A 72089-nucleotide genomic window follows, 5' to 3' on the forward strand; every position below is an offset into this window, starting at 1 on the left:
CCTTTCAACATTGCTACAGGTTTGCAATATTTTTTCTTTGTTTTGTGTTATTTTTCGGTAGAGGAGGTAACTGAAGTTTACAGAGATCTCAGAATTGTCCAAGTTTATAAATTGGACATCCATGAAGCTTGAAAGACAGCAGAAAACAAGTCATATGAGGCCTTGCATGCCTGAGAAGTCAAGACAACAAAATAGTGTTTTAGGCTTTTTATTATGGGAAATCTTGTAACATGTACAAGAAGAGAATAATATAATGAACCTCAGTGCACCCACCAACCCAGTTTCAGCAAATCATCAATATACATAATAGTTTATGCTGTATACTGTTAGTTTGAGTATGTATGAGCTAGCTAGCTTTCCTGAGTTTTCTTGAGTGTCATAAGGTTTAAGAGTTTGGAGTTTGAGTAGGCTGTATTTATGAGAGCAGTATTAATTATAATTTATACTAAGTTCTCAAACTATATGAAACTTAAAACTTGTATATTATGTTAAAATATTAAAAATTAAAAGGCAAACAAACTGTAAAGTTTGTCACAGACATGACATTTTAAAAATACCGTTGTTATATAAAGTGTCATGCATAGTGATAAGAGAATCATCAAAAGGAGGATAAGTGGGTCAAAGTTGTGAACATACAATTTTTTTAAAAAGAAGCAACGATAACTATCAAGTTTACTAGTAATCAAAGCAATACAAATAGAAAAAGCTATTTTCACCTATGAAATGGGATTTTAAAAATGGGTATTCATATTCTGCTGAAGGGAGTGTAACTTAATATAACCCTATTGGAAATTAATTTGACAAAATGTGTCATGGACTTTAAAAAGTTTATATCCTTTCATCCAAATATTCTACCAAGAGAACTTTCTCCTTAAGGAAGTTATAAGAGGTGTGAAAAAGATTTCCATATAAAGAATCTCATTATAGCATGATTTATAAGAGCAAAAATATTAGGGGAAAACCCCAAAAGCCTGACAATAAGAATGGTTATGTAAATTATGGTGCATAGACAGAATAGTATAGAACCATTTTCTTTGGCACATGGCCATATATGAGAAGTCCCCAGATGAAGCTCCATTTCCTATCACAGTGCCCTGCATGTAGCTGGAGCTCAGCAGATATTTGATGAGTAGTACTATGAATGAATGAACATAGCACATAACACACTACCAGTAAGAAAATAGGCACTTGACAAAACCCAGCCATAATGCAATATTACCCTGCCACTCTGGCCCTTAGGCTATGCATCTGTATTACCAATGGCTTAGATGGTCTCCAGGGTCCCCTCCAGCTCTGACATTCTGTGCCTGTATCTAAATACTCCTGAAGTGAGCTGGGGCTCAGGGAGGAAAGATGATTTTCTCAGCATGTGCACAGTATTATTGCATGTGTTCTCCACGTGAGACGAAGAGCCTGTGGTACATTCCTGGGGCTCACTCTGTCCCCCAATACTCCAGCTGGGCCTCTCTCTCTCTCTCCCTCTGGCACGGCAGTCTGCAACATCTGTCAGAAGCATGTGGGGCCAGGGTGACTCTTGCTGCAGGCATGTCCTTGGAAAGCTCTGAAGATAGGGAGCCTGCCAGAGAATTTCTGGCCAGAGAACTGCACAGAGAGCTCTGATTCCATGGCGAATCAGCCTACTGTGACTGCTCAGGGTGACTCAGCTGATTGTCACATGCAGTTTACAAACTCCAGAGGATAGCGAACACTGTGGTGAAAAGGATGGGAAATTCTTCCTCTACTCTGTATACTTTTTGGTGGTTATTCCCCTTTTTATTCTAAAAAGGAAGAATTTGAGATGGCTGACCCTAACACAAAGAGTATGAAAAATAAATGAGGAAGTCAGGATGAAGAGAGAAAATATTTCCTTCCTCACCCATTGCTAGGTTCATGGCTGACACCCCTGAAACAAAGACAGATTAACAAGAGAAATGCATAACCAATTTATTTGATGTAAGTTTTACATGACATGGGCGACCTCAGAAATGAAGACCTGAAGACCCAAGGAAACTGTATTTTTATGGACACTCATGCAGAAGTATTATTGAGGGACAAGAGCGTAAAAAACTGGGGGGACTTGGAAGGACTGTTTGTTCAACTTCTTCTTGGCTGCTGGGTATAGGGCAGGACCCATATGGAGTGAGGATCTTATGACGTACTTTCAGGGGAGGGAGTCCAGGGAATTCTTTTACGGGCTGCTTTAGGGGAGAAGAGCTGGAAAAGGTCAGAGAGTGACCTTCTTGCATCTGCAGTTTTCTCACTTTCCTTTACCTTAAAATATCCAGTATGCCAAGGTGCCATATATTGGAGGATCATGTTCTGAGCCCTGACAAGGGAAAATAAGACTGGCTGGGGGTCTTCTGCTTGCCCCTCCACACCTGCTCCCTCTTCCATCCTGCTCTCTGCCCTGGAGCGTGACTGTGTGGCCTGCATCTGGACCCCCATTGGCTTTGGGGATCACCAGCAGGAGGTCAGAGAGAGGAGGGGGTGAGGTTGTGAAGTCACTTTGGGCAGGCTGTGCCTTTCCATCAAAGACACAAATCCTCTCAAGGTGACCTTCTCAACAAGAATCTGTCTAAACAGGTAACTGCTCCATCCCCTGGGACTAGTGGAGTGACACACCACTGTTTCTGGCCCCAATCACTGTGCTGTCTCTTGTACTTCCCCTACCTTCAGCCCCCACCTTCATAAAAAGCCCCATTGTAAATAAACCCTTCTTGAATCACCCTAAGTTGAGTGCACCGTCTTTTCCTTTTAGGACTCTGATTGACACCTAAAGATAGAAAAAATAAGAGGTGGCCAGAAATAATGCTCATAAATGAAATACAAATTGTGGTGCCCTCTACGTGTACAGGAAAAAAAAAAAGATGTGTATGTGTGTGTGCACTGCACATTTGACTGTGAGCTTCCTGGTGGCCAAAGCAACAGAGCCATAGGAAGAGATGTCTAGTCATCTCTTCTTCCCACCAGAGCCTGAGGGACCTTACCGTATAAAACTCTTACCATCACTCGCCATTACCTTGTGTTGCAGATTGAATTGTGTACCCCCAAATGATAATTTCAAGTGCTAATCCCTAGTTCCTGTGAATGGAACCTTACTTGGAAAAAGGGTCTTTGCAGAGGAGTTCACATTAAGATGAGATCATACTGGATTAGGGTGAGCCCTAATTCAATGACTGGTGTCCTTATAGAAGAGGGACACAGAGACCCATGCAGGGAGAATGCCATGTGAAGGTGGAGCTAGAGACTGGAGTGATGCACACCAGAAGTTTGATGGTGGGCATGGAACACATTCTCCCTCAGAGCCTACAAAAGGAACCAACGCTGCCGATACCTTGAGAATACATTTCTGGGTTTTTTGGGTGTTTTTTAAAGCCTCCAATTTGTGGTGATTTGTTACAGCAGCCGTAGAAAATGAAAACACCTTGAAACGGCACCAAGGCTTTTCATGATCTGGCTCTGCCTACCTCTCTAGCTTCATCTCTCATCTCTCACCAGCTTACCCTTTTTTCTCTGCTCCTTACATACTGAGCAAGTTCAGAATTCCAATTCTTGTTGCTGCCTGGAATGCTTCCTCTGCTTTTCTGGATTTGGATAAGTCCTTTTCATCCTTATAGATTCAGCTTAGGTGCTACTTTCTCCAGGAGTCCATCCCCATCTCTCCCAGCTGTGCTGGTTCTATCTCCTTTGGATGCTCATATTATTAATAATAGGAAGCTGATGCGTTTATTTCCCTCCCACAGCAGTAGCCTCCTCAAGGGCAAGATCTTGTTGATCTCTGCATCCAGGGCCTACAACAGTGCCTGGCACATAGTAGATGCCCAATCAATGTTTATAGATGTTCTCAGCATAGCATTTGTTTGGTACTTGCCAAAAACCAGGCGCTTTTCTAGACACTTTGTATGCATTTCATTTATGGATGAGGAACTTGAGGCTTGCATAGGATGTTTTCTAACTTATGTGCCTATAAGTGATGGAACTGGAATTGAAATTAGGTCTGACTGACACTACAGTTTAGGCTTGCTCTTTCCAATCTGCTGCCTCTTTGCACTGGACAGATAAAGAGGGGCCAGGTTATGATGTTGGAAAAGCAGGTTCTTGGATTTCCAGAGGGAGGAATCCTATCAGGAACCTACAATAACTCCAAGTCCACGTAGCAGCGTCACACTCACATCCAAAGTTTATTGCAAGCGAAAGTACACACAGATGAGTGTGCGGGCAGCCTTGTGAGAGAGTAGAACTGTGGTTTCTCAGGGAGAGAGCTTATATCTTGATTTTTATGAGAGGGAGGGTCTCTAACTTAACTAGGGGAGGATTATTCAAGAAAAGGGGGGATGTAAATGGGGTTTTGGTACTTTTTGTAGGTGCAAGCTCTTTCTGCTTCCTTGCATGCACACTGAGGGGCTCTGAAGGAAAAGTTCATGCACAATGGGATCAATTTTCCCTTAAGTTTGACCTTTTTGATCTAGCACCACATGTGGGAGAACTATTCTTGGTCATTTGAACCTAGGTTCCTTTTTAAGATGTGTGTGTTGTGGTCTTTGTGGTTTTGTTTCCTGTTCAGAAAACTGCAGGTCTGAACACGGGCAAGCTGACTGGTAGGGCTGTTAAGCTGCTGTTAGCAGGTGTAAACTCATTATGGGTTCTTTAACTACAAAATGAAGAGGTGGCTAATATTTGTTCAGCCTGAATATTCATGGGCAGCTTCCCTGGGGTGGGTCCCTGTTATATCCTGCCTTGGTTAGGGAGGATCTGAAAGCTGTATTTTTGTCCACAACAAATCTATCTTGAGCAATCATCTTGGAGCTTTGCATGGGTGTTGATCAAATGACAAAATCTCTTTTTTCTTTTGTTCAGCAAACAGAAATGTTTATTCCCTTAAAAAACACATTGGCTAAATGGGGCAATATGAATGAAACACTCAGTCCTTTGAAGAGGCTGAGATTTCAATTGGCAGAGCATTAACAATGAGAGAAGTTGATTTCAAATCTGAATAACAATGCCATTTTTCATTGCTGTGTCATATTGTGTCTGTGCTGCTCAGCAATGAAAGCACCATACAGACACCCATTCCTGGCTGTATTACAGCCTGCTTTCCAGAGAACGTGCATTCCAGGAGTGGATCCACGTGATGGCAAAGCACTGAGAGAGGCCGATGCGGACCTACTTAAGTGAGAAATTAACATTGCTTCTTTACTTTAGGCCTTACTATTCTTAAACTAGTTCTTTACTATGCCCATTTTGAAAATGATTAAGCCATGGCTCAGAGGTAGGAAGTAGCTTGCTTTGTTTGAGATACATATTCAACAGATATCTGTGAGTGCCTGCTATGTGCCAAGCTCTGGGCTGAGTGCTGAGAATTTAGTGTTGAGCAAGAATGGTGGGGCTCCTGTCTTCATGAAGGTAACAGCCTAGTGAGGCAGAAAGGAATCAAATGAAAATCACACATGTCCAAACAATGTGAACTTGTGTTACTAATGGCAGGGCTGGGATTCCAACTGGGCATAGAAGGCTTCAAATTCCACAATCTTCCTGTGTCTCTTTTCTTTCCTTTAGTAATGTTCCTGTTCTATAAACTTATTTTTCTGGTGCTTTCTTAGCAAATTTTTAGTTGCTAAAAAACTACAATTCAGTAGGTCTTAAGTAAGCTTATTTGCTTCCTTTTAATCACAGGAGGTTTCCATAGAGTCAAAGGTTGGAATCCTAGCTCCACTTCTTACTGACTGTGTGATCTTGGGCAAGTCCCATGACCCTGAGTTTCATTTTCCTCATCTGTAGTATGAAGCTGATATAAGGCTCAACTGAGAGGATGAGCAGGAAAGTGCTTCATAAACATCAAGAAACTCTCCAAATGCCAGTGATTATTAAAAACAAACAAACAAACCTTGCCTGCCCTCTGAGTAGCTGGAAATAATTCTAAATAGTTTGAGGGTGGTAGCCAGGGTGAAGCTTTTCTTTGTATAATATGTGCAACAGAGGCTTTAAGCAAATTAATAGTCAAATAAGATTGAAATAATAAAAATAAGTGCAGCTCTGTTTACAATAGCCAAGACATGGAACCAACCTAATGTCCATTGATGGAACCAACCTAATGTCCGATAAGGAAACTCTGATATATATACACCATGGAATACTACTCTGCCATAAAAAGAATGAAATTCTCCCATTTGCAACAACATGGATGAGCTTGGAGAAACTTATGTTGAGTGAAATAAGCAAAGCACAGAGGGATGAATACTGCATGCACTCACTCATAAGTGGGAGTTAAAAGAGAAAGAAGGAAGGAAAGAAAGACCACAGTGGTGTGTGGGGCTTGCAGAAGGAGAGAACATACTTGGGGATACAAAGTGGAGTGGGGAAAAGGGGGAGGAGGAGGGAGGTTGGGGATAATTGGGTGGGGGACATGGGATACAATTGCAATTTGTGGTAATGGGCATGCTGCCAGTATGGATCTGGCCTTCACATCTTGGACATGAAGGATGACAGTCAACTTTGTATCTCATGAATATTCATAATCAATTAAAAAAAGAATAAAAATAAGGACTTACAGCCTATGTAATATTTAAGTTAGTTTTCTAGTATTTCAAACCTCTTTTAGGTATAGTGCCATGGTTTTGAGATAGGACGTGCTCAGTTTCCATGGGTTTGGGTTTCAGGACACACCTCTGGGTTTCAAATCAGTCCCTGAGGTCTCAGGCACCTCCTCTAGGTCCTCACCTAGAGGAGAGTTATGGTAGCTTATTGGACCTATTTTCAGAACCAACATGGGGAAATTGAGACCTCAGGGAGCTTATGCAAATCTAGTGGCTGGGCATGCTCAGTGGAGGGGGGTTATGTAATCCTTGTAGCTGAGAATGCTCAGTAGAAAGAATTTATCCTTTGAGTGACTTTCCACTAGAGGTGCTAAAGAGCACAGAATACTCTTGAATATGTTCAGTGCATGTGATGGGATTTGACCAATGAACATGCCCTGAATCCCAGTAGGAGAGGGGGCTGTTGCTCACTTTTCTAGAGCACCCCCACCCTTACCCGAGGTAAGTATTTCTTTCTTTTTGCATCAAACTTTCAGCAAGAGGCTGCTCACTCTCCTGAGCCAGCCTGCACTGTGTATTAAACTTTAAGTGTGAATTTCTTACTTTTGTATCAAACTTGGTGTGGGCCTTTCTCAGAGTCTCTGGAGCCAGGCTGCACTTTCTCTTTGAAGTCTGTATTTCTTATCTGTTACATTGAACCTGTTTTCATTGTTTACTATGACTCTTCTTGAATTCTTTCCTGTAGTGGAGTCAAAAAACTGGTAAGAGGATGGGGTGGATTGAGGCTGGCTATTGGGCCTCCTGAGAGCCCCTCCTCCAGTATAAGTTTGAGTGTGTCCCCCAAATTTTATGTATTGGAGACTTAACCACCAAATTCATGTGTTGATTGAAGGTGGGGCCTTTGGGAGGTAATTAGAATTAGATAAGGTCATCAGGGTGGGGCTCCCATGATGGGTCTGGTGGTTTTATAAGCAGAGGAAGAGAGGCCGGAGCTGACATGCTCTTGCCCTCTTGCCATATGATGCCCTCTGCTAAGGGTCTCCTCACCAGGTGTGGCCCCTCAACTTTTGAGTTCCTACTCTCCAGAACTGTAAGAAATAAACTTCTTTTCTTTATAAGTTACTCAGTCTATGGTATTCTGTTACAGCAACAGAAAAATGGACTAAGACAGCCATGCAGAGGCAGGACACATAGTTGAAACAACTTGAACCTCTGATTTCCCTGGTGGCAATGGCAACATTGGCCCAAGCAGTCCAGAGAAGTGAGCTGATTTTGGAGTAGCCAACATTCATGGCAGCCTCAAGAAGGTTAATCTGAATCCCAGGGCATCACCAAGTGATAAAAGGAACTAGGATTCCTCTTGGTCTAGGAGAACCATGCCCTTGTGGCATCAGGTGTTAGCCACTGGTAGAGACAGTGGCTCCCAGCAGAGCAAGAACCTCTTGGGATTATCAGCATGAAAGTAGGAGAATGGGAAGGCATTGAGACTGAGCACTTGTCTAATGGCAAGTGCAGGCCTATCCCTAACACTTGCAGGGTTTAGAGTAGTTTAAATGGAACCTGTATATCATACGTCTAAATATTCTAAAACTTATAAATCAAACCAATAAACTAGTAACATATTTTGATAAAATAAAAAACAAAACATGTTAAATTATGGTTATTAAATGAATGAAAATTGGCAAAGTATAAAATATAAAAGATGATTTAATTTTATTATTACTGAATATATCTGAGTGCCATATTGATGAGCCAATAATATTTGGATGAGTGATAAAGTTGAAACATACATAATTCATTAATTTTCTTTCAATTATTTCATAAAAGTGTCTTTTCTTGCCTCTGTGTGGGGAAGATAGAGTAGTTTAGTCAGGTCCCTTTGCTTCAGGTCCAGTTGGTGGTGGTGCAGCACATTCTTTATAAACAAGTTGTGTGGGGGTGGAATTAATGTGCATGGGTGCCCATGTATTTTTAGCTTGTTGCTATTCTTGTGTGTTCTTCAGTGTGTGAAAGACAGCAGCTCTGAACTGCTGGTGGGCAAAGCTTGTGTCTAAAAATAGAGCATGTTTACTTTGCTAGCAGCTGCTCAGTTCTTCTTTGGACTTTGCTGGCACCTTCTCAGTTTCTCTTCAGATTGCCTACCTTTTGGATGTGTGTGTGCTGAATAATGCTTCTTATCTCTTCAACCAAGGCTGCAAGGACATTTTTCCTGTTTCTTAGCTTGTAGACCTGCATGTGAAGGGTTTGTGAACAGGCTCGAGGGGTCTGTGAGACCTGGGCCGAGCTCTACACTCTGCTTCTGCAAAATTAGCAATTATGTTGTTATAATGAATATTTTCACAATTCATGGTCTATTGACAGTAATATCAAATTATATAACCCTGCTTTATCATTATATTTTATAAATACCTTGAAAAAATTAATTTCAATCTGGAGAGACTACTCTGCTGAGGCAATAAAATTTGAATTATCAATATAAAATTTTAATCAAGCTTAGTTTTTCCAATAGATATAAACAAAGCATCTAATAAATTCTAATGTTCCTTAATAATGAAACTAGGCAATAATTCTTAGCAAACATTCTGAATCTGATAGAATATCCACAGAAAACCTATAGGAAGCCTTATGATTAATTGTGATTTTGGAAGGCTTTCCTCCTGTAAGTGAAACTTTAGACTTTGAAGTAAACATGTATGTGAAATTCAAATTTACATATCATGTTCAGACATTGTAATAAGATTACATGTGATAAATGATCATCATCACAAAAATATTATGAAATTCTTAATTTTATCATACAAATCACTATTACTTACATTATGATTTTCACTGACTCAAAACATAATTTATGTTGTTTTACTAAAGTCTTCTGAATCTCATATCTTGCCTATATTAAATTGAATTGGAATAAATTCTGACTTCTTCTAGTCTTGTGGACTAACTTGGTCCAAACTCATTCTCCCTCTGAAATAATTTAAAAAATAAGAACAAAAGCAGAAGAAAGTTAGAGAAGAAAAACAAATGAAGTAAGCCCAATAATCACTTTGCTTTTTACCTGGAGGCAGTTTTTAGACTGTGGGGTAGGAAGGGAGATGTCAATTGAACCATGGCAGTCTCGCTGAGTTGAAGAGTCTGAGATCAGAATTCAGGGAGGTGGACTGTGCTGAAATTTGTGGACCATAGTAACAGGAAGGAGAGAACTACACAGAAAAAAGCTTCAGATATCTGCAAAGGGTTCCTCTTGAGCCTGCTGCTGAATATTAACCTGCATATGTATAGGGTGAATCTCTGGAGCCAAGGAAAAAGTGAGGAGCTGTAAGCAGAACAATTTCCAAAACTCACACAATGCTCAGAGATGTTTTCATGTCTGATCAGCCAGAATAGAGAGACATCAGTGAAAACCTAGGGCATTCAATGAACACCAGAAGTGTTATGTATTAATTGATGTACCAAACTAGCTCTAAATTGAAGGCTACTCTATGAAGCTTAAAACCAGCCTTGAAAGGATCAAGCTAATCCATATGTATGTTAACTGCCTTCCAGAACACAGTCCAACATTCTTTAAAGGAAGAAAACAAAATCCAGCACACAACAATGTCCAGTATTCAACTAGAAATTACTAGACATGTTAAGAAGTAGGAAAATGAGATTTTCAAAAAAGGAGAATAACAGCTAATAGAAACAGACTCATACATGACAGATAATTAGTAGGACAAGGAATTAGTAGAGAAGAACTTTTAAATAGTTATATATATATTCAGGTATTTGAAGGAAAACAAGGGCATAATAAATACTGAAATGAAATATGTGAAAAAATGAAACACCAATGACATTCTTCACAGAAATAGAAAAAAAAAATCCTAAAATTTACATAAAACCACAAAAAAACCTGAATAACCAAAGCAATCGTGAGCAAAAAGAACCAAGTTGGAGGCATCCCACTACTTGACTTCCAAATATACTACAAAGCAATAGTAACCAAAACAGCATGGTACTGTTATAAAAAGAGACACATAGACCAGTGGGACAGAATAGAGAAATCAGAAATAAATTCACACACTTACAGCCAACTGATCTTCAACAAAGGTGATAAGAACATACACTGGGGAAAGGAAAGTCTCTTCAATAAATGGTGCTGGGAAAACTGGACAACAACATACAGAGGAATGAACTAGACGCCTATCTCTCACCACCTGCAAAACTCAACTCAAAATGGGTTAAAGACCCCAAGTTACGAAACTACTATAAGAAAATATAGGTAAAACACTTCATGCCATTGTTCTGGGCAAGCATTTTCTAAAACCTCAAAACACAAGCAACAAAAGCAAAAATAGATAAATGGGATTATATTAAATTAAAATGCTTCTGCATAGCAAAGGAAACAATTAATGGAGTTCACTACAGAATGGGAGGAAATATTTGCAAACTATGCATCTGTCAGGTTGTTAATATACAGAATATATAAAAAATTCAAAAAACTCAATAGCAAAAAACTGAATCATCATCATCATCATCATCATCATGATCCAATTAAAAAACAGGCAAAAGACCTGAAGCAACATTTCCCAAAAGGAAATGTGAGACACACAAAAGGCCAATAGATACGTAAAAAAATGCTCAACATCACTAGTCATCAGAGAAATGCAAATCAAGACCATAGTGAAATATCATCTCACTTCAGTTAGAATGGCTATTATCAAAAAGACAAAATAATAATAATAATAATAATAATAATAATAATAAATTATAATAATAATAACAACAACAAATGCTGGTGAGGATGGGGAGAAAATGGAACTCTAATACCCTGCTGGTGGGAATGTAAATTAACACAGCCATTGTGGAAAACAGTATGGAGGTTCCTCAAAAAATTAAAAACAGAACTACCATATGATCCAGTTCCCATTACTGGGTATATATCCAAAGGAAATGAAATTAGTATGTCAAGGAGATATCTGAATACCCATGTTTATTGCAACACTATTAACAATAGCCAAATTATGGAATCAACTTAAGTGTTCATCAGTGGATGAATGGATACAGAAAATGTGATATACATACACAATGGAATACTATTTGGGCCATAAAAAAAAAAAAAAGAATGAAATCCTGTTATTTGCAGCAGTATAGAGGAGCCTCAGGGTCACTATATTTTAAGTAAAATAAGCCAGGCACAGAAAGACAAATACTGCAGATATTCATATATGGAATCTAGAAAAGTTGATTTCATACAAGTAGAGCGTAGAATAGTGGTTACCAGGGGCTGGGAAGGGTAGGGGAGAGGTTGGCCAGCTCGTACAAAGTTACAGTTGTGTAGAAGGAATAAGTTCTAGTGTTCCATTGCACAGTAAGGTGACTACAGTTAAAAATAATATGTTGTATATTTCAAAATAGCAAGAGGAGAGGATTTTGAATGTTCTCACCACAAAGAAATGATAGATGTTTGAGGTGATGGATAGATGCACCAATGACCTTAATTTGATTATTACTCACTGTATACATGAATTGAAACATCACATTGTACCCCATAAAAATATGTACAATTTTTATGTATTAATTAAAAATAAATAAATTAAAAAGAAGAAAAAACTGAAATGGAAACCTTGTGGATGGAAAATACAATTTTAAACAAAAAATTCACATTTATTGGTATTAAAACTGATTAGGCATTTTAGAAGATAACATCAGTGAAGCAACAAACTATCTGTGTTAGTCTGCTTGGGCTGTGGAAAAGTCTTGGGACCCAGGAAGAGATCTGTCACAGGGGCGGAGTCACCACAGACAGCCTTCCCTAGAACAATGCTGAGCAGAAATGTGGGGTTGGAGTTGCAGTGGAGAAATCCCAACAGCGCCATGCCTAGTTGGAGCCGTAGGAGTGGGACCACCATGGAGACCCCAGACCTATGGAGCTACCAGAGTGGAACACCAGCTTGGGAGAGGTGAAGTATGGCCTGAGACCAGGAAAGCCAAGGATTTGGGGACCCAACGTCAACACCAGCATGCAGAAGAGGTGGAATGTGGAGTCAAGGTACATGATTTGCAAGCTTTGAGATTTAATATCTACCCTGCTGGGTTTTGGACTTATTTGGGACCTGTTACACCTTTCTTTTGGCCTATTTCTCCCTTTTGGAATGGGAATATGTACCCTATGCTATACCCCCATTGTATCTTGGAAGTAGATAACTTGTATTGATTTCACAGATGAGACTTTGAACTTTGGACTTTGAGTTGAAACAAGTTAAGATTTTGGCGACAAAATGAATGCATTTTTGTGTGAAAAGGACATGAGTTTTGGGTGTCCAGGGGTGGAATGTAGTGGATTGAATTATGTCCCCCCAAAACTCTCTGAAGCTTGAATTGTGTCCCCCACAATTAGAACATTAGACACTTGGCCCCTACTGTGTCTGTTAAGAGTGTGGGAAATCTTATTATGGTAGTTGAAAGGTGGAGCCTTGAAGAGGTGATTGGGTTGTAGGACCATGCGATAGGGAATGGATTTAAAATGGTGGTAAGGAGCGTGGTTCTGAGAGCTTTAAGAGAAGAGGAGAGTCTTTCTCTCTCTCTGCTTCCACCATCTTGCAATGTGAAACCCCTGGGTCGCTGTTGCCACCACCAGATGGACTTTCGACTTCCCAGCCTCAGAAATTGTAAGCAATAAACTTCATTTTCTTTATAAATCACCCAGTTTGGTGTACTTTGTTATAAGCAACAAAAACGGACTAACACAGGCTGCCATAGCAAAGTACCACAGACTAGATGGCTTAAACAACAGAGATTTATTTTCTTGCAGTCTGGAGGCTAGAAGTTTAAGATCAAGGTGTCATCAATGTTGGTTCCTGGTGAGGCATCTTTTCCTCGCTTTTGGATGGCCACCTCTGACTGTGTTGTCACATGGCCTTTTCTCTGTGCACGTGCACAGAGAGAAGTCTGTGGTATCTCTTCCTATTCTTATAAGGATGCCAGTCCTATCAAATGAGAGCCCTATCCTTATGACCACATTTAATCTTAATTTCCTCTCTAAAGTTTCTATCTCCAAATATAGTCACATTAGGGGTTAGGGCTTCAACATATGAATTTTGGAGGGACACAATTCAGTCTATAACACTATTCAAGCTGAAGCAAAGAGGGAAAAAAAACAAAACTTGAAAGCACAGAGCCTCAGTGACCCCTGGAACTAAACAAGCAGTCTTGGAAAAGGTATGGGAAAAGAACAGATGGAGTATTTGGAGAAATAATGGCTGAAAAGCTTTCTACGTATAATAAAAACCATGAACTCACTAATCCAAGAAACTCATTTAATTTCAAGCAGGACATATACACACACACCACTAAGACATATTATAACTCAATTGATGAAAACCAGTGATCCTGTGTGTATTAGTCCATTTCTGTCGCTTATAACAAAATACTTGAAACTGGCGATTTATAAAGAAAACAATACTTATTGTTTCCAGTTTCGGAGGCTGGGAAGTCCAAAGTCCAAGGAACACAGCTGGTGAAGGCCTTGGTGGTGGTGACAGTGATGGCAGGGTATCACATTGTGAAAATGGTGGAGCAGAGAGAGCAAGAGGGAGACACTTCCTCATGCATTGTCCTTTTAAAGCCCTCAGAACCACGCCCATGACCACCATTATTAATCCATTCACTGTGACATTGTCCTATAATCTAATCACCTCTTCAGGGCCCCACCTTTCAATTACCATAATAGGATTTCTCACCCTCTGAACAGTCACAGTTGGGACCAAGTTTCTAATGCATAAAACTTGGGGGACACAATTCAAGCTTCAGTGAGTTTTACGGGGGACATAATTCAATTGACTACACTGTCTTAAAGAGAAAAACCTAAAAGCAGTAAAAGGAGAAAAGAGACATGTTACATAAAGACAGTAATAATTTCTGCAGACACGATTAACTGATAAATGGTGAAATTTTAAAGTTTAAAGAGGAACAGGATATTGGTACCATCTCAAAGTATCTCCCCCAAAATAAATATTTATTAATCTAAAGAGAAAAATAGAAACTTTATGGAAGGGAAACATGGACAACCCCACCTTAACAAAGTAATAAAGGTTAACACCACCAATAAGGCGTATCAACATCACGTATTGTCTGATGTGATGTACTAAGAGCCCATCACTTCTAACTTCCCAATCATGTATAACTTCAATCTAATTATAAAACAACATTACACAAATTCAAAATGCAGGCTATTCTACAAAATAATTGACGAGTATTTTTTAAAGTTTCAAGGTAATTAATGAAAGACGAGGAAAGGCTGAAGAGCCATCACAGATTATATAAGATGAAGGAGATAGACAATTAAATGCAATGTGGTAGCTTAGATTATATTCTGGAATGCAAAAAGGGCATTAGTGAAAAATACTGGTGAATACAAATAAAGTCTGCAATTTACTTAATAGTATTACACCAATGTTATTTTTTTAAATTGATAATTTTATTAAGATTATTAACCTTAGGAGATGCTATATGAAGGATATGTGGAAACTTTTTGTACTATTTTTTGCAATTGTTCTGTAAGTTAAAAATAAATTCCCCAACAAACCAAACCAAACCAAAACAAAGCATCTTAATGTCCAGATGGCTTCACTGGTAAATCCACCAAACATTTAGAAAGAAATAATACCAATTCTACTCAAAATCTTTTTTGAGAAAGAGGAAATACACTCCAACTCATTTCATGAACCTAACATTACCCTGATCCTAAAAGCAGACAGATACTAAAAGAAAAGGAAATCCAAGATTAATATCCCTCATGAATATAGATGCAAAATACTGGCAAAACATTAGCAAATCAAATCAAGCAATATCCTGTGTTTATCCCAGGCATATAAGTTTGGCCTAACATCTGAAATTCAGTTATGCAATAAAACAGCATTAATAGAATAAAGAAGAAAACAATATGATCATCTCAGCAGACTGAGAAAAAGCAACTGATAACATTAAACACTGATTTATGATTAAATTCCTCAGCAAACTAGGAATAGAAGGGAACTTTCCTAACCTGATAAAGGTCATTTACAATAAAACCTACAATTGACCTCATACTTGATTTTGAGAATAGATACTTTTTGCTTACATTCAAGGATGTCCATTCTCAACAGTTCTAATCAACAATATACTAGAGATTCTAGACAGTCAGTAAAGCAAGGAGAAAAAAAGGCACTTAAGATTGGAAAGGAAGAAATAAAATTGTCTTTATTTGTACATGATGTGATCACATATGTAGAAAATCCCAAAGAAACTACAAAAAGCTTCGAGAGCTAAGTGAATTTTAGCAAGGCCATTGGATACAAGTTCAATACACCAAAATCAGTTGTACTTCTATATACAGCAAGGAACAATTGGAAAATGAAATTAACAAAATGTAAAGTAGTATCATAAACCTTGAAATGGGTAAGTTTATTAAGATATGTAAAAACTTCAAAACATTAGTGAAAGAAATTAAGACTTAAATTAGTAGTATGATATATTATACTTGGGAATCAAAAGACTCAATATTTTTAAGATGTCATTTCTCTCCCAAATTGATCTATAGATACAATAAAATCCCAATAAAAATTCTAGAAGCCTTTTTATAGAAATTGACAAGTGATTCTAAAATTTACATGAAAACACAGAGAGCCTAAAATAGCCAAAACACTTTTGAAAAAGAACAAAGTTGGAGGACATACATAACCTAATAACAAGATTTACTGTTAAGCTATAGCAATCAAGGCAGAGTAGTATTGGTGTAAAGATAGGCATATAGATTAATAAAACAGCAGACTACAGTAAGGGACCAACAAATGTAGGATCAATTGCTTTTTGACCAAGGTGCCAAGGTAATCCAATGAGGGAAAAATAGTGTAGCAACAAATGGTGCTGGAACAGGATATCCATTCGAAAAAATATGAACCTTGACCCATACCTCACACCACCCACAAAAATTAACTAGAAGTCAATCATATGTCTAAATGCAAAAGCTAAAACTATAAAAAAAATTATTTTATGAATAGTACAAAATTTCTTATTTAGGACTAGCATTATGAATCACACAAGAAACTAGTTGATACATTTTGCTTCATCAAAAGTACGCTTCTTGCTAGTCTGAATAAAGTGTTAAAAAAAATGAAAACTCATGCACAGTCTGGAAGAAAGTATTTACAACAGATATATTTTATAAAGACTAATATCAAGAATATATAAAGACCTTCAACAATTGATAGTAAGACAAACAGTATAATAAAAAAAACAGGCCAAAGATTTGAATAGACACTACACAAAAGAAGATAAATGAATGGCCAATGGGCACATGTTCAACATCACTAGTCAGTAGGAAATTATAAATTAAAATCACAATGCAATTCCACTATATACCAACCAGAATGGCTAAAAATTGAAAAGACTAACCATACTAAGAGTTGGTGAGGTGTGGAGCAACTGAAAATCTCCTAGACTGCTGGTGGGAATGTAGAATGATACAGAGTTTGGCAGTTTCTTATAAAGTTAATAACACACTAACTGTACAACTGAGCTATTCCACTCCTAGGCATTTATCCAAGAGGAAATGAACACATACATACACATAGACAAATATTCATAGCTTTTTTATTCACAGTAGTCCCAAACTAGACACAACTTAAATGTTCATCAGCAGATGAACAGATAAGTAAATTGTGGTATGTCCATGCAATAGAATACTATTCAGCAAGAAAAAGATCCAAATTACTGATACATGTGACAATGTGGATAAATCTGAAAAACTGAGTGAAAAGAAATGCTGAGTGGAAGAAGCCAGACATCAAAGAGTACATATTATATGTTTCAACTTACATGGAATTCTAGAGCAGGCATAACAAGTCCCGAGTGACATAAAGCAGAGCAGTGGTTGCCTAGGGCCAGGAGTACAGGGTGTATACATTTGTCATTACTCATCTATTTAAAACGGGTATATTTTAGGTGAAGTTGTATCCTCTAAAATTGTTTTAAAGATTAAAATAAGTTAAATCTAATTATTTGAATGAATTTAGTTGGAATTCCTATCTGGTGTCTGAGAGTTGGCAGGTCAAACATGACATGTGTTTTATCAACATCTTACAGCTTTGAGCACATCTTGAAAATATTGAATATAGCCTTTGAATTGCTCCAAAGAATGATATTGTTATTATCACAGTTGAGGCCAAGTCTTTGAATAATAAATTAGTTAATGTGTATCAGGCAAACCATAAAGAATGCTTCTCCATTCTGACTGCATATCCTTTCCTCTGTCTTTATTATAGACTTATCCTCAACAATCTTTTTAATCAGTGACTAAAAGTGAAGTTGATTTCTCAGTTCTTCAATGAAGTCAAAACCATATTTTTCACAAGAGTTGTGACACAACTAATGCTCATTAATTTCAACTTGTCTTGTTGTTCAACGTGGCTTTTATACCTGCTATAAGCTAGTTGAACTGAGGGATATCATTTAATATTATAATATTAATTCTACTGAATATTATTTAACAATTTAAAGATATTTCTTTTTCTTTTTTATCCCCCTTCAAATTAAAAATTTTATTTTGAATTCTTCATCCCAGAGGGTAATCATTGGTCTCATTATTTTAAAAATACCTTTACAAGTTCTGCTATTGTAGCATCAAATGTTAATATCATTTTAACTAAACCTAAAAATTCTCCACTGTGGTCTGTAAATATTGTTCTTTTAGTGCCATGTAAAGTATCATTCATTATGCTTGGCTAAATATTGGACACATAACATTATCTTTAAAACATCATGCCAATATTCAACATCACTTGCCTTTTTGGATACTGTAGAAAGTTATGCTATATTTTTAGCCTTGATTTTAGTTATAGACATTGCTAGGGTTTCTTTTGTGTTTGTCTTTGTTTTTTAATTTGCTTGCAACTGAAGTCTGCCTACTTTCACTGTTTCTGATATATTTATTTATTTTGGAAGACTACCTCTTTAAGTTTCTATTTCATCGTTAATTTTAGGCTTTTTTCCCCCCTGGATTTCACTTTATATTTTTTGTTTCTATCATGATCTCCAGCTCACTTTCAATGATTTATTCTAAAGGATTAAAAGTAAAATGTAATTGTATTCAAAGTTCATGTAATTTGGATACTTCATCAATAAATATAAAAATAAAAATCAATGTTATTCTTCATATTTTAAAAAAGCTATTTTTCTAAGATACTCAAAAAGCAAAATACAAGTTATGCTAAATGAATATCAAAATTTATTTATTTATTTTTAAAATTTATTTATTTGTTATTATTACATTCTAAGATGCTGTTGTGGAGTAGTTAGGGGGAGGGGAGAGAAAAAAGGGGAGAGAGATAGGGTGGGAGGAGGAGAAATAAGGGTGGGCATAGTCAAGGTCAGTAGAATCCCCCTCATTCTGGCAGGGGAGCCCAGTGTCCTCTGGCAGCAGCTCAGTTGTGGCTGGGATGGATGCAGACTTTGGAGGGGCATGGCTGAGGCCCTTGGCCACCCACTTCCCTGTCTTGGGAGCCTGGGGTATTTCTGGCAGCAGCCTAGTGGTTGTTGCTGGGCTGGATGCAGACATTAGGGAGGCATGGCTGAGGACTTTGGCATGCCCAACCCTAGTTCAGGAGCCCAGGGTACTTCCAGAGGTGGCTTGGTGGTTGTCACTGGGCTGGATGCAGATGTCAGGGGGGTGTGGCTGAGGCCCTCAGTCCCCCACTGCCCTGGCTTGGGAGCCCGGGGCACTTCCGGTGGTGGCCTGGTGGTCCTTGCTGGGCTGGATGTGGATGTGGGGGGAGCATGGCTGAGGCGCTTAGCCCTCCCCCTATCCTGGCTTGGGAGACTGGGGGGCTTCCGGTCCTTCTAGGTTTTATAGGTGTTCTCTGGTGGCATTAGACCTTTACTGGTTAATATCAGAATTTTGTCTCTGATCTGCAGGTGTTTTGTTTTTCAGTTCTATGTTGGATTATTTAACTACTCCCACCACTTAAACTCTGCACTGGAACTAATTTGTTGTCATTTGCTTACTTCTAAAATGGGGGAACTTCCTGTGGGGACCAGCAAATGAGCTCTGTGGTAGACCTAAATTGCTGCTTTGCTGCTGATTCTCTAGGGAAGGCTTTTTGTGCAGCTCAGGTTTCAATGGTTGACTTTGTAGGTACTTCTGGGTCTTATGAAGTCTGGTACACCTAAGTTGTGTGGAAATTCTGGTCTGCGCCTGAGTCTTTTCAGCAGACTGCACCCCCTGCAGTTCTATATTCCTGACCAGTCTCCGCTGAGTGTGCCTGTGCTGACTGGAGGGCAGATCAGCTATCCATACTGGGCCCCAGTGTTCCCCTGGTGGGCCCATCTCCCTCACCACCCACACTCGAAACACTTCCCATGCACCCGTCCCTTGCAATGACTCACTAGCCTCTGCATGACTCCTTTTTTCAGTTGTCTGTGGCCCCTTACTCCTATGTGGGTCCATGGGAACCCTGTTAGTGGTCTTGCTGGCCTGAGGGCCACCAAGGCCCTCTTCTCTCCTGCTGCCTCCAAGCAACTTCATCTGAAGGGCACAGCAGCGGCTTTTGCCAGCTCTTGCTCCATGTGCTCTGCAGCTCCAGCCTTGAATTGGTCGAGGCTTGAACTGGTTGGAGTGGTCCTTTCTTTTTCTCATTGTGGCTTCTCCTGCCTTCATGCACTCTGTAGGTCTCTCCTCCTCTTCCCCTGAGCTCTAGTGGCCCCAGCTTGGCTGTTGTTGCATTTTAATCATTGTAAATTGGTTAATTGTGGGAGGAGGTGATGCTGGTGACTGTCTATTCTGCTATCTTGTTCAGAAGCCTGAATATCAAAATTTAAAACATTTAAATAAAGCTGTAATTTTATTTAATTTTTTGAAATTTTAATTAAGAATATTTAAATATTTATATGAAAGTTAAACTGTCAAAAATTCTAACATTTAAAGGCCAGATGGTCACCCTTTCATAGAGCTGTTATCACACTTCACTCATATTTCATCTAGACTTACATACATACAAATTTCTAAGCAATTGAATTGTTTAATATCACAAAGTGTTTCTTGCCACTGTGCACATAGTGCTCATTTGTAAATACCTTTGGAATTATGAATTGGAATGTTAAAAAGAAGTAAGAAAGTGGACCCTCAGCACTACTGGAAAGCAATACTTTGCTATGCAACAATCTATTGTATTGTGCAGTCGTTTCTTTTACCCAGGCACTTAGGTCCCTTAATTTTCTCCACTTTCAGAAGCGAGGTCATCTCTGATATTGGCAGCACAAAACTCTCACAGCATTTAGACCCACTTACCATTTGATTCAAGGACACAGGGAAAGAGGAAGAGAAGTTTTCTCCTGGAGCTGGAATAGCTTAGTCAGGAGAACAGCTGTTTGTTATAGGTTGCACCATATGCTGGGCCGCAGCCCTCAAGGACAGAGGTGCCTGTGTGTTCTTTAATGTGTTTATTTTGTGTATGTGTTTGTGATATGTGGGGCCCTCTAATCTGCAGGCCCATGCTGGGGCCCCCCTCCCCAGGACTAATGGGGGCACCGGGCAAGTGAGCCACTGAGGCCCCTTGAGCAGCAGACATCTGAGCTCTGCAGAACAGAATTGCACAGAAGCACAGTGAGTGTTAGGGCCCTTTCAAAACTTCTGTATTAGATAATTTCTAACTGTGTTCCTTGGTACCTTGGTGCTCAAGGGAGGTATCTTTGTGGGCAGAGCAGGCTAAGTGAGCACAGCTTTGACCTGCCATCTAACTTGAACCAGAGAAATTTCATTTTTAATTTTTAATCAGTTTTATATATTGGACTTCTGCCCATGATTTTGCTAGGGGAAAAAAATAATTATTTTACTAAAAAAAAAAAAAAAAAAAAGGCGGAAAAAGTGATCTGGTCCAATTACCACGCCAGCATCCAGTCCCAGGGAACACTGGGGCCTAGATAGGGACAGTGACCCACCAAGCTCATGTGCAACTGAGTTAGCTGCAAGGCCCAGATCAGAAACCAGGCACCCAGGCTCCCTGCACAGTGTGCTTTTTCTTGACCCATGGAGTAAATCAAAGATGGAATAAACAGCTTATTATTGTGTTGATCTTAGAGAAGAGTTTACGATCTGTTCAGCCTCTTCCCTGAGTTCCCTGGCCCTGGGTGGGCTAGAAGACATTGTACTCCTGATGAGCCCCTAAGGTTTTGGAGGCCATTGCCGACACTGGAGATCTTATGCTTACGCACACTCTTGGCTGGCTTGTCATTTTTCCATTGGTTGTAGAGCATGTGGTGAGAAAACAGCAGACACCGAGTTTGAGCTCTGTCCAGCTTGCTCTCTGTCCATATGTACATCTCTTCCTCTCCATCTTCATTCCACATTCATTCAAAAACATTTATTAGTACCTACTGTGGACTAGTTACTGCAGTATTGCAGCTCAGCGATGTGGTCTGCCTCTGTCTGTCTTTAGTCTGCTTCTCTGCCTTTGTTTCCCTGTTTCTCAGTGTCTCTTATCTGTATGTGTGTGTGTGTGTGTTTGTATGTATCTTTTTCCCCCCTTTGGCCAATGTCTCTCTTCTCTCTCCTTTCCTTCTCCATCTTTGTTTTTTCTTGGTCTCTCTACCCTTTCTCTGTGTCTTCCCTTATCTATCACAGTCTTTTCTTCTTTGTCTCTCTTTTGCTTTTTGACTTCTCTCATGTTTCCATCTGTCTTTTGCTTCTTTCTGCTTCTCTTCTTTCTCTTTCCTGGCCTCTGTGTTGCTCTGTCTCTTCATGTCTCTGACTCTCCTGACAGATGTTTGTGCCTCTATGCACAAAATGGGGTCTGCAAAGGCCTCTTGACTTTCTGCTCTTCACCCAAGTCTGTGGGAGGACACTGAGACCACCCCATTTGTTAGGCAGATTTCACAATATTTCCCTCTTCTGATGATGTGACTATGTAAACACATTTTGGTCCCACTGAAAAGGAATTAGAGATCTCACTGGCTTGTGGATTGGATAAGCAGGGGCCAGATATATATATTTTTTTGAGGTTGTAATGAGATTTGCCCTAGTTTTAATGTAAGTGAAATGGTCTCTTTGAGGTGGAGATTCTGAAGGAATCTTGAAGAAGGTTGGAGCCCATAAAACACAAGTTTGCTTTTATCTTCCTCGGGGTGGAAACCAGCTTGATAAAAGAGTCATCGAGCACCTCCTGTGTACCAGGCTGTCTGGTAGGGGCCAGAGAAATAGACATGAACCACAGTCTTTTAGGAACACACAGTCTAGTAGCAGATAATAGAGAGGCTTGTTTGCTTGTCTAGGTGTTATAACAAAGGTAGAAGGACTTACTATGAGAATAAGTCAGTAAGCCTGGGGTAATGTGGGGAGGCTTCATGGAGATGGTGATATTTGATCTGTGTCTTAAACCATGAGTAGCAGTTTTTCAGGAAGAAAAAGGTGAAGGACATTCTTTGTGGAAGAAATGGCACAGGAACATAAAGCAGTTTGGGATTATTGAGAACATAGTGTATAAGAGGATAAAGCTGGAAAATTATGTTGGGGCCCAGACTTGGGGGCTTTGAATGCAAGGATGAGGAATCTGGCTTTTTTTCTGTTGGCCACAGGGGGTCATGGAAAAGTTTTAAGCAAGAGTGTGGCAGAGGCCGTGTGGGGGATGGAAGGGAGTGTTCACAGCGGAGGGCTGGAGACCAGGGAGGAGACTGAGGTAGTATTCCAGGTGAGGGGAGATGGGAGCATGGTCATATCTTCCTCCTCATCACATCATGTGTTTCCTTAAAATTTGGTTTCCTCTGCCCTGTGCTTACATAAGGCTTTGTATTCATTTAACGAGATTTAATGAACCTCTACTACATATCAGACACTTGTGAGGTATCGGGGATATGGAGATGAATAAGACATTGATGAACTGGAGTCCTCAAGTAGCTTAAAATTGAGGAGGAAATATAGACAAATTGATAGGTAACCTCTACATAATCCTGTATGTGCTAGGACAGAGAAAATAACAGGGCGGTGTGAGGGCAGAGAGGAGGCACCTAGCAAAGTATGAGAGGGGGCTAGTCAGGGTGGACTTCCTGGAGGAAGGGAAGTCTGAGTTGAGCTTGAAAGGCAGGTCAGAGTTGTCTAAAGCCATAGTTTTCAAAGTGTGGTCCCCAGCTCAATAACACCAGCATCACCTGAGAAATTGTGAGCAATGCAAAATCATGGGTCCCACCCCAGACCTACCCACTGAATCAGAAACTCTGGGTATGGGGAACCAGCAATCTATGTTCTAACAAGTCCTTCAATGTCCACTTATGTTTGAGAACCACTGATCTAGACAAGGGAGGGAGGAAGTTGCTCCAGGCCACAGAAGCAGGTATGCAAAGGCATGGGTGTGTGGATGGTCACGTGGGAGCATCGTTCAGTGGCTGGAGTGTGGGGCTCACCATGTGGGTGTGCCACAGAAGTGCCTGGGAGTCTGGCTGGGATGGAGCATGTAAGGCCCTAACTATCAGGAGAGGAATACGGACTTATCCTGTAGCAAATGTGAAGCCACAGAAGGGTTTTATAGAGGAGATCGCATGCTTGGATTTCTCATCAGAACCAGCTCTCGGGTGCCAGGTGCAAGGTGGGTATATGTAAAGCATTTGTTAACCTGACCTGGGAAGAACTGAAATCATTCCCTTCATCTAAGGACTGCTCCAGATGAGGAGGGCAAACAGACTTCTCTCTTGTGCCAACTCAGACCTATCAGTAGTGGCTGCCTGAGTGCCGTGTTGAGAAGGATCCTGAAGTTAAGTCTGAGATCTAGAAGAAATGAAGTTTGTGATTAATTCGCCCACTTTGCCATGGGTGTGGGAGGTGGGAGGTGGGAGGTGTGGTTGCTCATGTGCTACATATTATATTCGAGTTGCTCTTGCCAGATAATTAAAACAAAACCAAAAACACATGTTCTCCAGAACTTACTTGTACTCAGGAAACCCAGCTTTGCCTCTAGTCAATACCAGCTAGAATCAATTCTAAATTATATGGAGTAGAGTCACTTGAAGGACATGGAGTCCTCTCCTTTTCACAACCCCTGTAGTGTAAGCCCGGCCTATCACTTGACACAGTGGCTGAAATTCTTCCATTATGCTTTTGTTTAGGGTAGGGCAGCTAAGGTCCCTATAGAACAGAAGATGAGACAGAAGAGGAATCAACTCATCATTTATACGTTGTTCAGCTAAAGACATCAGCCACATGCAAGCCCCAGCTCTTAGGAAGGGAAGAACATACACAGTTCAGTAAGAAATTACAATATTAAAAATAAGAAATTATAACATTATTAATATCGTAAGGAATTACATTATTAAATTATTGCTGGGAGGCCTGGAGCACAGCCTGAAGCAGACTTTCTCTGCTGCAAAGTGGATTAGAAGACTTGCATTTCATCTGCAAAATTAATGCAATCTTAAAATTCCCCTCCATGGTATGCAACATCTGGGTCTGTTTTAATGTGGATATTCTTGACATCAAACAGTATTCAGATGATTTTCTAGTGTGTGAAAGGATGCCCCAGGTAGATGCCTTGTGTTTATCTTGCAACTTTGTACCGGCACCCCCAGTACTCCACTGTGTACTTGAGGATTCGTGTGCTCCAGGTGGGGAGCAATGGTTGAGGGCCATGAGCAAGGGAAACCTGTTAGACCTGGCTTTCAACTGGGAATCCCTCACCTCCTGTCTGCGTGACCTTAGGTAAATTGCTTCACCTCTCTGACTTTGGTTTATTTACCTGTAAATAGGAGAAAACAGAGGATGGGAAGAGATAATATAAGTGAAAGTATGTAGTATAATATTTGGCACATATTTGGCAGTCAATACATTTTGGTTAAATCCCCACAAGGAACCTGAGTCATGTTTACCAGAATATGAATTAGTCTTAACACAGAAGTAGGCTTAGGAAGATGGGACTGTTAAAGAGTAAACTTGGATTTTTGGATAATCGCTGCCATTTCTCCTTACTATAAATATCTGGGATAGTGCTGTGAAAATAAAAGGAAGTGGGAATCCTGGGTGATTCCATGGAGATGGCACTGGAGCTAGGCCTTGTGGGGTGGATAGATTTTCAACATGTTCATGACTGGATCCAAACAGTGAAGAATGAAACTTAAGACTGGACAAGCAGATTTGAGTCTCATCCTGGTGGGCTTAGCCTGCATGAAGATGTCTAGTTTTTATTCAGTTGGCCACAGGGAGCCATTGAGGACTTCTGAGTGAGAGCAGGAGAGTGACATGATGAGAACTGCATTTGAGAAAGATCATTAAGATATAAGCCCGCTGAGGACAAACTGCTCCCCCCTCAGCCCCAGAGGGCTCTGCTGTATCCCCTGTCCCTACGACAGTATCTGGCACAGAGTAGGTATACAGTCACTGATTTTTGAATGAACAAATGATTGCACCTCTCTGACAGCAGGCATTCAGGATAGGTTGCAGAGGGCACACCCAGGCATGAGGACCAGTTCAGAGGCTATGGCAGTCCTCTAGGATTAGGCCACAAGAGCTGGTACTCAGGGGTGGCAGTGTGGATGGGGTACAGGAACAGCTGCTTGGAAGCTCTGGGGAACATCACGCCATCCTGCTCTCTGCACCTCTCATAGAGCACTGACCACTCTCTGAATTCAGAGAAAGCTTCGGAGCAGCATAATTCATCCTGATAGCTTGGGCCAAATGTTTTTCCAGAGCCCCTGCCCTCCTCTCCTTCCCATTCAGATTGGAACACAGTCCAGGGCATGTTCTAGAGAGGAAATAGTCATTTGCATCTGAACATGAAACAGCATTTTTTGAAGCTGTGAGCAGGGCCCAGCTGGTGTGAGCTGGGCTTGCTCACAACTGCAGCCAGCTTGTTTCAATTTAGGACTTGGGGGGTGAAAGGTGGGACTTCGTGTGCTGGCTTCCCATAGGGAAGATACTCCTATACACACAAACACACATGCAAATGGGACAAGCCCGCCAGTCCCTGCCATCTTGGCTGAGGGGAGGACTTCCCAGGGGGTAGGGAGAGGAACAAAGGGGAGGGGGCTGCACAAACGCATTCTTCTCAACCCAGGGCAGCAGCTACTTTCAGAAATTTAATAAATCTGTTGGGAACTGTTCGGGGTGACCTGCTGGTCCTGCAGCCATCTCACAATGTTGAACACCTACTATGTACTAAGTATTTTGCTAGATGCTTTACTTCATGGTTTCTGCAGGATGCAGGTGGTGGAGGAAGAAGTTGGCTGATGCCAAGGCCTTACATTGTTTTGAAAAATGATAAATCGAAGTTGAAAATGCCACTGGGGCGAGACTTCAAGGAGACTCATTGGAAATCTGTGCCCCAAGTGAGACTCAATGTTATCCTGTTGTGTAATCCCTTAAAATCAAGGCTGGATACAAATATACTAACAAACAGATGAGTAAATGCAAATGGAGCTATTTTCCTTCTCTCTCACCCTTTTCTTTCCTTCTCCCTTTCCCCATGTCTACCCCTCTTTTAGTCTACTCTCTCTTGATGATAACAGTCCAGACACTGTCTGCATACGTTAGCATGTTTCTGGCTTTCTCCCCACAGTCCCCAAGGCCTGATCTGTGTCTGTTCACCAGCACAGAGGCAGAGGACCATGGGCCTGAAGTAGACCAAGGCCAATGGTGAAACTTGTGAGGATGCAAATGGACAAAAAAATGAGAAAACCCTTTCATCATAGGGGAAGGGGGAAGCATAATATTCTGGAAACATCTCAGGTTTAAAATTGTAGAGCTATGAATTTTAGTCTTGGCCCCACCATGGAATAGCTGTGCAAGCTTAGGCAAGTGACTGCTTAACTCCTGCTTCTCAATTTTACTTCCTGTGAGTTGGGTGTAATGATTCCTAACCCAAAATTATTGCAAGGTAATGTGGGATAATGTGTGTAACAATGGACTACCTAACATATGATAAAAGCTGATACTTATATAACACTCTGAGTACTTTTTAATGCACTTTGATTAATTAATTCATTTAACTTTCACAATAGCCTTAAGAAGCACAGTGCCATAATTATGGGTGCTCAGTGTTCCTCGGGTCTTCCTCCCAAAGCCTTTCTTCAAGGAGACAAGAGTCTTGCAGAAAGTTCTCCAGTAACAGTGGAACAGTTCTCTCCATTAATTAGGTGTTTCATTTTACTGCCAGCCCTTTGTTTTCCCCCTGGAAATCTGGCAGAATTTCCAATAAATTGTATTTCAAGGAAAGAAATAAAAACAGACAGTGAGTGGCTCCCAGGTTGGGGATTGCAAGGTTTCTTTCCTGCAGGGGAGAACAATTCGGCCATTGTCTTCATTAATAGGACTTCCTGGGGAGGCAGCTGTGGGCCTTGCTCCCCGGTTTTTGTTTTGCTTTGCTTTTTTAGCAGTGGCCAAGTTAGACTCCCTTTTTTTCCTTTTCCTTTTGGTCAGTAGCATATTTTATTCTCATGTGGACCATTTCTTATTCCCACAAAGGAAATTAAAATTTTGGTTTTGGGCTTAGAATAGGGATGTGGCAAGGGTTTGCTTGCATCTAAAAAGTAGGACTGAATACTTCTCAAGACTTGCTGTTGGGGAACCAAGGGTTTCCTCTGGTGAGAGCTCTGGGCTCTCCTTGGGCCCTACCTTTTCATCTCAGAGAAAAACCTTAGCATCCAAGTCTGGATTGATTGGCACTACTTATTTAGGTTTATGATGATCCAGGCCCAGAATATTCAGTCCTTTGCCCTCTGGTTGAGGGTTTAACCAGAGGTGGCAGGTGGGGCCAGTGGTGGTGGAATGGGACATGGCCCCAGAGTGACCCATATTTGAGTTACAGTCCTATCACTCATCAAGATGTGTGATGGCCAGCTTAACTTCTCCACTTGTAGACAACAATATTCTTCCCCATCCACTCCATATCCCAATTCCATGGAATGACTGGCACTCTCAAGACAGCTCTGAACTCCTACACATGCTGTTCTCTGTGGAATGCCATTTCTCTCCTACCTTACCTATCTTACCTGACCTTGCCTCACTCCTTACCTAGACTTCAAATCTCAGTTCAAATGTTGCCTGGTCCCTGGCAGGTGTTCAATATATATTTCTTTGTAGGTGACATTTGTTGTTTTTCTTGGCTGCCCAAGGTCTAAACCTTCTTATTCCTTCTCTATCTTATCAATCCCAATAGAAGAGAGTTGTCTCCCATTAGAGAAGCTGAAAAGGTGAGATAATCTCTTTCCCAGTGTTTCTTGCACCTAGTTTTTGCTAGCCAGATGAATGCACCTAGACTTTATTCAGAAGCTAGGGAGGAATTTAAAAAGACTGTTTACCTGGTTGCAACCTTCTTTATTTCTGCAACTGATGGCAAGGGCCTAGTTATATTAAGACCTTCCTTATTCCACCACTAAATTTATATTCCCTCTGCTCTCATTCAGTACCTCATTGGTCATAGTTCTTTACCTGATTGTGTGACCCTAACTTTCATTCTTAGAGGGTCTAAACCCTTAGTAGATCCTAACGTATTGGGTTCCTATGGTCTTCCATTAACTTTTACCATTAGTCATATTGGTTCAGTAGTATGAAAAGCACCAATTGGCCAGTTGGCAGTCCTGACTTCCAGTTCAATGAACCATTGTTGTGTCCTCCAGTAGCAACATTCTTTCTTTGGAAACTAAGACCTCTAAGCCAGCAGAGCCAAATTCGTAGGAATAGGAGTAATGTTTTTGTGAATGGTTGTTAGAGTCAATGGTGAAAGATGATTCTCCCACTTCTTGGTTCTCATACCCAAGAATCCCAGCTGTAGGAAAATGACATCAAATATAAACTGGTATTTCAGAACATATACTGCATCTTATAGCACAGTACTCCAACCTTGCAAGTATTGTCATCTAGCAAGTACCAGTCTTCAATAGGTCATTCCACAGTTCTGTCCATCTGGAGCAGACTGTTTGCTCCTGAGTGATGAAGTTCAGGGTAAGACGAATGGTCGTGAGCACATTGTCCCACTTCTTTTCTGTAGAATGAGTTCCTTAGTCAGAAGCAATGTTGGGTGGGATTCTATGACAGAGAATAAGGCATTGTTATGTGTATAGATGGTAGTGGTGTAGAAACATTGTGGGCAGGGAAATCAAACCCATATACATATTTGTGTCTGTTCCAGTGAGGATAAATCATTGCCCCTATACGATTCAGGGGATCTGATCATACCAGTGGTTGAATGCCTTCTCTGGAAATGATGCCATACCTTAGGCTCAGCATTGGTTTCTGCTGTTGATGGACTGGACATTCACTAATGCATGGGTTTAGTAACATAGACTTCTTTTCACCAAAGTTGATCTGGATACAGAATTGCTACCCTCCACCCCTGTGACTATGGCCGTCTTCATGAGCCCATTCAACAAGCATTGAGGTGGCTGGGGAAAGAAACTACTTACCCACAGAATTAGGCATCTCCACCATCTGATTACTGAGTGTTACTTTGCAGTGGATAACGTGTTTTTGTGAACGTCTACACAGATGCAGATAGCCTCATGCTCTGTGCCCTCCTGAGAGGTACACCCCCAGACTTCCGTGATACCATTCTCTAATCTTGTTCTCTCCAAGTCCCTGTCCATCTGGCCATTTTGATCTCTCCGAGCCTCCTCAGTAAGCTTCAAATAACTGTATCTACAACTTGGTGGGAGGGGAATCTATTTTGGCTGTTCAGATGCCACTTAGTTTAAGACCTACTTAGTGGAGAACCAGGAGGTAAAGAACAAAAAGGACTGGTTCTTTTACTTCTCTCTGCCAGCTGAGTTTCCCATCCCAGAACTTGGGTTTTCAGAGAGGGCAGGAGGCCAAGCACACGGAAAGCTCGAGGCGGCCCAGCAGGAGGAGAGGTGAGTCACTTACTTCTAGAGGAATTAGGTTCGGTAATGTCCCATTAATCTGGTTTCATCAGGAAATGAGCTGTGTCACCTAAGTAAATTTTCCAATAACTGAAGGTTACCCTTTCATGTGCCAAAACTTGATTTAATCATTTCGGATGGATGTCTTTCTCAAACTAATTACACACTTCCCTGCCTATTTCAGCAGAAGATCCTGCCCATATACTGACCTTTTTTTTGAGGACATGAGAACCATTAATTCACCAGGTTATAATTTAAGAAAAATAAGGTGCTATTTGCCCCAGTGATGAATTTCCCCATCCTTGCTGTGAATTTTGAGTTCTTCTGCCATTGTAATAATTTTATTTACTTTCAGCTTCAACTTTCTCACACCCTTTGGTGGCTGTGTGACAGCCAGACAAGAAAGGGGTCTGGAGTCAGACCCAAGTTTGAATTCTAGCTCTGCCACTTATGGTCTCTGGGCTCCAGTGTCCTCATATGCAATACAGGTATAAGCAACCTGTCTCTGATCATGTGCCTAGAAATTCCTACTCTGCGGTGTCATTGGGATGGCCAAATACACAATGAAAGGGAGAGCCCAGCACTGTGAAAGCACCTGACACATCGCAGCTGCTTAAGCATGAGCACTGCTTCCCAGAGGGAGGGTTTACTTCTTGTTTTACAACTTCCTTTCCTTTACAGCCAGCCACATCCAATCTGCAGGTCACCTGCGAGCTTCACAGGGAAGGTTGTCACTATCTTATTTGCCCCATTCCCAGACACCTGGCACCTAGCACAAAGCTGGGCACAGGGCCGGAGTCGGGACATGTCTTTCTCATCACCAGAAAGAAGCATACCAGCTCTTCAGGAGAAGTGAACCTTCTCCTAGAGTAAGTTTTACAATCAGTTTTGCATGTGGAGGTCCTGGGAGAAGTAGCCATTCTGTAGACTTTGGATCTTTAAAACTTTGGAACATAAAAGCCAAGCTCCACTTTGAATGCCAGCCCCAAGCTTTTCTGTGTTTAAGGAAAATTAAAAATACATCACCGCTCAACTCCTGGAAGATGGGGAGAAGATATTTTCTTATTAAACTGGTCATAAGTTCTCAGAGCTGCAAATAAAGTCCATGAAACCTTCCCATACTACTTTCCCCTTTCCTTCCCCTACTTGCTTTTTCTCAGAAGCACTCCACCCTTCGTGCCATTGGTAAGGCATGAACAGCAAGTGGAAAATTAGGAGTGAAAGGCATGCCAGTCATATTTCTTTTTAATTTTAAGTCCCTGGAGCCAAGACCAAGCCACGTACTGACAGGGTAGGGCACGCCTCTGACAGCAACCTCCTGCCAGGCTCCCAGAATGCTGATTCATCTTCTTGTGCAATGAAGACCTCTCCAGAGGGAAGGGAAAGGAAGGAGAGTTATTCCTAACCCCTAGTATGTGTCAGGCTGTATATATGTGGTTTCATTTAATCCTGACAGCAATCCCAGTTATTGTCCACTTCTTGCAAACTGGGAAAACAGTTGGAGAGGTTGAAGAACTTGTCCAGGTTAGCACAGTTGATTTATCAAAAATCTCATCTGGCAGGTAACAGAATATAGGGCAGGTATCTAGCACGAGACGCTCACCTCCCACGAGACCACTCCCCACCCCACCGATGGCTAGAAAAAGAAAAGCAATATGGAAACACTGACATAAGCTATTCTTTAAATTTTTGATGGAGGCTCAAGCTTGGTGTCCCAGAATAAGGAATGACAGTTTTCATCATCTTTTCATACATACATAGCACTGTACAATTTACAAATGTCTGGCATTCCCTCTCTCCCTTTCTCCCTCTTTCGTTCCTTCCATGAGAGCTCTGTGTTGTGTTCTTGTATCTATTAAATGATCTCTCTGGCTTCCTTTTTACCTTTAAAATGGGCATAACAATTTGTGCAGTACTCATGAGAAGGTTTTTATTAGATACAATAAGACACTAGAGCTGGTCCCTCTTTTATATGCTCTTTTAGCACTCAGTGCTCAGAAAACTTGCAATTAAATAACTGTTGTGTAATTATGTGTTCACAATCTGTCTGTGCTATAGAGATCTCATATTTTCGTTCACCGTTATATCCCTAGCATCTGTATTATAGGGATCTTAGAAGAACTAGGCCTTGAATCTGATTCTAATGATTGCCACTAGGAGATGGGTGGAAAGTGGAAACAAAAAAAACAATACATCTAAAACCTACTAGAAATGAGGAGAACAACTGTTTGAATGGATCTGAACGATGCCAATGAAGCTCCATGAGCCCAGGTTGCAAAGCCGATGCCAGTGCAGTCACTACCATGCTGTCCACACCTGCTCTCAAGGGCAGGATCGGGAGGCTTTGGTGCTGAGTCAGCAGTTTAGTTTCCCCGAGCAGCACAGGCAGGTGCAGAGAGCGCTGTGCCTGGAGTCTTGAAGTCAAATGTGCAACTCCTTCAAGTTTTGTTTAGGCTGCAAATTTCCCTGGAAGGCTTTCTATGTTCATCTGTGGAACTAGTAACATTAAGAAATCCTCTTTTGAGGGAAATCACTGGTGGTCAGAAGGCTCTGTCTTTGGCTCTTCCAGTCCAAGAAACAGCATGGGTAAGGCTGCTCAGAGAGTAATGGCCACTGTTCTCTATGGACACATAGAGAACATGCCCACTGGAGAAGACTAGGTTGATGGTCTAGCTGGATTTTGCCAAGGAATCTAGCAAAATCTCTTATGTCTTTGCACAACATCTATGAACTGCTCTCCATCCGGTAATTTAGTATCTCAATACCAGTGGGAAACCAGGTGTGTGGTATGATTCTCTTTAATTAATCTCTCTCTTCTTTCTTATGCCACAGGCACTGGTTTGATAACCACTTCTTTAATATACTGAGGATCATTATCAGATAATTCAGTAACTAACATATACTAAGCATCTGGTAAGAATCAGGAACTGGGCTGCTCCTGTTATCTAATTTAATTCTCCCAAGGATCTTCACTGGTGGACACTGGTCTCCCATTTTAGAGATGAGAAAAATAGAAGCTTAGAAAGGTTTTGAGATGTGCCAAGGACAGAGGAACACCTAGAATTCAGTATTTATGTGGGAGATATACACACGAAGCCCGTTTTCCCAGAGGACTGGAAGATAGAGGGAAAAGAAACTAATATTTATTATCAACCATGTGCCCCGTGCCCTGGTGAGTATTTGATAAACTTCCTTTAATGCCCAGAGCACACCTAGTAGGTGGGGGCTGTTAGAATCTCCATTTTAGGAGAGGGGGTACCTGAAGTACAGAGAGCGAAGTCACTTGTTCCGTGTCATGGTGCTAGTAAGTGGGAGCAGGTTGGGAGCACTGATCCATATGCTTCAAAGCTCATCCTTCCAATCACTCCCTCTGTAGAGCTGCCTCACAGGAAGCATGCAGGTGAAGCTGGGGACATTTAACTGAGGACCAAGGAGACCTGCAGACCTGCAAGGTTGCAGGGTGCAGGAGGGCATGGCAGCCCTGGAGCCCTGTGCAGCCCTGACCAGTCAGTGTCTGCAAGCTTCCTCCTATTGTCCCCCTGCACTTTTAGAGCTGTCCATTTTGTGTTTCATCCCAGCTAAAAATAAGATTTTGTTTGCACACAGGGCAAAGGCCCTGGGACCCTCCTGAGAAAATCTGCAGAGGAAACAGGACACGGGGTGGACTGCAAAGGCAGGAACGTCAGCCCCTCATCTCTGAGAGGCTGGAAGCACAGAGCAGGAAGTGGCACTTCCCCTGTGTTTTTATGTTTAGCTGGGGTTTAATTAATAACCGGCAAACAAGTCTATAATTAACTCAACTCCTTCTTTGGCCAGCCGAGGGAATAATAACGCTCCTTTTTAAGTCCACGGTGTTGCTGGAGAGACGGGAGGGAAATCGGGCTTCAAGTGCCACTTGCACGATAATGAGAGCTCGCGGTGGCCTTGCTTCCCCCGCTGCAAATTGTATTATCTATACCAGATGTTGCATTAAAAGAAGAATTGCTATACCTCGGGGCTCAAATTATATGTGCCTGATTTATTGCCCTGCTTCAGTTTTAAAAGTTACTTTGCAGAACGCTGATGAATGATAGCTTATTATTTTGCGGAGTGGTTGGCTGATGGAGATATCAAGGCAGGAAGGGGTTAACTCTTTCTGGGCTGAGACCATTTGCTTGATCCTTTGGCTCTCTTTCTGAACATCTCATTCCCCCTACCTAACCACATGCACTTTTGGTTATTTTTATTTTTAGTCTCTAAATGATGTGCCTAAGACCCTGTCTTGGCTCCATTGTACCTCAAAGACAAAGTACAAATTTTTAAGTGTGATGTTGAAGACCTGCTTCCAACTTTCCTTTCTATCTCCCATTAGTTTCCTTCCCACACGCTCTACCCCAAAGTCCTAACTGATTTGGCCCATGCCTACCTCACCAGCCTTATCAGCCTTCTTCCAGCCCTTAGAACATCCAAACTCCCTTCCACCTAGACAACTTTGCACATGTGGCTACCTCTGCCTGAAACTCTCTCCTCACCGTCCTCTGTTTGGCAAACTCATCTTTCTTGTCTCAGCATGAATGCTATTTTCTGACCCCTAATATTTACTAGATGCCCCTTTCTCTTCAGTTTCGTGGCACCATGACTTTTTTCCCTTCTAAGACTTTCTACCATGTATACTCAGTTACTTATTTGTGTGATTGTTTGCCTGATCCCTCTGCTGCACTGTGAGCACTGTAAGACCAGGGACTGAAACTGTTTGTTCTCTGCTGTAATTCCAGAGCCCATCACAGAGCCAGGCACAGGTGCACAACACTTGTATTGAACGAACAGCTAAATGAATGGCCGGGCTGCTTGGCCTGCCCATCCCTCACACTGCTCACCACACTCCTCTTGATTATTTCTGCCTCTGAAAGAATCTCTTCTTCACCTCTTTCTAGGCCTACCTTGCCCTTCACAAAAGCTCTGTCACTAGCTTTCTGACCTTGGGCAAGTTACTTGACTTCCTTGTGCCTCAGTTTCCTCCATATATAAAAAGGGGATAACAATAGGACCAGCCTCACACCATGGTTGGCAGATTGAGTCCGTGTATTAAGACACACTGAAGTGTACCTGGCTCATGGTAGGTACTGTGTAAAATATGGAAAAGAACACATTCAGTGTACAAGCTAGTATTTATGGCTCTGCATTTCCTCTAACTTGGCTTTAAGTTGGGCCTTTGCTCTGGCTCTGCTTTCTCTGGCCACACCCCTTTGGCATTGACTCTGCCTTCTGCTGCACACATGGCCCCAAAGTGGGTACAGGTCAACCAAAAGGATGGTTCAGCTAGGCAGGTTTGACCCGATGACCACAATGGCAACCATCTCTGGATGTGACCTGGGCAAACATGTCTGTACCAGCAGTTGGGGGAGGATGTTAGGGTGACTCCCTAGAACCCAGTGGTTCAACTCAGTCCAAAAGCCTCTGCTGAATATCTGCTGAGTTTGGGGCCCTGTGCAAGGGTGGGAGGATTCAGCATTGCATAAGACTGAGTTTCTGCTCTTGTTAAGCTCAGAGTCAAGTGGAGGTTACAAAGGTAATCAGGAAATGGCAACAGAGTGGACTCAGTGCCATGGTGGGAGCACAAGGAGGGGCAGCCAACCCAGACTTGGGGACACCACTCAAGGGATTGATGTTTGGGCTGGTCCTTAGAAAATGAATATGACTTTGCCAGGCACTGAAATGGGGACAGAGAGTTCCAGGCAGAGGGAAAATCATGAAGAAGGCCCAGAGGTGTTAGAGAACAAGGTGTTTTGGGGTCTGTGGTTCATACAGAGGCTCAGTGTAGTTGTAGTAAAGAGTGCAATGGGCTGCAGAGGGAGCCATGCTAGGGAGTCAAGGTTATATCCTGCAGCTGATGGACAGCAACTGCAGTCTTAGGAGGAAGAGAGGCTGTGATCATCTCCGGATGCTGTAAGAAAGCAACCTGGGGATCGTAATCCTGTTTAGACTAAGAAGGATAGCAATGCTTTGGTTACATACTAACCCAACCTTTCATCACCAGCAGAGGAGATGGGTGGGGTCCAGTTTCCAGGAGCTGCTTTTCTGGGTACCATGTGGACTCCCTGGGAGTCACCAACCTTTTGAAACCAAGGATGTGCATTTCCGCCATCTGAGATGTACCAACTCTCCAGGCACGGATGGAGGTGCCGTCCCCTCATTTCAACTCAGTTTTAACAAGTCCCAGGGGGAGTTGCAGATTCATGAGCAAGCAAGGCAGGTGGAGAAGAAAGAAGGTAACTTTCGTTGAGGGCCTGCTCTGTATGGAACCGAGCACATGCCTAGAGTGAGCATTTTCTCTTTTAATTCTCCAAACAGCCCTGAGAAGTAGGTACTATGTTTTTATAGATGAGAAAACTGAGGCCTAGAGAGGCTAAAGATGTGTCCAGCTAGTGGCTGTGGGAGCTTTAGTCTGTTTACTCCCAAACTCCTGCTGCTGCTACTTTACCTGGCTGTTTGCTTTGTGTAGCACCCAGGGTATAGCGATTCTTTGGTATGAGTGTTATTGCTCTATGAGACAGTGAGCTCATTTAGTGCCCAGAACTGGGCATTTTCACACATTGGGTATTCAATACATGTCTGCTTAACAGCCCAGTAGCCTCTCAAACCTACGATCAACCCATCTGTCACTAGAGGGCATTATGGATATATAATGTGCAGTGAAATTTAGAGCTACAGATGATTTCATTCATCCAGCTATTCTTTTCTCCCTGTCTTCTTTCCTTCCTTCCTCCCACTGATCATTCACTCATTTACAGAAAAATTATTAAATGCCTCACACATACTAGACACTAGGCTAGGCACACTGAGGTAAAAAACCTTCAAGTTGCTGGTTGTTTTTGGCACACCATGGTGGAAGGGCCACAGTGGAAGGGCCACAGTGGGGTTAAACTATGAGAATGCATAGACAGCCCTTCACTCTTCAGAGAAGGGAAGCCCTTCTTTTCAGGGAAGGGAAGACTTCTCTGAAAAGATATCTGAGCCCAGTTTGAAAAATGAGTTGAATGGGAGAGAGGAAGGTACTCTAGGCAGAAGGGCTAGCATTGCCAAAGGCCCAGAAAAACAGAAGCAGGTGATGAGGTCTGGGACTGCAAACAGAAAGGTGGACAGAGTATGGGCTGGAGGTGGGGCTGGGGATGGAGCAGGCAGGACCTGGAATGGTAGGCTGAGGACTTTGAAGAGTCTGTAAAAGGATTTAATTGAGCTGAAGGTGGGAAAGAGAAGGAATTCTTTTCAAAGACTGTTTTGTCTCTAGAAAGATCACTTTGGTTGTATTGGAGACTAGAATATGTCACTCCAAAATACATCTCTTTAGCCTAAGGATTATTTTGAGGTGATTATTTTGAGAAACTGCAGACACAGAGAAGCTCTCAAAGCATAATATAAGTTAGCCCTTTTTATGGGAAATTTACGTCTATAAAGGGAATCTCCATTTGTAAGGATGTCTCCCTCTCTGTACCAGGAAGAAAAGGATGACTCCAAATCACTAGAAACTCTCATCAGTGGAGAAAGCACTGACTTAAATCTGTATAACAAACCTTTCCTGTTTACTGTGTTCTCCTGGGCATCTCCCCATAGCTGGCTTTCCCAATACCTTTCTTTCTTTGTTTCAGGGGCAATGATATTTAAGCTTGAATTCAAAGATACCTTTCTGAGATTTTCTCATTTCACTGGGTCTCTCTCATGTATACACAAGGTGTGGTATACATGTGTTGACCAAAATTAAGGCTGTCGAGGCAGAAGTAATTTTGTTAAGTTTATTGGGAGCCACATGTGAGGATTGACCAGGGAAATACCCTCAACAGAGCCAGAAAGGTGCTCCAAAGAAGTCTATTGCAAATAACAAAGGTTTTATTGAAAGAAAATGTTGAAGAAAGCAAAAGCAAAGAACAAAAAGCAGATTGGTGGTTTCAAAGTTACTTTCTTTCTAAGGTGGGGACAAGGAGACAGAACAATGGGAGAATAACTGATTATTTAACATCCGGTTATTTCAGGCTATTTCTTTTGTGTAAGGATTAAAGCAGAAGAAACTTCATTATCATACCTATTGAAGTTTAAACTGGTCTGTTTGATAAACTGGCTGTTAACTCTTTCTCCTGATTTCATGGAAGGTCAGACCACAACTTAACTGATGTGAAACTTTAGCAGGAGTGACTCCACTATGATTTTTAGGCTGGTCTTTTGAGGCCTACTACAGGAACTTAGTCCAAATTTAGGCCTCTGATAATTCTTATTTAACAGGTGTTATCAAACTTCTGTTTGTTTTTATTTCTTGTTTATTTGTATTTTGTTACAGGGGTCCATCCCAACTAATAACTATGAAGGTAGAGAGCAAATTATTTTTTCCTCCTGTACATTTCCAAGGGATAAAGTAAAAAACTGGAGATAAGACTGAAAGAAAGTGAGCCGAAATGCTGGGTACCAATCAAGCTTTATTAAAGGAGAAGAATCTGCTGGGCTGCGCTCATAGTGGAGGGCAGCTTGGCCTGCCCTCAAAATGGAGGACAGCACCAGGTGTGGGGGTGAGAGAGCTTAGATAGGGTGCCAAGGGCTGGCTGATACAGTCAAGGAGGGGCATTATGCTAATGCAGAAGCTATGCGACCAGGGTGGAGAACTGCACCCTTGTGGAAGCAAAAGGTTTCTGTTTCTCAGAAATCATGAGGTTTCTCATAAAGGGAAGGGGGAGGGGTTGGGGCCAATTTGTGCTTGGCCTTGCCTAAAATGGCATCGGTTATGTTCAGAACCTATCACTCCCGCTTTTTAAGTATAGGGAGAAGAGAAAAGGGGTGAAGGTCTCATTCCTCTAAAGGCACTTCCTGCCGGAGATGGGCAAAGATATGAAAAAAGTAAAAAGATTTATGTTGGCGGGTAAAACAATTAGGTGGTGGGGTATTGGTTTCATGTGGGGAGGCTGTATTCTTCTGGGGAAGGGTCACTGATTCTGAGGGGCTGATATCCTCCTCGCAGGAACAATTCAGTGACCTTTTGGTTGGTGAAAGCCTGCATTCATTCCTGCAAGAAATTAGAGAAACACCAAAAGAGACAGGGACCAAAGAGTAGGATGAGTCCTAGCACAGTTAGGGGTCCTAGTAGGGGCATACGCCAGGGTATCCAATGGTTCAGTGACTGGGGCCACCCCGAAGGTGTGTTTGTGTTTTGTAACCCTTTGCCTCGGTGATCAATGCTTGCTTTTAAATGGTTTAAGTTGTTTTGGACCACCCCAGACTCATTTATCTAATAACAGCATTCCTCCCCCAAGAAGAGGCAGGTGCCTTCCTTCTTGGCTGTAAGGAAGTCAAGGGGCTAATGGTTCTGTAAAGTGACTGTTGCAAGTGAGGTGACCTGTCGCTGGAGGGAGGAGATGCTATCTATACTTAGTTCGTCTGAGGGTTTTTGATAGAATTGAGAGGCAGTAGCAAGGCCCGCTATACCAGTCCCAGTTGCAGCAAGGATCCCTGCCCCAATTAAAAATGGTACAATTAGTGCTCTATGGGAGCAGGGACACTTTCTGAGAGGGCGGCCAAAGTTAGTCCCAGTCTCATCTACATCCTTCCATCTTTCTGGAAGGTGATGTCAGGATGAGCCAAATGAATATGCAAGAAATCACGTTAGGGAGCAGGCAACAGGATATTCTGGTTTTAGGGCATGGATGGAGGGGTAAGTGAGTGGTAGCATTTGGTGGTGTTAGTAAGGCAGAGTGTGGGTAGGCCCTGCATAATGCTGACAGTCCCCACTGAGGTGAGATTAGAGGAAAGTGAAGAGACATTTGTGGAAACATTGTGAGCTGCATCGACAGGGAAGGGGGTGACCACAAAAAGTTTCTCACGAAGTGGGAGACAGATGAGTTGATCGGGGATTTGCTGATTCACTGAGGACTGCATCATCCCTGCAGACCTGGAACCTCCATGTTCCAGGTAAGGGGGAGCATTGAGATAGGAGGAAAAACATGGGAAAGATGTGAAGGGTTAGGGAGCCAAAAGAATTTAAAGGGTACATTGCTACAATGAAATTGCTAAGAAGCATCCTACTGATAGGAGGTAAAGAAGTGCCAGGAGAAATCTCCCTATAGTGTTACACACCTCTGGGGCAGCACTGGCTAATCCTGTAGCAAGTACTAGAGGAGATAGTATAATAAAGTTTAGGGACACAGGGTGGCATATACTTATCATGTCCCATGATGGCAAACACACAATAGCAGGTCAGGACAAGTCTTGGAGTAGCTCCTGTGTGAAGAACATGAAGCTGGCCTGCAAGAGTGAGAGGATAATCATGGGGGAAAGATCATCCTTCTTCTGGGATTGGGGGAAGAGTGGAGGTCCTGGAGATATTCAGTTTTGTGGGTCCTAAAATGGATGAAGTGTAAGGAGATGTTGGGTTAGGGGTTGAGCAGAGGGACCCTGGCTTGGTGTTAACAGATTCTTTGGGTAAATTTTCAGGTGCTCATTTTACCAAGGATAAGTGATACCAAGGGGCCTTTCCTAGTACTTTTAGTGCCGTGGGGGTGGTCAGAAGTACTGTATAAGGCCCTTCCCCACATGGTGAGAAGGGCTTTGGGATTCAGGTCTTAATATACACTTGCTGTCCCGGACTCAGTTTAAAGGCTGAGGGGTTGGTGGGGAAAGGATGAGGTAACAGAAAGTTGGCCTGTTCCCTAAGAAGATCCCTAATGAGTGAAAGAGCAGGGAGATACTGGCCTAAAGGCAATGAGCTGGAAGGGAGAAGTGCAAGAGTGAAGGATCTACTGTACATAAGTTTGAAGGGGCTGAGGCCTGTGGGCTTGTGGGGAGATGTGTGGAAAGGGATCGAGAAAGAGGTCTAAAGGCTCCATGCAATTGTATTATAAGGGTTGTGAGTGTTTTGGAATGAGAGTGCCTGGATTTAAAGGAGGAAAAGGTTTAAAAGAGAACTGGGAATTTTCAATGGAAGTAAGGTGAATAAGTTGTAGGCAGGAAGGGGAGAGAATTGACTTGGCCTTATGGCTGAGAAGGTCTTGACTGTTTGTTGTCCAAAAGTTAGTTTAGAACTTTCTTGTGTTAAAGGGCAGCTGCTGCCAAGGCCCATAAACAGGGGCCCATCCCCTGGGCTGTGGTGTCTAGTTGTTTAGAGAGGTATGCAACTGGGGAGAAAATATCTCCTGACTCTTGTCCCAGAACCCCAACCACCAACCCTTGGGTTTCAGTGACATATGAGATAAAAGGATGAGATAGGTTTGGGAGGAATAGAGCTGGGGCTGTGGGGAGAGTGGCTTTTAATCACTGGAAGGGAGGATGAATGGGCTTTGTGGGATCTAAAGGAATGGCAGGATCCCCTTTGGCTGCCTCATAAAGTGGTTTTGCTAGCATGCCAGAGTTAGGAGTCCATAGGCGAAGATGCCCTGCGAGACTCAAGAAAGAAAGGATTTCACCCTTTGTGGTAGGAGTAGGGAGTTCAGAAACTAGACTCTTGTAATCCACCATTATTTCTCTGGTGTTTAGGGTGAGGTGGATTCCCAAATAGGTAACTGAAGGAGAAGAAATCTGGACCTTGCTGGGGGACACGATATCCCCTGGAGGCCAGGAAATTAAGGAGAGCAACAGTGTGGGGCTGTGAGTCCTCATAGGAGGGGCTAAAAAGGAGGAGGTCATCCACATATTGTATTAAAGTGCTAGAGGTTGGGGGAAGTTCAGATAAGTCTTGAGCTAAGGCCTGGCTGAAGAAGCAGGGGCTATTGTGAAGTCCCTGGGGTAAAACTGTCCAAGTAAGTTGTTGGGAATGGCATGTGTCAGGATCAGTCCTGTACTAAATGGTATGAGCCATTAGGCTTTATAACCAGAAGGATGGGTGTATTAAAAGGCAAGTGGGTAGGATGTGAGAGATGAGAAGAAAGGAGTTTGTGTATGATGGGTTTTAAGTCTATTAGGTGTTTGTTAGTGGTGGGGTACTATGGGACATTAGGGAACAAAGAGAGTTTCTGCAATTTAACAAGGATAGGGGAATGGTGCATAGCAATGGAGGGAGAAGAAGTGTCCCATACTAGGGATTAACCTTGTCCAAGGGGGAGGGGAAGGTGGAAACCTCAGGGGCCAGGTCTGGGGTGGCCAGTAACAGGAGCATTGTAGCTGTAGTTAAAGTGTTTAGGGTAAGAGTGGCTTTGAATTTGAAAAAGAATGTCCTGTCCCAGTAAGGGGGTTGGGCATTAAGGCATTATTAAAAATTCGTGTGAATTGGGTGTGATGCAGGGTGTAGGAAAGGGGTTGAGTGATCCATGGATGGTATTCTGATCCAGTGACCCCTACTATTGTGATAGGGGATGGGGTTGTTGGTCCTGCATATTCAGGAAGGGTAGAGTAAGTGTCCCCTGTATCAATGACAAAAGAGATTGGCTTACCTGCTGCAAGGAGAGTTACCCTGGGCTCACATGTAATGATCTCTGTGGGGGCCTCGGGCCGTGGGCATCATCAGTTCTCCTCCTGGTCAAAGCCAAGCAGCTCTGGTAGGGATGGCCATGAAGCCAAAGGCTGTGGGCTGGGGACTGGGCCACTCCCTCTCTGGTGAGTGAATGGTCAACTCCCCCAGTGACTTGGCTGTTTATAGTGAGGACAGGGCCCAGGAGGAGGCCTGGGGTTATGGCAGGCCCATGCCCAGTGGCCCAGTTGACCACATTTGAAGCAGTTCCTGGATTGCTTACTCCTAGAGGCAACCAGTTTTGGAGTGTGTGAGCCATGGATGGCATTAGCCAGGAGTTGATGTTTGGCCTGACCTGTTTTGTATTGATCTTTCTTCTCCTCCTGCTCCCTATTGTTAAAAACCTTGAAAGCTGCATTGAGGAGGTCTCCTTGGGTTGTATTTGGACCATCCTCAAGTTTTTAGTTTTTTTTGAATATCAGGGGCTGATTGGGTAATGAAATGAGAGTGTAAGAGGGCCATTCATGCAGGGGAGTTTGGGTCTATACATGTGTATTTATGTAGGGCCTCAGAGAGGCAGGTTAGGAACTCACTGGGATTTTTGGTGGATCTCTGTGTGATTTCTCTAAGCTTGTCATAATTGACTGACTTGTGAGTAGCCTTTTGGAGGCCATGAAGTTGGTGTGTGATCATGTTATCCTGGAGATCCCGGTCCCCGTGGCTGGCCTGGTAGTCCCAATTTGGGTCTGTGTGAGGAACGATAATGGCTCCCACAGGCCACTTATTATTTTGAGCATGTACCTCATCTGCCTGTTGTTGGGCAGTTACCCAGACCTGTTCCCTGTCCTCGGGGGGGCAAAGTAGTAGTGAGAATCATAAAAATTTCATGCCAGGTGAGGTCACAAGACTGGGCGAGATACTGAATTCCTTAAGATATGTGTTTGGGTTGGACTGGAAAGATTCCAGTCATTTTTTGATTTGGGAGAGATCGGAAAGAGAAAAGGATATGTGGACCTGGACAATTCCCCCTGTCCATGTCACTTCACAGAGGGGGTATAAAGGAGCCAGAGCTGAGATGGGGTTGTCACCTGATGAAGGGGGAGAAGGAGAGGGGTTGGCTGAGGATGAAGAGAGGGAAAAGGTGTAGGAGCTGGTGAAGGACTTGGAGCATATGGAGGTAGTTGAGGTGGCCCGTATAGGGAGCAGAGTAGTCTGATGGATCAAAAGATTGATCTGAGTCCAGAAAGGGGAGGTCGGGCATGAGTTAGTAGAATGTGAGACGTAGGACAGTTTTGACAGAGAGAAGGACACAATCAAAGATAGAGTAAAAGGCTTGAACATAAGGGATCTCTCCAGCTTTTGCCATTTTGGTGACAAAGTTGTCTAAATCTCTAAGAGTATATAAATTGAGAGTGCCATCTTGTGGCCACTGGGATCCATTGTAACAAAGTGTTTGAGTTTTAATATCTCCCTGGAGGCTGAGAGATTGTCCAGGAGACAGCCTGAAGGCATAGAGCATGGAGTACAGTAGAAAATGAGACATTTAGGTTTAATGTCTCCCTGGAGGCCAAGGGGTAAATTGGCAGGGAACAGCCCAAGGGCATAGTGCATGGAGGTTTGGATTGTGAAGATCCCATGTAGAAGGTGAGAAAGGAAACGGGCAGTCCTAGTAGAAGAAGATTGCCAACAAAGAGTGTCCTCTTTGCTGTGCACCTTCTTTTTGAGAGAAAAGCCACCAACCAGCTAGAGGAGTGTCCTCCAATAGCTGAGGGGCATGAGAGAGCTTCCCTTGGCCAGCCACCCGGGCTTCATAATGAGTAGACAGTAGTCATAGAGAGTAGTCAGGGGAACCTGTAGAAGTAGGTAGGACAGATCCACTGACTCACCATGAATTGGATGCGTTGGTCTGAAATGGCAATAGGAGAGAGTCCTGGAGGTACCCGGTTCGGCAGGTCCAGGAAGGGTGGCTGATGGCCAATCAACCCAGGTGGAGATCATCTAAGAAAGTCAGCCAGAACTCTTCCTGGGTTTCGGCACCAAAATGAAAGAAAGTGAGCTGAAATGCCAGGTACTGATCAAGTTTTATTAAAGGAAAAGATTCTGCTGGGCTGCACTCAAAGTGGAGGACAGCACCAGGTGTCGGGGGTGAGAGAGCTTATGTAGGGCGCCAAGGGCTTGCTGATACAATCAAGGAGGGGCATTATGCTAATGTGGAAGCTATGCAATCAGGGTGGAGAACTGCGCCCTTGTGGAAAAAGGGTTTCTGTTTCTCAGAAATCATGAGGTTTCTTGTAAAGGGAAGGGTGGGGTGGGGCCATTTTGTGCTTGGCCTTGCCTAAAATGGTGCCTGTTATGTTCAGAACCTACCAAAGACCAGCTTAAATGCTATTTTAATCCAGGCCAGAGGTGTTGGTGACCTCAATGAAGGCAGCAGATATGTGGATAAAGAGAACTGGATGGAAATGAAAGATTTTAAGAAAGTAGAATGCACAGATCTTGGTGATAAGTGGAGATGAAGGTGCTGATGATGATTACCAGGTTTCTGGTTTCCATGAAACATGGATGGAGGCAGCATTCACTGGGGTAGAGAACACAGGGAGAAGCAGAGTTTGTAGGAAATGACAAGTTCAATTTTAAACTTGCTGAATTTGAAATGCTTCTGGCACATCCAGGTGAAATGTCCAGAAGACAGCTCCATGTGGGTGTGATGCTTAGGAGAAGGCTTTGGGTTAGAGAGACACAAACACATGGATGGTCTTTAAAGACATGGATTTGGATGAGTCCAACTAGAATTAGTGTTTGAAGAAAGAAGAGCTGGGAATTGAAGGGAGAACCTTGAGAAGCCTCATCACTTAAGGATCAAAACTTGAAAAGTTGAGTCTAAAAGGGTGGGAGAAAATCCCTATGAGAATAACATCATTAAATCCCAGGGGGGAAAAGATTTAACAAGGTTTGGTTAACTGTGGTAAAAGCTGCAGAGGCTAGGAAAAGTAAGGACTGAGGTGTATCTGCTGATTTTAGCAAATAATACTGGTAAGAGCAGTCTCTATGAAATGGGTGTAGGAATCACAGGTTAGCAGCCTAAGGAGTGATTAAGAGGTGAGGACGTAAAGGCAGAGAGTGAAGAAGCTGTCACAGGAATCTTGGGAGTAAAGGAAGAGGGAGATTAGGAGCAACTCTCTAGGATTATGGAATCAAGTGAGGGGTTTTAAGTCTAAGGATAGAGAGTCTTGACCATGTTTATGAAAACGCAGCTAGGAAAGAGGAGGAGGCTGAAGATGGAGAGCAGAGGTAGACTGCGGTGGATGACGGGGATGTTCACTTGATAGAGACAATTTCATCCTAAAACAATGGGGGAAAAGAAAAGATCTAACCCAGAACAGGATGAGGGAATTCCCTCAGCCACATCCGTGTGAAGCTGAAAGTTAGTTTTAGAATTCTGTTGCAAGTCTTTCTAGTTTGTTTTGTCTACTCATCTGTTCCTTCTTCTAGTTTCCCATCACTCACACACTGGGGCTACTCATTCCCTGGTCTGTCTGTGGCCTGCGCAACTCGGCAGAGCCATTCCCATCCCCATGTGTGAAATCAGTCATTCTCGGTTTATTACTGTTGTTCTCTTTATAAAATCCCCAGGTAAAGATCCTTTCCAGGTATTGTTAGAGATGGAATATGTGAATGAATAAATGCTCATTCCAGGTCTCTTTCATCTACCCTCTTGACAAATATTTATTAAGCAACTGCTATGTGCAGGCACTGTGCAGGTGCCAGGGCCACAATGATTAACTAAATGGAGCTCATAGAGCTTGCTGCCTAGACAGGAATAAAGACGTAAAAATAAATGATTGCAATTCAAATGGTAAATGCTATGGTTGGATCCTGGAGAGAGGGGTCTGGAGATGGCAGCCTGAAGTAGGTGATTAGCCAGAACCCTGAGCTCTCCAGGTTAATGCAAGTTGACGATTACAGTTGGGATTGTTGTTTTATGAATGGGAAAAGCAGAATATTTCTACCAGAATCTGTTACACTTATGAAACTATGAATAAATGAATCAATAAATTAAGAGATGATTTCTTCTGTCCTATTAAGAATATCTACCCTCATCTAACTTTGAACTCTTGCTCCCCAGAAAATGTCAGCCTTCAGTAGCTAGCTGTCCAGTGTTAGGGGATTTTCTAAAAAGTGAAATTTTACTGTAGATGTTTTAATTCCAGCCCGTTCTTTTGCTGGGGAAAAAGTGTGCATGGCTTCTCCTATGACTGTAGGAAGCACGTAAGGCAAGGCAATTGGCCTTTGGGTGGGGGTATCTATTTTCAGTTGAAGCAGCTAGCATCTTCTCCATGTAGATGACCATTTAATTGATCTGAAGGCTTGTGTGAGTCCTATTAAAATGATTGTCGGTGGAGGATGGCTTTGCTCTGAATCATGGAATTGACTGGGGGAGATCAACAGTTCTAGTGCCCCTCTCTCCCATCTCTGGCCAGGCCACCCAGAAACGAATTCCCAGCACAGAGGACTCTTCTACTTTTGCAAATCTCCAAAGGAAAAAGATCTCTAAAAAGGATCTACATCTCTGTTGTGGTGATTAAAAATGATAAAAGTGAGGAAATACTCTGTTATAGAAACTGACTGATATCTCGAGGACCTAAAAGTGAAGCAGTTGCTAATAAAATAATATTGACTACTGTTCATGGTGTCTACTGTGTGTCAGTCTGGTGGGAAGACAGGCCATTTGTGTCCCTGTCTAAAGAAGTGAAGGAAAGACAGGGGGCAGCACTGCAGGGCATAGAGGTGGAAGCATCCAGGCTCAAGCTCGGCAGCCAGGCTCGAGCTTGGTAGACAGGGCCCTGGAGCTACAGGGGCCACTTTTTTTTTTTTTTTAAATTTTATTTTGTCGATATACATTGTGGCTGATTATTGCTCCCCATCACCAAAACCTCCCTCCCTTCTCTCCCCCCCCAACAATGTCCTTTCTGCTTGCTTGTCGTATCAACTTCGAGTAATTGTGGTTGTTATATCTTCTTCCCCCCCCCGGTTGTGTGTGTGTGTGTGTGTGTGTGTGTGTGTGTGTGTGTGTGAATTTATATATTAATTTTTAGCTCCCACCAATAAGTGAGAACATGTGGTATTTCTCTTTCTGTGCCTGACTTGTTTCACTTAATATAATTCTCTCAAGGTCCATCCATGTTGTTGCAAATGGCAGTATTTCATTCGTTTTTATAGCTGAGTAGTATTCCATTGTGTAGATGTACCACATTTTCCATATCCACTCATCTGATGATGGACATTTGGGCTGGTTCCAACTCTTGGCTATTGTAAAGAGTGCTGCGATGAACATTGGGGAACAGGTATACCTTCGACTTGATGATTTCCATTCCTCTGGGTATATTCCCAACAGTGGGATAGCTGGGTCGTATGGTAGATCTATCTGCAATTGTTTGAGGAACCTCCATACCATTTTCCATAGAGGCTGCACCATTTTGCAGTCCTACCAACAGTGTATGAGAGTTCCTTTTTTTCCGCAACCTCGCCAGCATTTATCGTTCATAGTCTTTTGGATTTTAGCCATCCTAACTGGGGTTCGATGGTATCTCAATGTGGTTTTGATTTGCATTTCCCGGATGCTGAGTGATGTTGAGCATTTTTTCATATGTCTGTTGGCCATTTGTATATCTTCCTTAGAGAAATGCCTACTTAGCTCTTTTGTCCATTTTTTAATTGGGTTGCTTGTTTTTTTTTTGTAAAGTTGTTTGAGTTCCTTATATATTCTGGATATTAATCCTTTGTGAGATGTATATTTTGCAAATATTTTCTCCCACTCTGTTGGTTGTCTTTTAACTCTGTTAATTGTTTCTTTTGCTGTGCAGAAGCTTTTTAGTTTGATATAATCCCATTTGTTTATTTGTCCTTTGGTTGCCACTTTATCATTCACCATGGAGAGGGCAGTTCTTTTTACTTAGAGAAAAGACTCTAAACAACCAAAAGTTATCAACCATCAAAAATGTCTCCTAAAGATTTACTGGGAGCTGTTTGTTAGGAGTAATACACAAGAATTAGAAAGTTAGAGAGAAAAAATATTGCACAAAAGAATATTGAGAGTAATACTATATTTTAAAACGTCTATTCAGTTCCTTTGTCCATTTTTTAATTGGATCATTTTTTTTTTTTTTTACTGTGAAGTTATTTGAGTTCCTTATATATTCTGGATATTGATCTCTTGTTGGATGTATAGTTTGCAAATATTTTCTCTCATTCCATAGGCTGCCTTTCTGTTCTGCTGACTTTCCTTTGCTGTGCAGAAGCTTTTTAATTTGATATAATCCCATTTGTTTATTTCTTCTTTTGTTGCTTTTGCTTTTGGGGTCTTATTTATAAAGTTTTTGCCCAGTCCTACTTCCTGAAGTGTTCCCCCTATGTTTTCTTTTAGTAATTTTATGATTTTTGGTTTTATGTTTAAGTCTTTAATCCATTTTGAGTTGATTTTGGTGTATGATGAGAGGTACAGGTCCAGTTTCATTGTTCTCTATATGGATGTCCAACTTTCCCAGCACCATTTACCGAAGAGGCAGTCTTTTCTCATTTGTCAAAGATCAATTGGATGTAATTATGTGGGCTGTTTCCTGGGTTTTCTATTCTGTTCCATTGGTCTCAGTGTCTGTTTTTATGCCAGCACCATGCTGTTTTGGTTACAATAGCTTTGTAATATAATTTGAAGCCAGGTAGTGTTATGCCTCTGGCTTTATTTTATTGGCTCAGGATTGCTTTGGTGATTCATGGTCTTTTGTTGTTCCATATGAATGTTAGAATGTTAGAATAGAAATCTTTTATTTCTGTGAAGAATGTCATTGGTATTTTGGTGGGGATTGCATTGAATCTGTACATTGCTTTGGGCAGTTTGGATATTTTCATGATTTTAATTCTTCTAATCCAAGAGCATAGTATGTCTCACATAAATAGCCAACAGATACATGAAAAAATGTTCAATATCACTAATCATCAGGGAAATGCAAGTCAAAAGCACATTGAGATATCATCTCACCCCAGTTAGACTGGCCATTATTAAAAAGACCGAGAATAACAAAGGCTGGTGAGGATGTGGGGAAAGGGGAATTCTTCTATTGTTTTTTATAACCAACAGTGGGACTCCAAATTAGTATAGCCATTATGGAAAACAGTATGGAGGCTTCTCAAACAACTGTAGATAGAACTACCATATGATCCAGTATTCCCTCTACTGGGTATATACCCAAAGAAATGGAAAACATCACATTGAAAGGATATCTCCACTCCCACATTCATTGCAGCTCTATTTACAATAGCCAAAATATGGAACCAACCTAAATGTCCATCGATGGACAACTGGATAAGGAAAATGTGGTATATATACACAATGGAATACTATTCAGACATAAAAAAAAATGAAATTCTGCCATTTGCAGCAACATGGATGCACCTGGAGAAAATTATGTTACATGAAATAAGCCAGACACAGAAATAGAAATACCACATGTCCTCACTCATAATTGGATGCTAAGAAAGAAGAAAACAAAGAAAGAAAAAGAAAGAAGGAAACAAAAGACCACAATAATACGTTGAACTTTTATAAGGAGAGAACAAACCTAAGGATACTAGAGATGGTGGGGGGGAGGTGGTTGGGGAGAGATTGGTTGGGTAAGGGGCATAAAGATAATTACAATTTGTAGTAAATAATATGCTAATAAAAATGAAAAATAGAACAACAACAACAAAAAACTTAGAACGACCTCCCCAAAAGACAAAAAATATGGAAGATATTACTATATTAAAAAAAAAATTAGGTTATGAGTTGTATGGTTTGGAATTAGAGGACCACTGAGATTCAGAGAGGAGGTAAGATGTTCATAAAAGGAGGTAAGATGCTTGAAAGAGGTGGAGCTTGCATTAGGTTTTAAACAATGAGTTAGATTTTTTGAAAGGCCCTTGCCTATTTCTGTAGCCCTACCTTGTGCTACTTGCCCTTCTCTCTCACCATTGCCACATACACCCCAATCGCACGGAAATATAGACTATCTACCCAACAGCTACGCTGTTTCCATGCCTGCCCATACAGTCCTGTTGCCTGGAACGCCTTCCCTTCCTCTGCCTGGAGAACTCCTATTTATTATTATAATACCCCCTTTTGGGGGGAGTCCTCCATGAACTCCTTAGGGTGAACTATTCACTGCTTCCTTCTGTTAGAATTTCTATTAGCTTACAATCATATAATTGCTAGTAAGAAAACTAATAAAATCATAATCATAACAATCATTATTTATAAAGTGCTTATTAGCTAAGGTCGTTACATGCATTATCTCATTTAATTCTCATAACATTGCAATGAAGTAGGTTCGACCACCAGGATGCCCCTTTTACAGATGCAGAAAAGGAGTTAGAGAGATTATGCAACTTGCCCAAAGTTGCTCCGTTGGTAGATAAGTAACAGGCTCAGGATACAAAGGTCAGGTTGGTCTGATGCAGTCTTAAATCTTAAACATTCCTCAACACTGCCTCCTGTGAATCGTAATGGCATTTACTTCTCACAGGTTAGCTCTGGACATGCAAAGATGAATCAGATGGAGTTCCTAGAATGTGTCAAGGGCTCATGCCTGGTGCAGGAAGAAAGAGGTACTCAATAGAGATTTACAAGAACACATTCCCCCCTTTCTAGCTTGTGCGTTAGCCACACGCAAAGGCACAGAGCTGAGCTGAGTTGAAGACCTCTGTTATTTCTCATTCATTCAAGACTCTGCACAGGAGTCACCTTTTCTGGAAAGCCTCCCTGACAACTCCTCTGCTTCCCGCCCCACCACTGTGCCCCAGCCCTGTGCTCTCATAGTTTGTTAACACTTGCCTCCTGGCACTTACCATGCTGTTGACTTGCCTAGTACAGTAAACAGACTTGCTCCATCTAGGTGACTTCTAGAAAGCAGAATATGGTGTTTGAACAATGTTGAGCAAATACCTAATTTCTCTGCCTCACTTTTCTTATCTGAAAAATTGGTAATGGTGATAGTACCTATGTGTATGGGTAGTTTTCCCATTTGCTCCCAGGTCCACTTTCGTCCCTTTCTTGCCTTGCTCTGTGGTTCGGAAGGCTGACCACATCACCTGGGCTTCCTTGCCAACTGGCTCTGGTTGGGTTTGGCCCATGGGAGGCATTGGCAGGAGGTAGGGCAGTGGGAAGAGTGAGGCCTGGGGTTTTTCTTCCCTTCCTCAGCACCACATTTCTGGCAGTATTTTGTCCGTTCATGTCCTTGGGTGGCTCCCCCATGTGGGTGCTGGTTTTCACGGCTTCACTAACACTGTCTTCTTTCTGTTGGTGCAAGTGTCTGGGTGCCTTGATTCTTCATTTGTTCCCTTATCTTTGTCCACACCTCTCTAAATAGTCATTTACTAAAGTCTTTTTTTTCCCTTTAACCAGCTGTGGTGAACTTGATTTCCCTGGTGGATACAGTTCTCTAACAGGGCTGTTGCACTTGGCTCCTAGAGGGCACCTGTGTTTTGTTCTGTTCCTCCTGCTATAGTCAGACCACCTGAGAGCCTGTGGCAGGCCTGGGGAGGAACCCTTATAGCCCCTGCATTGCATGGTTTCTCCAGGCCTGATGGATGGCCAGTACAGGTGCCTTTGACATGCTGACAGTCCCAGTGTCCCAGTCTCTGTGGTGGAGGAATATCCTGGCGCCTATTCCAGCTGGTGGAGGAACAGTCTCTTCTCCCAGAGGTTTTCCACCACTCCAAACTCCAATTCCCATCCTGCTACCTGGCTCTGCAGGGGTGATCAAGGCCAGAGACAAACATGCATCCTTACCCCTTTTTAAGCCATGTCTTGGTCTGCTGGGGCTACTATAGCAAAATTCCAGATTGGGTGGTTTAAACAATAGAACTTTATTTAATCACAGCTCTGGAGGCTGGAAGTCCAAGATCAAGGCGTCAGCAGGTTTGGTTTCTTTTTAGGCCTCTCTCTTTGCCTTAAAGAGAGAGATATCTTGGTGTCTCTTCCTCTTCTTATAAGAACACCAGTGGTATTGGTTTAGGACCCACCCTTATGACCTCATTTAACCTTGATTATCTCCTTAAAGACCCAATCTCCAAATGCAGTCATATTGGGGGTTAGGGCTTCAACATATGAATTTTGGAGGGACATAATCAAGCCTATAGCAGGCAGTGATGGAAAGCAAGTAGCAGCAGACATATCAGCTCAGACATTTTAGGAAGAGAAATGCCTTCTTTCTACCTTCTCCTGTGTGGACAGATAACTTTAGTTTTCTCAAAGCCCACAGATCTGATCAGGGCTAACTTTCCATCTTCCTCTGGTCTGGAGGGAAAGGCACTGGCTTTGCAGCCAGACAGTGCTCGTCTGCATTTACATGCTTTGCAATCTGGGCAATCACTTCACTTCTCTGAGCCCCACTCCTTCACTCGATTGGGTTGTCAGGGTTATGAACACCCTGAGCAAACTTGCATCCCTCTAAGGACATTTTGGAAGAAACCATTATGAGAATCTCTTCCAAATGCTGTTTTTTCAGACAGTTTGTAATTCAATGTAATTTTCTTAATAATTTTCACTTTTGCCCGACAGCCCACAGCTCTTTCCCCACCAATAGACACACCTTATGTCTGAAAGTCTGAGCTAGACATGCTGGCTTCTTCAAGAGGTGGGATAGCAGGTGCGTGGAAGCAAGTGGGTGCACAGACCTGGTGCTGGGGGCACAGGGTGATCAGGCACCATCTTTGCCATGGCTGTGGCAACCCTGGAGTGGTGCTGGAGAATGGACAAGACCGTGAGGGTGTGGTGGGGGTGGGTGACGAGGAAGGGGAGCATGAACAGGAAGCCAGCTGGGGCATGGAGGCTGCCTGAGGTGTTTGGAGGCAAGGGTTAGCATGCCTGGGAGGCTTTCTAGAGGAGTCGATGCCTGTGCTGTCTCCAAAGGTGTGGGGGATTTACCAGGATGAGAGGAGGGCAGGGCATTCCGGCACAGAGACTAAGGGAAAGTGAGAAACTTGCCCTTTAGATGGGAGGCAGAAGAGATGCTCTCAGACTTCCAGAAGGTTAGGGCTGAACAAAGAGGACTCAGTGGGGCTGGGCTAATGGGGGTGAGTGTGGGGAAATGAAAGGAAGTGAACTGACCATGGCTGTGTACTGAATGAATCACAGTTTCTGAGGGTGGCGCAGGAGAACCAGGAATGACAGGCTAGGGGGATGCTCACCTGGGATCATACCCAGTGGCTCCTGACCCGCTGTGCTCATGGCTCTCCTGGGCCCCCCTAGAGGCCAGATCTGTCATAGATGTCCTGGGCTGTCAAGACCGTCGTGTCCAGAGCCAGGGCCTGGGAAGGGAGAGATCTTCTTATCTCATGATCTGATTTGAGTAAGCACTCTCATTAAAGATAAGATATATGCTTTTCTTTGAAAACATGTAATTATTTCTAGTTCTACAAGCAATATGTTCATTACAGAAAATTGGGAACATACAGAAAAACATACAAAGAAAAGATTTCAAAGCACTATCTGGTATCAAAGGTATGTAATATCAACAGAGACACTGTTAACATTTTGGGCATTTCTCCCGGTCTTTTTTTCCAAGCATATTTTTGTTTTTCTGTATACATGTGTATGTTTACATATGTGTTCATAGAAACATAAGTATTCAGATGTTTAAGTCATGCAGCCGTGTACCTGCTCTACATCAAGCTGGGATGAAAACACAGGTGTGATATTAATAGTCATGACTTGTGTTTTACTCTCTCTTACCTCTCTCTGGAATTACAGGACTTTCCTGCCCACCTTGCAAAGGCCTCCTGAATTATTTCTGGGAAATTCTGAGGGATTTCTCAGGTAACTCAGATAACTCTGCCATAGCTCTCTATTTCTTTACTTTCAGAACTGTGGCCCTCGCAGTGATGCTCACTCTGCAGCCCTCTGAGTGGGTCTCGCCTTGGTGCCCACCACTCGACCTCTTCCTACTGGGCACACTCATGAGTGTTACTGCTGCCAGCCACCCTTGCCCCTCCCAGTCCCCCGGAGCCTTCCTCCAGGTACAGAAGCTCAGCTGTGCTCGCTGGAGCCTGTAGAGAACCAAGGCCAGGCTGGGCTCCCTGCAGAGGTGGCAGTCTCAGCCCCTTTTGGCTTATACTTTGGGGAACAAACAGTCTGGCGTACAGTCCAGCGTTAGGTCTTATGTAGCAATGTCTTTCAGAGCTTCACTGAAACCAGTTGTGGTAGACAGGCTCAATAGACGGCTGCCATCTATCCCTTCCCTCCCTTCACGTGCCCGTTGCTCCTCACATGAGAGGTGGAATCTAATCCCCAGCCTTTGAATCTGGGCCGGTTTTAGAGGCTTCCTTTACCAACAGGATGCATCCAAAAGGATGTTCTGGGACTTCTGAGACTAGGTCATAGGAGGCTTGCCCCTTCTCCCTGCGTTTCTCGGAATGCTCATTCTCGGGCCACTTCCTCTCGGAAGCCAGCCACCGTGCCTTATTGAGAGTCCATGTGTAGGTGCTTCCATTGACAGCCCCATTTGAGGGGACAGCCAGCACCAACTGCCAGCCATGTGAATGCACCATCTTGGATACGCAGACAACTGAGCCTGTGGATGACTACAGCCCAAACTGCCGCCTGACTTGTCACTACACAAGAGACCCTGAGTGAGAACTGTCCTGCTGAGCCCAGTGAGCTCACAGAACGATAAATGAAAACACTAAATTATGGGGCAGTTTGTCACACAGTAACAGGTAGTCTGAACAGCAGCCCTCCTTTCTCCAGGCTCAGATATGTTCTGAGTCTCCAAGAACTGAATGACAGGCACCCTGCGTTCCTCGGAACAACCCCAGCCTGCCTATGTATGAGCCTTTGTGTCTGGGTTAAGCTGGTCTGCCTGGCCTCTTCCCTCCAGATGATGACTTCTCTCCCAGGATAATTCCACCAGATTCATCCCATCATTCTGCCTGCCGTTTCCAGACGTGTCTCAATCCCAAGGGTAAGTATGGTTTAAGCTCCAGCTGGGAACTCTCTGTACAGAAAATGAGGAGTTTACTGTACATACAATTGCATGTATTCATTAAATTCTTTTTTCACTTAGTACTATAGTATGGCTACATTTTCATGTCATTAAAAATATTGCAGAATTAATATTTCATCATTTAAATTTATTCACTTGTCAGTATTTGGAAAACTGCACCCCCTTCGCTTTTTGCTTAAACTGCAAAAAAAGGCTGAGATGAGTATCTTTGTCCATAAATCTTTACCCAGGTTCTTATAGAAATAATCAAGTAATCAGCAAAGGATAGGGATTTTTAAAAAGAGTCCTGATGCATAATGTCCCTTCATTTTTCAGAAAGATTGTACCAAGTTACCCACCACCAGTCAATTTGATAGGCATAGATGGTATTATAATTTTAATTTGCATTTCTGATTCTTAGTGATGTTGATTTAAAAATGGTTTTATAGTCTTTCACATTTCTTCTGTAATTTTTCCACCTGCTGGATCCTCAGTACATTTAAGGGTGCTTTGGGCAACGACAATGGCTTTGGTGTCAGATGTGTCTACCTTCATACGTTGGCTCTGCCACTTAGCAGTTTTGTGACTTTGGTCAAGTTATTTAATCTCTTCAGCATCTATTTCCTCAACTGTAAAGTGAGGAAAATGCCATGTCCCTTGTCAGTCTGTTGTCAGGATGAAAAGAGAGAGTAAAGAGATAATAACCATGAGCATCTTATATGTGGCGTCTGCTCAGCAGTCCTCGAATCTTACTCTGCCTCGTCGTCCTCTGAGTCTACTGCTCCCTCCCCGCTGTGCTGCTACTGCCTTACTTCATTCAGCTCCTGTCATTTTTCAGCTCTTTACTGTTCCACCCCTCACCTGCTGTCCCTGTTCAGTGTCTCATCCCCCAGCCCATTTGTCATACCACCTCTGATGGTCTTTCTAACACTAAATCTAATCATGTCACAGCTTTACTTAAACCCTTCAAGAGCACCATAATGTGATTGAGACCTGGCTCCTGCCAACCTTCCCGCCTTACCTCTCATCTCCAGGCATGAGTCCCAACACAGCCCCCTCCTTCTCAGAGCCCGGTGCCTTTGCACAGGCTGTTTCCTTGTTTGGACCCCTTTCCTTCCCCCTCCCTCTGTGAGGTTAACTTCGACGCATCCCTCAGAAACTAGCTGAAGTGGTGCTTAGCCAAGAAGCCTTCTCTGGTCTCCAAGCTGGGTCTGGTGCTTTCTCTTCCGAGCTTCCCCTGTCATAGCACACAGACAGGGAAGCGACAGTCCCCTCTCTGTCACTGGATTATGGCTCTTTGAGGGCAGGAATGGCGTTTTCATTTCTTACTTCCCCATTGCAGAGCCTAGAACAGGCTTTCTCAACCTCCACACTATTGACCAGACTAGCTGTGTAGTTTGTGGGGCCCAGTGCAAAATGAAAATGCAGAGCCCCTTGTACAATAGTTGCTAAGAATTTCAACATGACATCAGCAGAGCACTAAACCAGGTGCAGAGCTCTTCTGCGAGCTGGGCCCTGTCAACTGCACAGGTTGCATGCCCATGAAACCAGCCTTGCTATTGGCATCTTGGGCCAGATAATTCTTTGTTGTGGGGTTTTCCTGTGCATTGTAGGATGTTTACCAGCATCCCTGGCCTGTACCCACTAGATGCCAGGAGCACTCCTCCCCTTCTGTGACAACAAAAATGTTTTAGGACATTACGAAAGTTTCCAGTGGGGGTGGGGGCAAAATCACCCCATGCTGAGAACCTCTGGCCTAGAAGACTGTAGACACTCAAAGCAGTGAATGTACATCCTAGATGTATCTGTGCTCTGCTGGAGGTAAAGACAAAGTGCGATGGGGAACCCAACCAGCCTGACGGAGGCTTCCTGGAGATGTGATATCTCAGGCGAAGTGCAGAAGGATAAGTAGCATTTGTAGAGAATCTGCTACCTGGCAAAGTAAGCTGATTTAGCAAGAACGCTGAAGGGTGCTGGGGAAGGGTTATATCCAGTGAAGCAGGGAAATCTTGGAAACCTCCAGATGAGTCATAGATCTGGTGGTTTCACATGGGTGGGCAGAACTTCCCCAGGCTGTGAGATTTATAATGAGAAAGTAGCTTTGAAGTTCTTCCCTTGGAGTTTTTCAGGACCAGGAATAGAGGAAGCCCGAGGATCACAGAGAACTCTGGGCTATAAAACCCTAAGTAGGCTTCCTTAAAAACAGGAATCAGGCAACTGCTACCCTCAGGCCAGGCCTAATGGCTTACAAATGTTCCAACCCTGGCCACTCACTTGCTCTGCACATATGGTCTGTCTTCTCATCTCCCCCTGATTCTCCTACCTCCAAAGACTCCTGAGAATGCTGCACACAGGTCACCCATTTGTCTTGCTGGGGAGAAAGGGTGGTGGGGTAGAGTGCTGTGGCTTTGGGGGATGGAACATACAGGTGGGGATGGCATCTCATACTTCTTGGGGCAAATGCTGGGAAACCAGCTGTCACGTTAAATGTTCAGAAATGCAGTGAATTCCTTAGACCTGCATGCATGACAGGACTCTTAAACTCCACAAGCCAGGACAACCTGATTTACACTTGCTACTGGTTAGCATCCTCTGGTTCCTATAAAACTTCTGCTTGGAGAAGGTATTCTCCCAAGAAAAAGCACAGTGTGGGTCAGATGAGGTGTTAGGGGATGAAGGTAATGTAATCCTTCACTGAGTCAGGTATTCTCTGAAGCCCATGCTCTTACCCACACACTTGCATTTGAGTCCATTGTTGTGTAATGATGAAACGAGATTGTGCATGCATGTGAAGGGACTAGCCACTCCCCACAGTGGTTAGAATGCGATGCTAATATCTACTAAAAGCTTCTTGTCTTCGTCTGTTTTATCCAGGGCCCTTTAAGTGAGTCTAACTCAGCCACATGCTTATAGTCGCCCTACTATCAGCAAGGATTCTCAGCTACAGGCAATCAGTGAAAATTACTCTGGCACCTTCCCCAACCCCCACAGAATTATTGGAGGCTCCAGATTCAGCAGACGCTGGAGAACCATACTTCAAAATACACAGGAATCAGGGGAACTCTCCGAATGTCAAGGAGACATACAGCAAAAAGCAAACATTCATCTTCTGGAAGAGAACAGCTAGCACCATCCATCAGAGCCCTCACCACTGATCCCAGTCAGCACAGAAACTGCAAATGAGCCCTAATCCTCATGCATCTGGGCAACGTTGTTAGCTGCCAGGGGCAGGAAAGAGGGAGGGTTTCCCCTACCAGTTAGGCTTCCATAGAAAGGGTAGACTGCTCCTTCCTGTGGGGCTTCTCTCCAACTAAGAGCAGCCATTGCTGGGTAGCCAATAAGAACTAGCAAATGTCCCCTCTGCCTACCCCTTTGGCCACTGCACCACCACTCAAACCCTTCTTTCTATACCTACTCTTCCAACACACACACGCACACACACATACACACATCCTTCTCACAACTGACCCTAAAGAAACAAAATCAAAGAGCTGACCACTCTCTGCATCCAGACAATGCCTCCAGTTCTTTCTGAAACCTACGGGTTAATTGTAATGTTCACTGTTGCTATTACCCACATACGAGGGTTCTCCAAAAGTTCATGGAAAGGTTTGTATTTTCTTTCGATTCTATTTTTCCACTAACTTTTGAAGTGCCCTCGTGTATAATGGTGGGGAAAATAGGGAAGAAAGAAAACTTCAGTAAAATATGCAAACACTTGACTCTGCACAGAAGGCCATACAGACAGAGGATATGGTCCTCATTTCTGCCTAACTGGTGTTCGTGGTTTCTCTTTATTGTTCTACTCCAGTGTTATGCTTTGTTTTTCCCTTCAATCAGCCCTTCACTGGTCATCCTGGTGGGTGGCCCAAATGTTTAGTTTTAAGGGATATGAGCCTGTGGTGTGGGGCTGCAGAAGTTTTTTTCTGATTTTTACTACCAGATATGGCAGAAGTAGGAGCCACCGAGGGGATCCCTAAGTTCCATCTTACTTCTCCCATATTCCCATAATTAGCAATCCTCCTTTTCCAACCGGGATCAAATACCTTGGTCAGTTTGGTGACCGCCCCTCTTCTTGGCCTGTTTTCCTAATGGCGTAAGAAGCCGGATATGACCAAATGGTGCGTTGATTCCAGTTCAGTGTGACCGCTGTTATTCACCCTCCTGGAAGCATTCCTCTGCAAAGCCCAGCTGCCCCCAAATCACTGAACTAGCAGAGCCCGAAGTTGGGGGAATGGAAAGCGAAAGTGGTGAGTGGGCATGAGAAGTGCAAACCCTCTTCTGCCCCTTGGTTCTGGACACTATTCTGGCTGTGATGGCAACAGAGCCATAAGTTATGCCCTGCTCAGAGGATTTATCACTTTCTGCAGGATAGTGCCCCAACTTGTGAGGTGTTAGCCTGCTGGCATGTGACTGATGATTCAACCGACCAGGACACCCCTCTATGAGTACAGCAGCTTCTGGTAATGGGTACATCCTAAACCAAATGACCCCACAGGTATAAACCCATTGTCTGCCTCTCTTTTTCTCTGTGTCTCCCTCCCTTCCTCCCTCCCTCCCTCCTTCTTCCTTCCTCCGCAAAGTGTACAAAGAAAGGTACTACTTGTAGTTTTCTTCCTGGGTAGAATTTCCCTCTCTACGGTTCCTGGGTGGAACTGTAAAAAATCTATAATGCTTCTGTCTCAGCCCACTAGTCAGAGGTATCTTTCCATGGAGCTAGAGGTATGGGTTGTTGGAGGAGATGGATTGAGGCAGGAGTGGGCATTTGGGGAGTGTGAGCATCCTGTTCCTGCCACTTACTTGCGCCTTGAGAACCTATGAGCTTGTTCCCATATGTGCTATTTTCATTGGTGATGGGATGCTGCTGAGCATGGCCAGCATTGTGGCTGGGTGGGTTATATGATACTCAGTTCATGATGCTCGGCTTGGGGTGAGTGCTTATCTTATGTCCCATTTTCAGTCATTTGGTCCCCAGCAGGGCTGAGTGGCAATCCAAATGATGCTTTGTAAAAGAAGCATAATTACTTGCTGAATAGGGCCTGGATTTTCGCTTAGACTTCAAGGGTTTTTACTGGGATTCTTGTTTGGAGGCTTGCTCTAGGTGCCATATAGCATCGTTGTAAGTATGGTTGGATGCACTGGGTCATCACAGATAATCCACAGAACTGATTGCATTACAGCCCAGACCAGATAGAGATCCTCTTTCTCTTGTGTACTCCACTCAAAGCTGGGAGTTTACTCCCAAAATGAGCTAAAGTGGCATGTCCAAATGTAGCATCTGTTGTTTCCAAAATAGCAAAGCCCACCAATTCCTGTGCTTCATTCTAGGTGGTAGGAAGCACAAGGTACAGCAAGTCAACATTCATTTTTGCGAGATATTGCAACATGCCCTCCAATGCTGTTACTCATGGAATTTACAGAAGAGAAGCCTTCATTCATGTAGCATTTATCTCCCGTACTCTGGCTTGCATGTATCCTACCGAAAGTGTCTATGGTACTTGCTGTGCCTACATTTTGGTTCTAACAACAGGTGCAATGGATATAGTGAACTACCATTCTGCCACCTGGGATGGAAATATGGTAAAGGTCTCTGTGACTTAAATTGTGGCACAGACCAGGTGTCTTGATATTTCTTTGAAACAGAATAAATGCATTGCTGCTTCTGCCAGGTGAAAGCAAAGTTCTTCTGGTATTTTCTGACACTTGGCATAGAAAAAAAAAATCAGTCACTGCATATCAAGTCAGATGTGAATGATTTACTCCAGCAAGAAGCAAATTTAGAACAGCAGTTTCCGTAGGACATACCACCTAATTCTCTTTCTCCAAAATCAGCGTCATCCTTCAACCGTCAAACACTGATGACGACATTAGTGCTCAGAACTCACCCTCTGAGTTTGCCAGGGCCAAGTAAATAACATTCTTCTTCCCCTTTTGAGTTTAAAGCCCATTGAGAGATAGAGAGTAATTACATATTAAAACATTGCATTTATTATTGATAACACTGATTGGAGAATGTGGCTTTAGGTCTGAGGCCAAGTGCATTTGATCATGTTTCACTCCCGAATTTTGACTCCCAACTGGTCATTGGCTAGCAGAACCTGCACAGGTCTCATCCTGGGCCAGAATTGGCCACAGTAAACTTACGGCATGGAGAAGCAAAAACTATGTGTTCCTTTAGGTAGACTGGTTTGGAAAAAAGGGAAGAGGAAATAGTCCAATCAAGCATGTTGAATTCCTTCTCCTAAACTTGACAATTACGTATGTCACACTTCCTCCCATGGAGAAAACTCAGTAGGGCTGGGGGAGGGGACAGCAGCATTGCTTTCACTGCGATGCCTTCACATGAAGACATGAGTGGGGAGATGGGAGCTGTCTCCTAATCCCTCCCTACTCACCGTGACTCCCCATAGCTGGATGCGATTGTGACTACTGTGAATATGTCTAACTATCCCTTCGACCTTGATTGCTTGCGCTCGTGCCTGACAGTGGGCCTAGGCTACGTGTTGTGCTTTGGCTTCCAAGGCATGTACTGACTGAGCGTCTCTCATCTTCAGCTGGGTAGTAAAAAGGAGGGTAATGTGTCCACCAATAGTATAGGCGAAGGGAGATTTCTCCCAAATAGGAAGGGGGATTGAATATTGAACAGCCCAAAACCTAAGTAAGTGCCACTACACTCCCCAAGTGGGTGCGTGTCTACACACTCCAGATGAGGGTCTCATCTGTGGGATAATCAGAGCAGCTTCTGGTTGACAGGTTCCGACCCACTTTCCTCACTGTTCCTGTTTCTTTAGCACCTGGCCCACTGCCTGGCTGTATGCTCTAGACGAGCCTTCAGAACTCCGGGACATACATTTTGACATTTGTCTTCCTATAACTGCAGGGAAATGATTACTGTCCCTGCTCAGCTCAGCCTAGGGCTCCTCGGGTCTCACTGGGCCTTGCCTCAGCTGAGCTCAGAACAGCCAACATGTCCTGGGCATCTGCTCTGTGTTCTCATGATCATGGGGGCTGAAGACTCAGAGTGGATGGAAAGTAGTCCCTACCCTTTAAATGCTCCCACCTGGAAGGTTGGGCTCCCATTCCATTGTTTTTCTCTAGTTGGGTGTCTAGATGTTATGATAGAGAAACACCAGACTGGGGATAAAGGAAGACTTCATGTAAGGAAGCAGTTTGTGATTTTGGCTAGGGTGCCTGTGTTTGTTTCCTAGGACTGCCATAACAGTACCACAAACTTGGTGACTTCAAACAACAGAAATATATTCTATGAAAGTTCTAGAAACTAGAAGTCCAAACTGCAGTTTTTGGCAGTATGGGTTCCTTCTGGAGGTGCTAAGGGTGGGTCTGTCCTATGCCCCTTTCCCAGCTACTGGTGGTTGTGGGTATTCCTTGATGTCCTTGGTTTTTGGCTGCATCACTCCAGTCTCTGCCTCTGTCTTCCCATGGCTTCTGCCCTGTGTCTGCGTCTCTTCTCCTCTTTCTGTAAAAATGTCAGTTATATTAGGGCCCACCCTAATCCAGTATGAGCTCATCTTAACTTGATTACATCTGCAAAGACCTGATTCCCAAATAAGGTCACAGTCACAGGTAGGACAGATAGGACCTCACATATCTTTTTCAATTCAACCCATAATAGCACTAAAATTCCTAAGAGAGTTCTTTCAACTTCATTTTCTTATACTTAATGAGTTTTTTGGTCTTTGAAATGAAGAGTACATTTTATTTTATTTATTTATTTATTTATTTATTTTTGTCGTTTTTTCGTGACCGGCACTCAGCCAGTGAGTGCACTGGTCATTCCTATATAGGATCCGAACCCGCGGCGGGAGCGTCGCCACGCTCCCAGCGCAGCACTCTACCGAGTGTGCCACGGGCTCGGCCCTGAAGAGTACATTTTAGAAGCATTTCCTCTTCTAAAGTTTTCTATCCTAATTATTACCACTCTACAAACTTTTTAAAATTCAAGATTCTACAGGCTACATGTCTATTAAAAAATGTCCTCTGGTCATAGGTGGGGACTGCTTCAAAGAAATCAAAGGCACTCTATCCCAGGAGGAAATAAAAATGTTCTGAATTGAAAAGAGTCTAGAGAGGGTAGGAATTATCAAATGGAAAGGTTTATTTTAGGAGGGGGAAAAAAAAAAGAAAAACCTCAAACAAGAGTAAAATGCCCTTCACCTCCAGGATATGGCCAAGTTTTCATATAAGGAAAGAAGGATTCTTCAGATAGATTTCATTTCAACATTTGTCTTCAAGAATCTTACTATTTAGTAGCATAATAACCCTTTAAATTCATACAATTAAGGACAGTTTACTAAGAGCTGTTATGTAATAACTCATTTGTGCCTCAAAATAATCGAGAGGAAGAACGAAGATCCTCCCATTTTACATGCTGTAAGGAAATTAAGGCAAACTAGAGAAATGAATTGACTTGTCCAAGATCAGATGACTGGTCAGCAATGGAGTGGAGAGGACTTGCTCTCTGGCCAAAAGTTATAAATAATTCTGCAGGCCACACCCTCTGCCAGTATGAGGATGGCACCAGCGTACCATTATTTTTCTTTATTTCATTTCTTAATTCTTCATTCAACTTGAACAAGATAGCACAATTGCTAAATAAATATCTCTGAGCCAGGACTTTACTAAGTGCTGGGGATACACAGTTACTGCCCCCAAGTAGCTCATAGACATATAAACAATAATTTCATTAAAATTGATATTCCTGCAAGTCTGAGTGTTGCCATGGAGAGATGCCTGGGTGCCAAGGATCCCACCTAGGGCTGATTCAACCGTTTAGGTCAGCACAGGCTTCACAAGTTAGAGGACCTGGCTGAGTCTTGAGGGACAAAGAGAGCCTGGCAGCCTCCACCCGGATTTCAAAGGATGTTTGGAAAGGCTTGGGGGCCCAGACAGAGATCTGTTGCAAGGGTGGAGCCACTGCAGGGAGCCTCCACCAGGGCCATGCCTAGAGGAGCCATGGGAATGAGACTGTCACCCAGATCCCAGAACTGTAGAGCTACCAGCATTCGTTGCCAGTCTGGGATTGCTGAAGCATGACCTGAGCCCAGGAAAACCATAGGGGCAGGCCTGCCTGAGGACTGGGAGGCTCAGCCCCCACACCAGTGTGCGGAGGATGCTGGTTATGGAGTCGAGGGAGATTATTCTCCAGCTTTAAGATTTGATGCCTGTCCTGCTGGGTTTTAAACTTGCTTTGGGCCAGTTAACCCTTCCAAATGTATGTATTTGTATGTGAGAAAGACATGAGCTTTTGGGGCCAGTGGCAGAATGCTATGGTTTGAATGTTTGTCCCTTCCAAAGCTCATGTTGGAGCTTGATCCCCAATATAATATTTGAATGGTGGGACTTTTAAGAGGTGATTGGATGGTAAGGAATGATAATATCTGATTTTATTTTATTTTATTTTTTCTGTTTTGGAAAGACAAATTAGCAATTGTTCTATGAGCTGGGGAATTGCTGTATGACCCAGTTACCTTGTTTATTTTGAATGTTCTTCCTTCTATAACAGACTGAATTTATGGTATTTTCATTTTCTGTTTTATTTTTGTTCTTCCCTATTCTGTGATTATCTGCTAGAGGATACTTAAGTGATCATTGCAAATGGCGCCTCCTGGAGTTGTGCTGTGCACAAACCGTGGAAGGCTTCATGGGAATTGTGATCTCTGAGAATTCAACGAATACCTGGCTGAATGGACTGAGCCTAGCAGAATAGAGTTTAAAATTAATCACCCAAGTAGGACTTCTTAGTGTTCAGCAAAAGGCTGGCATAAGAGCTAGGAATGTGATAAATGACTGAACAAATGAATGAATGATTGGGCAGTCCAAAGAATGGGAAAACTAATTGGATACCAGGTGATGTTGAAGGAGAAACTTGTCATTAAAAATCCCAGCAAGGTATCACACCGAATTTCCGGAGTGCATTGGAGTGGAAACACATAGCTGTGTGCCAGGGTCCTCTTGGCCGGCACTTCAGAATCCTGGCTGGTGAGGGGACCCTGGAGTAGAGGTTGGGTTTAAGCTGGAAAATTACTAGGTTTTCTGGTCTCCTGGGTCCTCTGCAGCCTTATCAGTGAGGCTTTGTCAGTGTTTCCATCATAAACCCTGGGTGTGGGGCTAAGTGGCCTATAAAATCTGACTCCGGGCTAAAGCTGGCAGGCACAGAGTCTGCTAAGATGCAATTAGTTTGACTGAAGGAGTCTTTGGTTGGCTTCTTTGCTTAATTGGGGGAGCACAACCAAGAAATATGGAGGCTTGGTGCTTCTTCTGTCTCTAAGGACAAGCACAGAAAGGCTTCTGTTGTAGGGAAGATGGGCCAGTCACCAGCACAGAGTTCTGGGAAGGAGGGCTTTGGAAAGGGGTGCCCACCAGGAGTTGGGAAACACCGCTGAGCAGGTGCCAAAGGTAGCTCTGTGACCTGGGCCAGCCCCATGCCCCTTCTGGGCTTTCATTTCCCTGTGAAGAAATTACATGACCCTGAAGGTCTGCTTTTGTTCCTGAGCAGAGATGATCTGGGATGGTCGCAGCAAAATAAAATGACTGTTTAAAGCCATGCGTCATACTTAAGCCACCTTCACTCAGTGGTGACATTCATTCATTATTTCATTCACCACCTTTTATTACTTCTTTGTTCAGGCTGAGCAGTAGGGAAGTTTAAAGTCATCAGACCTTGCTCTAAATAGAGGCACTGTCCCTTGCCTGAGGTTACACAGTGGTAAGATTCCCAGATTCTTGGAGCTTTAGTTTCCTCCTTTTTCAAGTTGAGAAAATAATTCCTAATTTATGGCATAGTGATGAAATTCAAATGACATAATTCGTAAAAAGACCATAACACTGGCAAAAAAAAAAAAAAAAAAAAAAAAAAGCTGCTTAAATAGCAGCTTTATAACCACAAGTACTAGCACCACGGCTACTACTACAGTAATAACAAGGTAGCAGATGCTGTCCTTGGGGTATAAAGGATGCTATAAAAACTTAGAGGTGTGAGCGTCTGAGGTGGCTGGAGGCAGGAGAGGAGTCGGGGAAGACTTCATGGAGGAGATGACATGACGCTAGACCTGAAAAATGGATTATGAATTTTTTTAGGCAGAGAAGAGGGGAGAAAACATTGTCGTCAGCAAGAACAGCATATGCACTACCACTGGGTGTGCATGCTTAGTTTGGGGCAAGAGGATGCCTGTTTACCTGATCACAGGGCATGGGGTGGAGGGAGGGGCATGGTGGGGTGAGCTGCTGGCCTTGCTGTGGAGCAGACTGAACCAATCCTTTCTCCCTTCCTCCCCTTCCTGTTCCCTTTCTTGTTTTCTTCATGCAGATTTTATAGCACACAGATAGCTTCTTGGGGGAAGGAGTGTGCCCTTGGTCACACAGTGAGTCAGAGAGTGGCAGGGTTTGATCTCAGCACTCTCCCATGGAAGACGGGGCCCTTGCTGAACTCCTCTTCCTCCATTGGCACTGATTTCCACCTCTCAGATCTGCTCAGCTCTCCACCCCCACCCTCTACGTCACTTCCCGCCCTGCCGGAGGGCTTACTCCCATAAAGTTCTCTTAAAAGTCTTTTATGGCTCCTTAGCGCAGGCTCCCAGTCTACCCTGAACCGTATGTGGGCTTGTTAATGCCTTAAAGAGTCCATTTAGGGCACACCTTGGAGACGGAGGCACGGACATCCTGGGGAGCAGTTGCTTTCATTCTGGGAAAATGCCAGCAGATGTCCACTTTCCAGAATGAGGGATGGGGTCATGTGGAGAGCTGGAGGCCAGCAAGGAAACGAGTGTTTGGCGCACCTGCTGTGGCTGAAGGTCATGTGGGGACATTTCTCTCCCAAGCCCAGGTTCAAATCTTGACTGTTACTCAATATCTTGGGCAATTTACTCAAAATTTCCCAGCCTCAGTTTTTTCATGTATAAAATGGGAGAGTAATGCTGAGCTACTCCAGAGAAGAAAGGTCAAATCCCTTAGCTGCCTTTGAAAGTCTACGATTGGCGTATTCCCTCTTCTCTGCTCAGATTTGGAAGAGACTCCTAGGTTGAACATGTAATTCCTTTGGCTGAATTGCCTGGCTGAAGTAGTGGGGGGTGGGGGGTGGGAGAATGAGCACTGGACATGGAGTTAGGGCAAGAAGCCAGATGCTCTGCCTGCCAACATGGGAAGGTTTTTGGTTAGAAGAAAGCATTGGTCCCAAGGGGAGCAGCCCCTGCTTGCTGCCTTATCTACCTGGGAAATTATATGCTCAGGCACAGTAAAGAGACACACTCAAGTTAAACAAATACGTCTGGAAAAACTGGAGTGACAGGGAAAATACCCTGAAGCTTCCTCCTTCCTCAGAGCTAGGTCCCCTCGGATGTGCCCTCTGTTCCTTGGAGGGGTATGCTCTCAGAAAAAAAGACCTGACTTTGGAGTTAGCCAGGATCTGCCACTTAACAGCTGGGTGTTCATGGTCAAGTCACTTTACCCCTGAGATTTCCTCATATGCCAAACAACATTCACCTGAATTTCTTGAGGGGTAAATGACCTGGCATGCAGAACACACCATAAATGTTAGTTCCCTCCTCTATTCCGCCCCCAAATACCTTTTTCCACCAAGACTGCCACCCAGCCCCAGGGCACAGCTCAATAAAGTCCCCATAAAATTCAGCGTCTCTGAGCCCAGCTTTAGAAATTACAGCGAGTTGATTCATCACATTGTTTGAATTACGGCAATATGAAAATACAGAAAACCCACAGGGAGTAAGCCTTTCCCCATATATAAAATAGGGTTACGATCCCATATAAACTTTTAAAAGAGAATACTTTAGTTTATATCTTCATGCATATGCTTGGAAAAAGAAAAGGAAAGAACAAGAAAAGAAGAAAAACACATCAGCAAACAATATAATTCAAGCCAGCACCCTTGAGGTGTTGTCATTGAGGTGAGTCCTCAAGCCCTGGTCTTGATCTTCATTCTGGCTCTTCATAACATACCCCATCCAGTGGCCTCACTATAATGGGCTGGGGCTTTAATGTGGCTTCAGAGTCCCGCTGCCTCCTCAGGATCCCTCAGTCCATCCAGTCTTTCCCATTTCCACTGTCACAGTCTGTACCTGCACCCAGGGCACCAGCATCCCTGTCCTGGACTATGGACCATCTTGTAATGATCGCCCTATGTCCGTTGAGGCTGAGCATGGAGGATGGATAGGGGTAGGAAGCAAGTTGGGAACACAAATCTGTGCATGTCTGTCTCCATGTAGGATCTTAAAGAGGTCCCTTGGAGCCTTCAGGACAAAGTCTGAGACCCCAAACAGCTCTGCCTGGCTCCCCACTGTCAAGATCTGCTGCTCTAGCTTCTCCTGTTACTCTCTCCTTTGCCTTGAATATGTCCCTCTCTGCTTCCTCTGCCTGGATGCCTCTCCCTTCTAAGCTTCCTCTGTCTCTCTGTTTACTCCTACTTATCTCTTAAGACTTCATTTATGGACAAGTTGTTCTGGGAAAATTTACTGCCACCAATCTACCTCTCCTCACCCACCCCCAATCAGGTCAAATCCTTTAGCTCTATCTTACCTTATGGTATCTCTCTCTCTTACGCTGGAAAGAGTGGTTGGAAGTCTGATAAATATGTTTTCACCTCCACACTATGAGTTCCACAAAGGCAATGACTAAACCTATTTTGTTCATCCTTATATCTCCAATCTTGGTAAAGTGACTTTTTGCATGGTGGGCACTCAAAAAATATTTGCTGAGTTGTGATGACAGACTTCTATCCCGATCTTGGTTCCACCACTGTTGATGCCCAAGGTCATCATTTGAGACAAATCTACCACCAATCTTATCTGTAGAATGGGGATAATGATACCTACTTTGTTGTGGTCATTATAAGAACCAGAAAAAAAGAAGTTTGTAAAGTGTGAATTACATAATTATTGCTTTCATTTATGAAATGCCTACTTTTCTGATGAGGTTTTGGGGATAGAAGAAAAATAATTTCTTTCTGACACTGTGATCATCAATCATGATGAATTACTCAACACTGGCTAATGCCCACCAGAGATGCACAATTGCAAATTTCTGGACCAGGGTTCTGTTTACACTTGGATGGTGAAGGAATATCAGTTGTTAGTTTTCAAATGAGACCTCCTCTTGGATGGCAGCACATGAAAGCATTGCCTGGGCACAGGTCCAAAGTTCTGTATGCAACATGTGTGGATATTCAAATACAATTTCATTTACTCATGACCCCACCTGTCAAGAGCCCACATCCAAATAAAAAATACAAATGAGTAGCCTTTACAACAAAGGGAACGACAATAATAATTTGATATTATTATGATGTGAAATAGTAATTTATAACAAAGAAAATGATCATTGTGTAACTTACTGGTTATTCTACTCTTCCTTTGCCTTCTGTTCTCACATGTTCAAACTTTTGTAGGGAATAGCAAGGAAGGCAAATGATTAAATTCTGCTGGACGAGCACTGGAGAATTCCCTAGTTGACAATCTTCTCACCGAAGCTTCCTAGAGTTTTGAATTTGGGCAAAGCATTCGAAATGGCGTCTTAAGGGATTCTTGGCAAAGTGGGTTGGCAGGGGACTTGGAAGCTTAGAGATTGAAAACAGCCTACAAGGTTATTTTAAAAAGCCCCTCCCAATGGTGTGCCATGTTGTAGTTTAAACTGTGTCCATGTACATTAGCTTGTGTGGTCTTTATGCAAAACTCTGATACTGTACAAGCTGGGATTATCCAATCCAGTTTACAGATAAGAAAAGGGACTCAGAAATTTGCCCAAGGTTGATAAGCTAGTTAACGGCACTACCAAGACTTAACCTTGGTTTTGGACTCAAAGGCTTCTTTTTATTCTCTTACGTTTACTTCCCCCAGGCAGGGCTGAGTCCTAAGTCCCTACTCTTGTATCCGACTCCTCTCTCTCAATCTGGAGGTCTGAGGAGGGGAGTCTGCGTTATACCTACCTCACCCTTCCTCCCCTGCAAGTCTCAGCTCCCTGAAGCCTTCCCTGCTCACCTCGCCAAAGAGAGCTCGTCACTCCTGCTGCACACCTGTTCCCATGGCGCTTCTTCAGCCTGCGTGCTCATGTGTAACACGTAGGTGCGATGCAGTGTGGTTGGAGCCACAGGAAAATGTGATCTATGTGGTGAATTTCTGCTTAACATGGTGTCAGGAGAGAGGGCTGGATGGAGATGCATCTAGCAATAGTTGAGTAGCTTCTAGAAACTTTACTTCTTATAACTGTGTGTGATGAGAATTCTTATCCTTGTTTTATGGGTAATGCATTGCATTACAGGAAAAAGCAGATCTTGTCTGCATAGGGAAAGGTACTGGAGCGTTTATCGAGTGCCTAATATGTGTTAGTACTTCCCACATTACAATTTACTGAATCCTCTCAACATCCTATAGAGGAAGGTCTGAGTGACCCCATTGTACAGATGAAGAAACTGAAGTTTAGCAAATAAGCAGAAGACTCCAAAGCCCATAATCTGACCTATGCTGCAATTTCAGGAAACTACCCCCAAACAGATATTACTGCTCATGGGGACTGCCTGATGAGAGGAAGTCAGTCCAAGCCAGAACAGTCTGACAAAGAGAGATGAAGTGGTAACAGCCTGTAACTATTAGACAGGGAAGAAAGAAGGAAATTATGAGGTGTCGAACAAATAGGAAACAATTGGGAGGCAATTATAGGAAAATGTAGGCAAAATTCCAGGAAGTCAAACTCTTATAGAGCTGCTTACAATGGAAGTGGCAAGAAAGCCACCCTCTGGCCCTAAAACCACATGTTCTGGAGAAAAATATCATATCCAATCATAGAAACTCTTTGAAGAAAGGGGACTTTCATTCATTTCATGGGTCAGTTCGGGCTTATTGAGCCTCTGCCATGAGCCAATCCTGTACTGGGTATTGCAGGTCTAAAGGTGAGTAAAACTCAGTCCCTGCCCTCAGGTCTTGCATTGTTGAGAGGTTATGGCGAGAGAGGCCATGGTTAGTTACCACTGAGCATTGTGTACACACTGAGAAGCACTACAACTCTGGACAGTGCAAAATCTGAGGGACCATAAAGGCTGGAGCAACTCTGCCTGGGGAAATCAGAGAAGGCTTCACAGAGGAGATGATGTGAGCAGGACCTCAAAGGAGGAGTAGGCATACTCCAAACAGAGATGTGGGCAGAGCACATCCCAGGCAGAAGGAAGAGCAAAGGAAAGGCACTAAAGCAAGAACATGCTCGGCAAATTCAGGGAACAGTGGACAGTCATGCAGTAGGTGCATGAAAAACATATAATATGGCTATTCTGACTAGGAAGTG

Source organism: Cynocephalus volans, chromosome 8 (assembly GCF_027409185.1).
Source record: "Cynocephalus volans isolate mCynVol1 chromosome 8, mCynVol1.pri, whole genome shotgun sequence".
Taxonomy (NCBI): domain Eukaryota; kingdom Metazoa; phylum Chordata; class Mammalia; order Dermoptera; family Cynocephalidae; genus Cynocephalus; species Cynocephalus volans.